Consider the following 71,813-nt stretch of genomic DNA (forward strand, 5'->3'; position numbering starts at 1 on the left):
TTGCAGTGCTCAAAAACTAGAGCAGGAGGACAGAGAAAAGCAGGGTGGGCCTTAATTAAAGTCACAAGCCCTGCTACTGATATCCTCTGTTTTTAGCCATACTCCGACAGCTTTCTAACGATAATGAAAAATAGTAAGGGGGCCCAAGGCCAACACAGAAGATACGAAGACTGGTCCCCAATTGTCTGCCTCCTGTACTTCAAGCACTGGTTTGTAGCAGGCCAAACCATTGGGAATGGAAGGATTGGTCCATTTCAGTTCTCTCCGTCTCCCACTCTTCCAAACTCAATTCTCCACATCTCTGCAGCAATTTGCAGCTTTAAAGAAATCCTCGTGAAAGTTCTTCAGCATTTCAGTGTGACTTGTCCCCCAATAAGCATCTCGGCGTGTGGAGTTTTGATGCATTTTTGCAAAGCCGTTCCTCTTGATACGTGAATGCTACTCCCAATGAAATATCTGTCTTCATGCGCTTTCGTAAATGCTGTTTGGTTGGAGACCTGCATCGTAAAACTCGGGTAACTCTGAATTTCGAAGGATTCTGTGCTTTGCTTCTCAGAAACAGCAAATTTGACGGATTCGGCTTTAAATTAGTACAGAATTGAAATTCTCCTCCATCCCTAATTGCAGCCCATCGGGATTCATGCAGATGCACCGCGGGCCATGGACCTTTCCCACAGACAGCTGGAGAATGGCCAAATGGACTCTACTCTGGTGCAGTTGTGCATATTAGGGTGTAAGGCAGCTGTCCTTAAGGCAATGTTTCTCAAACCTATTTAAAACTCAAGACATCCACACCCGTTCCTGGGCTCCCCTTCATTTAAAGACAGACCAAACCATCTATGTTCCATCTGCCAATGAGCACACAGACCCACGCTGAATCTGCCGCTATGAGCTAGGACAAAGAGCCCCTCCCATTTAGAGGCGGGGCCTTAATTTTCATCCAATTATATTTCGCTTCAGCCCATTCAACAATATTTCAAAGCCCCCGGAATGTTTCCAAAAGCACAGGAAGGAGGAAACATCAGGGTAAGAGCTTCACCTTTCATTGAGTCTCAGGGTTGTATCCAAGGTACCTGTGGCTCTCCAAGCTGTTGTTGAACTACAACTCCCATCAGCCCTGATCATTGACCATGCTGGGTGGGTCTGATGGGAGCTGGAGTCTTGCAACATCCAGAGGGCCACTGCTTCCCCAATCCTGCCATAGCACCTCATACCCTCTCGAAAGAAGCAGTGGTGGCAACACCAGGAAGTCTCCAACCGCCCCAGGATATTCTCCCTCCTTTGAATTTCCAATGAGCTTCTGTCCCTCAGCTGGAGAACACTGGCTTTTAAGCTCCTGTCTTTAAGGCAAGACATAGGGCATGGCTGGGGAGGCTGTACCCTTCCACGCGTTGCTGGACTCCAGCTCCCATCAGCCCCGGCCAGCATGGCCAATGGCCAGGAAGGAGAGGAGCTGTAGTCCAGTAGCATCTGCAGGACCACAGAGGCCCCTCACCACTCCTGCAAGAGAGCATTTCAGCCTAAGAGCTGGCCATACAGAAACCCAGTGGAACACTGCTGAATTTCAATTTGTTGGACAAATAGCTGGAGCTGAGTTTAAAGGTAAAGGGACCCCTGACTATTAGGTCCAGTCGTGACCAACTCTGGGGTTGCAGCACTCATTTCATGTTATTGGCCAAGGGAGCCGGCGTACAGCTTCCAGGTCATGTGGCCAGCATGCCAAAGCCGCTTCTGGCGAACCAGAGCAGCACACGGAAACGCCATTTACCTTCCCGCTGGAGCGGTCCCTATTTATCTACTTGCACTTTGACATGCTTTTGAACTGCTAGGTTGGCAGGAGCAGGGACCGAGCAACGGGCACTCACCCCTTCGCGGGGATTTGAACCGCCGACCTTCTGATCGGCAAGCCCTAGGCTCAGTGGTTTAACCCACAGCGCCACCTGCGTCCGGAGCTGAGATTACTCTGCATGTATTGAAGAACTTGCCAATGTCACAGTATTTGCATTATCCCTATCACTGCTTTGTCCATTGTTCACGGTGTCCTGCCTTGTTCATTGGTTACTGTAACTATGTTGCTTTTAGCTAATCATCACTGCCTGTTTCTTTTGACATTCCATTCCCTGCTGACCTCATTCATTCCCGCAACACTGTGTGCCATATGCACGCTTGCCAATTTAGGATACACTCAATGCATCTGATGGAATGGTCCATGTGGCCTGCAAAAACGTATGGCATAACAGATTTATTAGCCTTTTAAGGCTCTCTGCTGGTTTTGCTCCAGCAGCCTAGCTCAGAGAGTTCCCACAGTTATGCAGCAGAAACAATGAGCTTTAGATGCCTGGCGTGTCCACAGCCTAAGCAAGGCTGTAGAATGGCCATGTGGGTTGCTTGCTCTCCTCTGGAGCGCCGCCTTATCAGGGAAAGCCACAAGGCCTGCAGCTTTCCTCGCTGGATGTGAGGCTAGCATGAAAGACACGCAGAATAAGAACCGAGCCGTGGCTGCAGGAGAAGGCAATCCTTATCTCTCGCCAACAGTTCCCTGTGCCTTCCAGGATAAAGGGGGTATCATGGAACTTGTCTTTGGGGCCCCAAAGAAAGAAGAGACAAGGGCTGTACTTATACCATCGTTTTAAAGCTCTATGATGCCCCCTTAACATGGTTTCCTGCCAAGCATTCTGGGAGCTGCAGTTGGTTAAGGGTGCCAAGAGTTGTTAGAAGAGACCCTATTCCATGCACAGAGCTACCATTTCCACAGCCTGGGAAGGCAGTCCACCTGTTGTTGCCAGAGATGTAGCTGAAGACACGTTAGGAGTATTTGTAAAGAAGAAGCAAACATCTGGGGAATGATTCTGCCATGCCACATGTGCTTGCTGGAGCTGATGTGAGCTGCAGACGGAAACATCTGGAAGGCGGCAAAGGCTGTCCCAGACTTGGGTCTCCAGCTGTTACCAGACTACAACTCCCATCGTCCCCAGCTAGCAAGACAGGTGGTCAGGGATGGTGGGAATTGTAGTCCAAAAACAGTTCGGAAAACACTGTCCAAAATGAAAGTATGGCCCATCTAATGGCAACACGCTATATTCTGCTTGTTTTTCTGTTTAAGATAGGAGGCGAAAGATAGAAACAGAAAGGAAGAGATTTCACCCCGCTCCCTGCAAAGGGGGTCGAGGCTCCCTTATCTTTAGCAGGGCCGCAAAAGGGTATTTTGATAGGGATATATTCACATTTCTGTTGTGATAAGTTGCTCCTGTAAAAAATAATAATCCATTTCTAGTCAACAGTTAGAAAACCCCATCTCTCATTTGCATTAGAAAGCAGGCGAGGGTGAAACTTGTGGCCCTCCAGAGATAAACTACAACTCCCATCATCCCTAAACACTGGCTGTGCTGGTTGGGGCAAGTGGGAGTTGAAGTCCAACAACATTTGGAGAAGCGGGAGGTTTCCCAGCCTGTCCTAACGGGAGAAGGGCAAAAAGAGCAAAGAAAGCAGAGGGGGCCCTGTAATTTCAAATTAAAAGGTGGGCCCTGGCTGCGAGAAAGCTGCACAACGCATTCCCCTCTGCATGGGAGCCTTTGGCCACTTTCAAGAGTGTTACACATTTTGCACAGAATTAAAGTTTCCATGTTGCAGAATGTGGACTTCTGGGTGTGAGGTGTATAAATAAATCTCTGGCCATAAGACTGCCAACTGCTAGCGGCAGTAGGGAAAAACCGCCTCCCCTATTCAGATCTCAGCTGGTTCCATCTGTGATGCCATACATCCTGTAGCCACATCTCCTCAGTTCATGCATGTGCAGTTTGCTCTCAGTCTCACTGCATCATGGACTTCGTAGATGTAACCTTGTAACTGTCGGCTGCTGGCCTCTAGACTACAAAATCCATGATGCAGCGCAACCGAGCACAATAAGAAAGACTCACACTAACTCTTTGTGCAGCAGACATTTGCACGGTGGCCCTAACTGAAGCAATGCATATTTCTAGAAGCCCACAACTACACGACACAATCCCAGGTTAGCAGAATACCCTATTTTGCTCCCATCCCAAGCCCATTTCCGGGTGGGATTTTTTTAGATCCCTAAAAATGACTTGAGACATTCACTAGAGGAATCCACTGGACAGCGTACAAACCAAATCTGGAAATCCAAATTTGCTCCATGGTTGGTGGGAGACGAAGCATGAGCTGAGTGTGCCAAGATGATGCTAAACCTCAAAGTAACTCCTGCCTTGCAGATCCTTATCTCTGCAAGAAGTCCAACAGCTGTACATCACTCAATATAACTCACCTAAAACAAGGGCAGTGGGAGCTGTTTTTTGTTTTTTTTACTAGGATCCCTTGCCAGCAGGTCTTTTAACTCCTCCCCCGTAGTGCAAAAAAGAGCCATGAGATTCTTAGTAAAAACGTTGTCGTCGTCATGTCAGGAATGTTTCGAGAAACCATCATAGAATGCCACACACCCAACCAACCTTTTGCTCATCTTCTCAAAGCGGCTGGGGGGGGGGGGGGAGAGGACCAAGGGATGTCCTAGGCAAGAGGCCAGGCTGGTTGTTGCTCATGTCGGCAGCACTTGGTTCAGAGGTATCGCCGGCCTTCTTGCAAAAGCTTGCCGTGACCTCAGAAAGTTTGAGGACAAAATAGGGTGGGGGGAGCTGGAAAGAGGAGGAGGACCTCACAGCACCTTGGTTAGAAGTAAACAGTTAACGTGCATTTTACACAAGAGTCCTCAAAATCCATGTGCCATAGAAACGGTGGTTGGTTGGTTGGTTGGTTGGTTGGTTGGTTGGTTGGTTGGTTGGTTGGTTGGTTTTAAATACCAGGATGCTCCTTAACAACAGTTTAGTACATCTAGGAAAGAGTGGGAACAGCGGGGAATATCCCGATTGTGGAAGAGGTCCACAGCAAGCGACCTCTCTCCCCTCTCGCCTCCCCGCCTTCCCACTAACAGACGTTGCTACGATCAAAATAGAGCAGGGGTTAGCTGGCATGGTGTCCTGCAGCCATTGGTGCACTGCCAACTTCCTGTGACGGGAGTTGTATTTCCACAGTGTTTGCAGGGCACCATGTTGGCGACCCCTGAATTAGAGGGAGGGAGGGAGGGAGGGAGGGAGGGAGGGAGGGAGGGAGGGAGGGAGGGAGGGAGGGCCGCTCTTGCTCACAAGTCTCTGTTTTTGTTTTGTTTTGTTTGCAACAGGAAAGTCCTTCCTAAAGCATCTGCCATTCCAGCTGAACTGCAGACAAGTGACAAGGACGATCCCTTCCTTTGCAACTTCCGCCCCAGCTTCCTTTTTTTTCACTGGTCTTGCATCTGCTGTTTCATTTTCTGCAGCATCTCTTGCATTCTACGCAACTGTAGGAAGCAAAGAGAGGGAGGGGGAGAGGTCACGCCGTTTATTTTAAATATTGGTATTCCAACTTTTCCAGCAATATTCTCTCCCCACCTCCCCGCCGCCAGCCAGCCCAACCCCCCCCCCCAATTTTCAAGGCAGATTATATTTCTACATTGCATCATGGGCTTTGTAGTCTCCAGCTGCTGCATAATGTGGTATAGTACAAGCCCATGAGTCCTAAAAGCAGGAGCATTAGAAAACGGTGTTGCTGAACTTGTGCAGTGGAGTAAGGAATGAGACCTCCAACATCTGACTCTGCATACTTACACTGCCAGTTATGGAAAATTTGCACTTTCAGGCAGCACAAAGGTCCACTCTTATCTAAAGAAACGCCCCATTCTCATTTTGACTGATGGGAACCTGGTGTTTACATTGCTACTGGTGTTTACATTGCTGCTGGTTAAATGCCAGCCTCCTTCAAAAACAGTTGACTTTGGGATTGCACCTATTGGACAGTGCCTGTGACGTCACTGATGACAAAATGACACACACTTATTACCAACACTAATGACTGAGGAAGTTCTGAAGGCTTAATATGAGTGAAGCTTTTTCTTTCCTTCTCTTTTTTTCCTAATATACTTTCCTAAGTATGCAAATATGCTTTGAGTTAATTGAAGAGGCAGGGTGCTGGACCAAAAGGTCCCTTGGCCTGATCCAGCACGACACTTGATCCTTTTTCAAGATGAGAGTGAACAATGGTAGGGTTGCCATATTTGAAAAAGTAAAAACCAGGACACACGAAAAGTTGTTCAGCTTTTTTTTAGGAAGACCCCAAAATGCTTGAGCTTTTCTTTAGGGGACCACCAAGATTGTTGAGGGTTTGTTTTTGTTTTTTACAAAAACGTGATTTTTTTTTTCAATTGGCTTGCCTAATAATAATAATTAATTTATACCCCGCCCATCTGGCTGGGTTTCCCCAGCCATTCTGGGCAGCTCCCAACAGAATTAATGATGATAATAATAATAAAAATGACAAAACACCAGACATTAAAACTTCCCTAAGATCCAACTGCCTCACAACTGCCTTTCAGAAATTCCACCTAACAATCATAGCTGCCAAGTCTCCCGTTTCCCCCAGGAAATCCCTGTTTTTCCAGCTGTTCCTAGCTGAAAAAACGGATTTTTTTGTTTTTTCCCGGTTTATTCTGGCACGGCGGCCATTTTGGAACTGGGCAGAGCATGCTCAGAAGCGACTTTTGATGCTGCTCTGCCCAGTTCCAAAATGGCTGCAGTGTGACTTCTGGCACGGCGGCCATTTTGGAACTGGGCAAAGCAGCATCAAAAGTCACTTCTGAGCATGCTCCGCCCAGTTCCAAAATGGCGGCAGTGCTACTTCCGGTCTGCTATTTCCGGCCCGGTCCCTTATTTCTCTGACAGCAACTTGGCAGGTATGCTAACAATGGCAAAGTGCTCCAGCACACGACAACACACCCCAAAACAGTTCCAAATTCAATAAGAAGATAGCTAGCTTGGGTGATGTCTCAAGAGAGACCAATAGCGAAATGCTTCCTTACCTCTTCATCTTTCATCTTTATCAGCTTCTCCGTTTCCGCATCTGGTGTTGGGAGCGGCAAAATCGGAATGGGGCTCTCTATCCTGTTATCCTGAGTCAGCTTGCTAAAAACATAAGCAGGAGAAAAAGGGAGAGGGAATTAAGCTGGATGTCATTAACTCTCCAATCCAGGAAGTTGCTTTGTGGCAGTCGTGGTGAGTCAAAAGTTCTCAGAAGACACTTTTCTAACAAAATTTCTTTCCCCCCCCCTACCATCCCAGAAAAAAAGAATGTCCCCCTGCAACATTTATCCATTCATTCACCAACAATCTTGTGCCTGCCGTTGCTTGGGAGCTCTAAGCACAAACAAAAAAAAAATCAGTGCAAAGTTTAAATCAGTGGTTAAAATCAGTGCAACTTTTAAAAGCTTCAGTCCACCATCTTGATTCAAACTAGTGCCCCATTGTATCTAAACATGGGGGCTGGGGTGAAGAAAACCTGCTCCATAATTTCAGGAACCGCCATGCAAACTTTGGTTGAAAACAGCACAGGCTTGAAAGGTTCAGTCCACCATATTCATTCAAAAAGTTGTCCAAATAATAATAATAATAATAATAATAATAATAATAATAATAATAATTTATTTATACCCCGCCCTCCCCAGTCAAAACCGGGCTCCGGGCGGCTAACACCAATAAAATTACAGTAAGGCATAAAAGAAAAGAAAACAATTAATTAAAATACAGATTAAAATAAAATATTAAAATTTAAAATGCAGCCTCATTTTAAGAAGTCCATAAATCCAAACCATGAGGGAGGAAAACACAGGGGTCAGACTGAATCCAACCCAAAGGCCAGGTGGAACACCTCTGTCTTGCAGGCCCTGCGGAAAGATGACAAATCCCGCAGGGCCCTGGTCTCCTGGGAAAGAGCGTTCCACCAAGTTGGGGCCAATACTGAAAAGGCCCTGGCCCTAGTTGAGGCCAATCTAGCCACCTTATGGCTCGGGATCTCCAGAGTATTGTTGTTTGTGGGCCTTAAGGTCCTCTGTGGGGCATACTAGGAGAGGCGGTCCCGCATAGGGCTTTAAAGGTTGAAACCAGCACCTTAAACCTGATCCTGTACTCCACCGGGAGCCAGTGCAACTGGTAAAGCACTGAATGAATGTGATCCCGCGGCCGGGACCCCATAAGGAGCCTCGCCATGGCATTCTGCACCTGCTGGAGTTTCTGGGTCAGCTTCAAGGGCAGCCCCGCGTAGAGCGAGTTACAAACAAATTGTGTCCAAACATGGATGGAAACCTGCTCCTTGATTTCAGGTCCCACCATGCAAGATTTAGTTACAGAGAGGTGCCAAAATGCATAGTGAACAAATAAACAAACAGCTTTCCAAAATATATAGTTGATTCACTCATCCAGCCAACCATCAACTTTCAATCTTAATCTGGTTTAAGGAGATAACAGAAATCACTGGGTTAAAGCTGACCAAAAGTTCAATGGTAGCATTCTTATCAATTTACGATGGGGTGGAAGGTTCGCATGCAATGAAGGACTTGCTCACAAATTTATTGACAGCTGCACGAATTATTATAGCTAGGAAGTAGAAGAGGCAAGCAGAATATCAAATGGAAGAATGGTATAAAGAGGTGTGGGATATAGCTATGAATGAAAAAACCACATGTGCCATTAAGATAAGACAGGAAATATGCAGTAGAAACAATTTTGAGGAGATATGGAGACTGTTTGTAGAATTTGTCCTGTTAAAACAGAAAGAGGTCAAACCATTGCAATTTTGGGAGGTTGGGTAGTCACAATGGAATGGTCTCGGTGGTGGGATGCACATTTTTATTCTTATTTATTTATGATTATTACTTTGTAAAAAAAAAAGTCTCAATCTGAAGCACATGGCTAGTAACAACAAAGAGTAAATAAACAAATAATAAAGATTCTAGTCCTCATGGTCTTAAGTAAAGGGCTGAATTAAATAGAAACAGAGGCTCTACCACTGAGCTATGGCCCTTCCCTGAAATGTTGAATGTCACATTTTCAAAGAGAAATCATCACGCTTTCAGAAGATGTTTGCCACACAACAACAACAACAACAATAACAACAACTCTAAGGGCTGATTCACACAGATGCATTCATCCCTTGACAGAGCAGAACCTCAGGGGGACCTGTCACCTGTCATCGTGGGGTGGTTGCTCACGAGTAACGACACCGAACTCCAACCTGGCTTTTAACAGGTTTATTGTGCATACTATGTACAGCGCAGAGCTACAAGATCATGTCCATCTTAGTCACTCGCGGAATCCGGGAGTGCCCCCTTCCGGTTTCGACCCCAACATAAGAACTTGGGCACCCCCAGCCTCCGCCTCCCCTCTTAGCGTTTAATGCCTCTGCGCAACTGGGGCGACAGAAGTAGCGTCTCCCTCTCGGAGACTTCTTGGCTGAGATGGTGCCAGGGCTCACACCTAGCATCCTGGAGCCCCCTCTCCGTGGTGCTGATCGCCTCCCTCTTATCCCCGCTGGAGGTTTAGCTGCTCTCCCAGCTGGACAAGGTACTGCTGGAGAGAAGGGGCCGAGGCTCCCTGTAACCCGCTCTCCGGTCGTCCTCCTCCCGCGGACCCCGTGGAAGCCCCCTGACAGGACCCTACCTGGTCATGTGTTGGATGCACTGCGCCCGATAGTTCTCGTAGTGAACGTCGCAGGTGACGTCCTTCAGGTCGTGCATGTGCGTTCGGATCAGCATGTTCCGCAGTTTCACAAAGTCACAGTGCGCCTGGTTTTCCACTGAGGAAGCAGCAACAAACAGACATTGTTTGTCACACAGCAACAAACAAACAAATCTCAGAATGCACCAGAATCACCCTTTACATTCTAACCGTATTCAGTTATTTCAAACACACACACACACACACACACACACACACACCCCAATTTGTATGATTGTAAAAGGAACTGTGTTAGAGAATAAACGTGGCAAGCACAGCTAGGCCGTGATGGAAGGAAATCCACCGGATAGCTCATTTCCGACACATTCCTCTGACCTGCCTAGGGGAACCCATGAAAAGAAATATGCAATTTCAAGGGGATGCGGGGGTTTTAATTGCATACGATGTATGTATGCATGTGTGTTTGTGTGTGTGTGTGGAGGCCGGTCCATCAGGTTTCCTATTCTTCTTTCTTCTTCTTTGGCGATCACTCGTAGCAAAGTAAGATTGTCTTCCATAAACACGGTTTTAACAATGAGTCCGTAAGTGACTGTGGGGGCCAATTCTGGATCCACACGTCCTTCCACAGTGAGGACATTGGTTTCTGGTGTGGATTTGCCAAGAGATTTGCCATCCTCTTAGCATGTTTCTCCCTTGCATCCTGACTTCATGCGTCTTCAAAGCCCATGACACCTTTGGTAAAGGCTGTTCTCCAACTGGAGCGCTCACAAGTCAGTGTTTCCCAGTTGTCAGCGTTTAGACTACATTTTTTTAGATTTGCCTTGAGAGAGTCTTTAAACCTCTTTTGTTGACCACCAGCATTACACTTTCCATTTTTAAGTTCGGAATAGAGTAGTTGCTTTGGAAGACGATCATCAGGCATCCGCACAACCTTCGGGGTTTCTAATTGCATACGACGTATGTATGCATGTGTGTTTGTGTGTGTGGAGGCCGGTCCATCAGGGCAGATGAGGCACAAAGGAGCCACTGCCGCCACAGGTCCAACACTGAGCTTCGTATCCTCACAAACTGCTAAGTCTCTGATTAGTCGAGATGGCATTGTTCCACATCCCCTCTGTTAGAGATTGGGAACATACACATGGCCTCGTCAGATTACAGTAAGGCCCAGGGTTATGCTCCAACACTAGCCTGCTAGAGGCCTCTGAAGCAGGGGGTGGGGAAGATCTGGCCCCTCAGGTGCTATTGGACTACGGTTCCCATCATCTCTCTCTATCATACCTGCCAAGTCCCAGACTGCAGAATCCGGGACCGGCAGCCGCATGACACCGGAAGTTGCGTAGACGCAACTTCCGGTGTCGCTTTGCCCATCTATGGGCACAAAAAATGGCCGCCACCGGCTTCGAAAGCCGCGTCTAGGCATGTCCGGAAGTGCATAGACACAACTTCCAGTGTAGCACTGCCCATCTATGGGCACCGAAAATGGCTGCCGCCGACACCGGAAGTTGCGTCTACGCACTTCCGGACATGCGTAGACACAACTTTCGAAGCCGGCGCCGGCCATTTTTGGTGCCCATAGATGGACAAATCAGGGGGGGAAATGGCCGCCGGCAGGAGAATATAAGGGAGAATATAAGGGAGATGAAGTGATATGGGGGGCCGCCGGGAAAAGGTAAGAAAAAACGGGGGTTTCCCGGGGAAAATGGGGTACTTGGCAGCTATGCTCCCTATTGGCCATGGTGGCTGAGGTTTATGGGAGCTGGAGTCCAACAGCATCTACAGCAGGGCAGTCCACCCTCTCTGACCACATGGTCGCAAGAGTGCTTTGACAGAGAACCTGCGGGCCACACACTGATTTTAATTCCCACACCATAAATGGGAACGCCCTCCCATCAGATGTCAGGGAAATAAACAACTACCTGACTTTTTAGAAGGCATCTGAAGGCAGCCCTGTTTAGGGGAGTTTTTAATGTTTGAAGCTTTATCGTGTTTTTAATATTCTGTTGGGAGCCGCCCAGAGTAGCTGGGAAAACCCAGCCAAATGGGCAGGGTATAAATGATAAATTGTTATATTAATATTATTACATGTGCGTGTGACGTCGCACATCCATGTTGTGGTGGCCGACGGTGGCTCCTCTTCCTGCTCCTCTCCGCAGTCAGTGAGGCACATTTTTTCTGCGGGGAGGGGCTCAGAGAGACTCTGCCTCCATGTCTGACACACACACACACACACACACACACACACACACACAGAGGGTGCCTCGCTGGCTGGCTGCAGAGGGCGGGTGCCCCTCAGAAACATCTCCGCTGCCGCCTGCCAGCTTTTCTCATTGACTCTGTGGGTGCCCAGCCCCCACAATTATATTCTTGTGGGTGCCCAATCACCCACAACCCCCTGGAATTGGCTGGAGCCCGCCAAGCTGTGGAACATTGAGGGGGGCCCAAGGAATTATTTTTTTTTGTGGGTGCCCTGCAGAGATGGCACCGTGAGAGGCAGCGAATGTCTGACTTCTAATAGGAGGGAGTTCCATAACACTGGACCCACTACACTGAAAACACAACTCCTCGTTGACATGAGTTCATCATTCTGGTCCATGGGGGACTGCTAATAGCAGAAATCGGAGTAGAATTAAATAATATAAATAACCGAGGCATGGGCTTTCTGCTCTGGGTTGGCACTCGGAGGTAGAATGCCCCTGAACCAGCAGGTTCCATTTAGCGAGGAGGGCCAAACAGCTTTTAGGAGACCCAGCCTCCAAGACTCCCATCTCGCTTCCCAGAAACACGGCTCACCTTCCACAATTCCCCAAGGGTACAGCCGCCCTCGTACCCTCTGGCCTTTGGCCTCAACCACCGTGTTGCTGCCGATGACTGCGAAGGGAGCACTTTCCTGGAACGGGAGGAGAGATCATTTCAGGGTTTATTGGACACGGTCAGAAATGGAGACAGAAAGAACCTAGAGATCAGAGCAGTTGGAGAAGACCAGTGGAAGTGAGGGATTCCTCGGTTTCGTTGGCCCAGGGTTCAACAACTCCCATCAGCTCCAACTCCTGACCATGCCAGTTGGGAGTGATGGGCCTGGGAGTCCAATAACATCTGGACGGGCAGATGTGGTCCATAATGCTTTAGATGTTTGCCTAACATGCTGAAGGAGGAAGAGGACCATGTTCACGCGTCAAATGTGGGTATTTTAGGATAACATTTGCGTCCAAATTCATATTTTGTGATTCAACATATACGGTATTTTTCCGTGCGTGAGACAAGGGTTTTTTAATTATAAATAAATGTTTAAAAATTGGGGGTTGGCTTATACACTGATAGTGCAGAAGGGGGACGGGCGATTGGTGGCAGCCACGAGCAGGAGATTGTCAGCGGCGATTGGGCAAGTAATTGGTGGCTGTGTCAAGGCCTGCTGGCAATTGGCGGTGGCGGTGGCAATTGGGCGGGCGATTGGCGGAGGCTGGTGGCAAGCGGGAAGACAACTGGTGGCTTCAGTGGGTGAGGTGGGCAATTGGCATTGTTGGCAATCCCCCCCCCAAAAAAACTCAACAACTCTGGGCAATCTCCCCCCATTTCCTTAATTTGTAGTCCCCCAAAATAGGGGTCATCGTATACACGGGGGCATGTCATACACTGAAAAATACAGTACTTAACTAATGCACACTTAACAAATTTTCACGGCCCTCTAGTGGCTATGGTGGAAGTAATGTGTTGTTGTTTAGTTGTTTAGTCGTTTAGTCGTGTCCGACTCTTCGTGACCCCATGGACCATAGCACGCCAGGCACTCCTGTCTTGCACTGCCTCCCGCAGTTTGGTCAAACTCATGTTCGTAGCTTCGAGAACACTGTCCAACCATCTCGTCCTCTGTCGTCCCCTTCTCCTAGTGCCCTCAATCTTTCCCAACATCAGGGGCTTTTCCAGGGAGTCTTCTCTTCTCATGTTGTGGCCAAAGTATTGGAGCCTCAGCTTCAGGATCTGTCCTTCCAGTGAGCACTCAGGGCTGATTTCCTTCAGAATGGATAGGTTTGATCTTCTTGCAGTCCATGGGACTCTCAAGAGTCTCCTCCAGCACCATAATTCAAAAGCATCAATTCTTTGGCGATCAGCTTTCTGGAAGTAATGTATTTAGTGTTAACTCTGAAAGTGTATACTCAATTCTGACCAAACTAAGCCTCTTCATGTATATTTTGCTCTAGGAAGTTTAGCTGGCTCAGAATCAAGTATACACTTCCAGAGTTAATATTAAACACATTACTTCTGGTAAATGAGCCACCATAGCTGCTAGAGGGCTGTGAAAATTTGTGTCCCAGGCTTTTTAAGACTCAGCTACCCATGTACAGTGGTACCTCCAGTTGCGAACGGGATCCATGCCAGAGGTCCAGCCACATCCCCAGGAATTCACAACCGGAGGGAAACATTTGCACTAAAATGCTGGTGAATTTTCATTACGATTAAATTGCAAACTGGTGTGAAAATGCGGAAAACTTAAGACGGACAAAATGAAAAGCTGAAAGAACACCACATTGGCAGGCTGGCCCATCCCTAACCATGACCAAGTATTATGGGAAATATTTTTGCCCCTTCCTCACCTTCAGCTCTCTGTCTTGTTGTTTGAAGTCCTCGTCTTCGTCAGAATCGCACTCAGGAAACTGGTAAACTTTAATTCCAAACTTGTCGATCTCCTCCCTGATCTGCACCAGGGATATCCAGGGCGATGGAGAAAAAAACAGGAAGAACACTCACATTACAACATAATACTTGGCTGGTGCCATAAAGAGAAGCCTTTAAAGCAGGAGTGCCTTAAAGCAGGCATTGGCGTCAGCAAGAAAGGTGGAGTGGGGCAGGGCAAGGAGAAAGTCTAGCGTGGGCAGAAGGATGTCAGATGGAAAGGCAGAGACTCTGGGGTGAGCAGGGTCACCTGAGCTGGGCAGAGCAGCCGATGGAGGGGGACAGATTGTTCTGTGGGCTTCAAAGGACTGAAGTAACACGGGACTGGTTCATGCCAGCTAGGGGGAAGGTGGGTCCCATTACCCCCACACACTCACTCACACACACAAGCCAGTGTCTCTATTGCTCTGAACATCAGTCACAGTTTTGTAAGGGGCAGAGGGGCAGGGGCGGGGAGTGTGGCCAATTTAAGGGCCATGGCATGGAAGACTTTCCTCCCTGGTCTACGGGTTTCTATTCCGGGCCTTCTGCTCAGGGCAGGTGTGTGTGTGTGTGTGTGTGTGTGTGTGTGGTGTGTCCATGTATCCATGAAAGAAAGGGCAAACCCAAACCTCCATTGTTCAACACACACAAATGAACACACACACACACACACACACACACACACACTTGTTTTAAGTAAGCCGTTTAGAGTCTTCTGTTGACTAGGGTTGCCAGACTCAATAGAGGACAGGACGTCTGTGCCTTTAATTGCCCTGCTCTCTTTTGAGTCTGGAAACCTTAAAGAGAAACCAGCAGACCCTTTGCTTGGAAATTAAACAAAGGGTCTGCTGGTTTCTCTTTAAGGTTTCCAGACTCAAAAGAGAGCAGGGCAATTAAAGGCACAGAAGTCCTGTCCTCTATTGAGTCTGGCAACCCTACTGTTGACTAACAGTATATAAAACATGTTCTATAAATAAACAGTTCCCATCTAACAATAACCAGACCTCCGGCATTTAGCTGTCTGTGGCCTTTTAGAAGTGGGCGGGATGTACTTTAAAGTATTTCTTTTTGCTCTGGGTTTTAATGTACTTGGGACAGCGGGGAGCTTACCTTCCAAGTCCCGGACTGCAGAATCCGGGACCAGCAGCCGTGTAACACCGGAAGTTGCGTCGACGTAACTTCCGGTCTCGCTTTCCCCTTCTATGGGCACCAAAAATGGCCACCGCCGGCTTCAAAAGTAGCTTCTACGCATGACCGGAAGTGCGTCGACGCAACTTCCGGTGTCGCTCTGCCCATCTATGGGCACCAAAATGGCCACCGAAACCGGAAGTCGCATCTACGCACTTCCGGTCATGCGTAGATGCGACTTTTGAAGCCGGCGGCAGCCATTTTTTGTGCCCATAGAAGGACAAATCAGGGGAGAAAATAACGGAGAAAAATGGGAGACGAAGTGATACGGGGGACCACCGGGAAAAGGTAAGTAAAAATGGGGGTTTCCCGGGGGAAACGGGACACTTGGCAGCTATGGCGGGGAGTTGTCTGTTTATCTGGTTGTAAGTTGCTTTGGGTTGCAGCTAACAAAGTCAATAAATGTTGATAGTTATTGTTATTATTTTTTTAATTCCTATCCCGCCCTTCGTCCGAAGGTCACAGGGCAGTTTTCAATATGTACGTTTACACCTAGGTATGTTGGCTGGGGCTGATGGGAGTTGTAGTCCAAGAAACCTAGGGAGACGCCAGGTTGAGGAAGACTGGCATAAATCTTCAAAATGAATGAATGAATGGGCACGACCACTGCTCACCCGCTCTTTTAGCTTCTTGATCTCAGAGGGAATGAGGCAGTCGGCTTTGGCAATAAGGGGAACAATGTTCACTTTTTCATGCAGAGCCTTCATGAACTCCACGTCTACCGGCCTCAGCCTGCAACAAAGAAATGCAGCGTTAGAAGGCAAGTGATCTCTGTTTTTCCCTGAAGGAGCATCTCCACCCCCATCGTTCTGCCCGGACACTGAGGTCCAGCACCTAGAGGGCCTTCTGGTGGTTCCCTCACTGCGAGAAGCAAAGCTACAGGGAACCAGGCAGAGGGCCTTCTCGGTAGTGGCGCCCGCCCTGTGGAATGCCCTCCCATCAGATGTCAGGGAGATAAACAACTACCTGACATTTAGAAAACATCTGAAGGCAGCCCTGTTTAGGGAAGTTTATAATGTGTGACATTTTACCATAATGTATTTTAATCTTTGTTGGAAGCTGCCCAGAGTGGCTGGGGAAACCCAGCTGGATGGGCAGGGTACAAATAAAAAATTACTATTATTATTACCGTATTATTCCCTGCACGCTAGCAAGGGGAACTTTCTGCCAAAAAAAAAAGGACAGGAATTCCTCTTAAAACAAGTCCCTTTTCCTAACGGCTTTGTGGGGGCCTTCCTCTTCAGATCGTAATGCATGCACTTATTGTAAAATGTAGCAATCCAGTCCTGTTGCGTCAGGGAGCCCCTCCTGGTCATTCTGCAGTGTGTACGGCTTCCAGTCTGCCTTAAAGTCCAGTTCTGATAGCACCAATGCCCTGTGGCTCTTATTGTCTTATATCAGGGGTAGGGAACCTTCATCCCATGGGTCTAATAAGGGCCATCAGGTCTCTCCCATTTGACCCACAAGCCCATTTGGCTCAAGCCACACCCATCTGCCCTTCACCTGATGCCATATTGGATATTCACCCTTACATTTTGCACTCCATTGTTCCTCCAAGAAGCTCAATGTGGATTTTACCCTCATAACAGCCCTGAAATGTTGGTTAAGGCCAAGAGAAGGTGTATGGCCCAAGGTCACCCAGTGAGCTTCATGGCTGAATGGGGACTTGAACTCTCGTCTCCAAGGTAATAGTCCAACACCCTAACCATTACGCTACACTGGCTCCAGGGTGTGCGAGGCAGATAAAGGAACAAGCCCATCCCACCTTACCCGTGGCCAAAGGGGGAGATGAAGTAGAGGCAGCAGTGCACTCGGTTGTCCTGGATGTTCTTCCGATTGAGGCCGCTCTCATCCCGGAAGTACTGTTCGAACTGCTGGTCAATGTAATCCGTGATGACCTTCCAACTAGAGCAAGAAGTCACAAGGAAAAGATAGCAATGGGACACCAGTTTAGATGCTACTTGAAAACAGAGGGTAACACACATCAACAGAGGAGAGGTTCCTAAGATCCAGTGTAGAAATCGCTGGACTAAATATTGCCTATCATAGAGAAAGAACATAAAGAATATGCATTCTGTCTGTCAACAACTGCAAGGATATGAATGGCTCAAAACTGGAAAGTTGTGTTACTCCCTCCTTGGAAACAACAGTTTAGGACTGGATCGTAATAGCAAAAATAACTTAACTTATCTAAGAGCGAGAATTGCAGTTCCATATAGAAACAAATTCTGGGAAAACAGATTGCCCCTTAAACAGCGTTGTCAAGAAAATAATTACCTTCCATGAAAGCAAATCCAAGGAGGTTTTGAGTTTTTGCACTAAAATGTAAACATGGGGGTAATATTACAGGTGTATGTTATTTCTTTCAGCTTTCACAGAGCTGCTGAAAGGGCTACTGAGAAGATATGCAAAGTGCTTTGCTTTGATTACTTAAACCTCTTTTCATATCTTATAGGCCAGTTTGCACTGGTATTGCAAAAGGCATACGAAAAGGGGGGAATGGTCTGTTAGAGAGAAACCAGACATGCCTCATAATTTCCCCCACAGCAGAGGTAACCAAAATGGGGGGGGGGTAGGACTCACCACTCAGTGTTGTTCACAGCATCTCCAAAACCTGGCGTGTCGACAATTGTTAACTTCAACTTCACCCCCTTCTCCTCGATGTCCACCGTGTGTTTCACAATCTCTACTGTCTGACTGATTCTTTCTTGATGTACAAAGATGGAAGAAAAAGAATAACGGAGGTTAGCGCCAGATATGTCCCTCCCCTACCTCCAAATCAGCCTCACTATTTATGATTAGAATCATAGAATCATAGAGTTGGAAGAGACTACAAGGGCCATCCAGCCAGGTCTTTCTCTCTCTCCTCTCCTTCCCCCAAATGGGATTTCCCCTGCCTCCCCCAAACAAAAAACAGGGATCCAATGAGGATCCTAGAAATTACAGGTCGATTAGCTTCATGTCTGTCCAGGGAAAACTGGTGGAAAGTGTTGTTAAAGGAAAAAAATAATGAAGCATAAAGAAGAACAAGCCTTGCTGGAGCATAACCAGCATGGCTTCTGCAAAGGAGGAAAGATGTGCTGTTGCACTCAGGTCTTGCTTGATGGCTTCCTATAGGTATCTGATGGCCCACTGGCTTGATCCAGAAGGGCTAGTCTAACACTCATAATTGTTCTAGAAGCTTTGAACTCTCAAGGAAACCTGTGCCCCTCCAGTAGTTGTTGGGACTTCAGCTCCCATCATCCTCTGACCATTGATGATGCTGGTTGGAGCTGATGGGAGTTGGAGTCAAACAACCCTTCTTTCGAACATTCCTAGCTTGGCTTTGTAGAATTAGCTCCCATATCATCCATGTGGTTGATGCATCTATATCAGTGGCCTTCAACTTTTTCAGATCCAGGATCTACCTTTCACCAAAGTATGCACTTCTTAATTTTTTACCATATGTTTACCGTATTTTTCCATCTATAAGACACCCCCATATATAAGACACCCCCCTATTTTTGGGGATTCAGATTTAAGAAATTGGGGGGAGATGACCCAGAGTATAAGACACGCCCACTAATTTTTGACATTGTTTTTTAGGGGGGGGAACCTACTTATACAGTGACTCATTCCGTGAGTCAATGTGTTTTGTGAAAAAATCGTTTTGCGAATCGCTGTTTCCCATAGGAATGCATTGAAATTTCTTTTTTTTTGCCCATAGGAACGCATTAATTAAATTTCAATGCGTTCCTATGGGAAACCGCGATTCGCAAGACGAATTTTTTGCAAAACGAATTCATCTTGCGAGTCACCGTCTTGCGAAAAATTCGTCTTGCAGGGCATTCGTCTTGCGAGGTACCACTGTACACGGAAAAATAGGGTATATGGCGGTAGTGCTGTTGCTACTCACATTAGATCAGGTCGTGGCCAAGTCATAACCCACCAGTTAAAGATGCTATTATTACTCTGCTCAGTAACAAAGATGCAAATTTCAAGCAAAAGATGCTAGGAAGCAGATCCAAGTTTCTCAAGCCTAGGTTCCACTGTGGCTACAAACCTGTGCCAGGGCTATAGCACTTCAAGCCTCAAGACAAGACACAGAATCCTAGCTGACAGCAATGGCAGGAAACAGCGCCACCTACTGGTCGGAGGTGTTGCCTATCTGATCACGGGGAAATACCTTCGGCATTGAGAAGTTTCCGGTCTTTGTAGAGGTCTGTCAGGAACAAGCTGTTTACCAAAGTAGATTTACCCAGGCCCGACTCTCCTAGAAAGGGACAGGCGCAAATACCAGATTAAAAGAACATCTTGGACAAGAGGTTTTCACGCTAAATTCCAAGGTTATGCATTTGTTACTCTTCAAGAATGGCACCAGGGAGGTAGATTATCGTCCCCCAAGCAGGAAATGTTTCCATGTAGAATGTTCTGTCCTTGGACTGACACAATATCTCATAGCCACAAATCTTAGTTTGTCTTATTCACAATGCTCATATAAAATGCTGTTATTTCGGCAGGGAAAGATTCAAAGGCATTGATTTGGCCAAGGACACATCGAGGGTGACCCCTGAGAGCCTGTAGAAGCAGGCTATACTCAGGCCCCATCTACACTATGCATTTAAAGCAGTACCGTACCATCCTGGCTTCCCCCAAAGAAGCCTGGGAGCTGTTGGTTTCCTAAGGCTGCTAAGAGTGGCGTGGGGTCCCCTGTTCCCCTCCCAGAGCTATAATTCCCAGAGTTTCCTGGGTAGAGGGATTGATTGTTGGACTGGGATTACCTGGAAGACCAACTCCATCCCTACAGACCCTCCTTAGATCAGCAGAGAGGTCTCTCTCTCTTGGTAGTTCTGCTGGGAAGTCTCACCTGCCACCATGAGGGTGAAATCAAAGCCCTTCTTCACAGATTTCCGGTGCACCTGGTTGGGGAGAGTGGCGAACCCCACATACTGCTTTTCGTGGTCCTGCAAGAAGGATAGCAGCAGCTATTGGTCACCTTCTTATTGCTGCTTTTTCAAACATTTAATTAGCTGTTTTGCGGTTCCCCTAATCCAAAAATCCTTACCACAATAAATAAGGAGGTCAATTTGAAATTAATCAATCAAAATGGAAAGTTTATTATTATTAATTGTTGCTCTCGTTTACTTTATATGCCACCTGATACCAGGCTTCTAAGCAGTCTACAAGTAAAAAAAAACCAGTTGCACAAACATGAAAATAAAAAAGCACCCATCATTAAAACAATCCCATGAAAATATTAAAATGTAAGCATCCGTAATTTTAAAAAGGTGCAATGGAACAACCCCATTAAAACAGGAGACTCGGGACAAGAGGTGAAGGATGAGATGAAATGAAACAAGGCTCCAGATTCAGAGGAAGTAAATCAGCAGATTCCAAATATTGGGGAGACAAGGGTTTCAGAAGCACACGGATGACCTGTGCAGCCAACAGAAGGAGGTGAGTCTGGATCCTCAACAGGTCCATTGTAGCCCAGTTTTGCAGTGGTGGTGGCAAGCAGAAATATTTCCTGCTGCCTCTCTTCCCGTCCACCTCCAACCCCTTCAGAAGAAACCCCTCCTTTGGGAAAGACACTATAGAGCTGTTGACATGGTGCATTCAACAAGTGTACAAGCTGAGTGGCTGTGCATGCAGATAGTTGAGCCATACTCAGGGCCGTGTAAGGGGGTGGGCTTACAGGGAACAGCCACCCCTCATCAAATCCAGTTCTTCAAACGGCTCTGACAACAGCGGAGGGGCAGGAGACAAGAAGGAGGAAGTGAGCGGAGCGGGGCAGGGCTCTGGCAGCATCCTGTGATACCAGCAAGGGAGGAGCGGCCATCAGAGAGTTCCAGCGGGGAAACAGCAGAGGGGCGCCCTTTCAAATCCACCCCAGAACTAAGGCGATCAGCGGCTCGCAAACACAGGGGGCGGAGATTTGGGAGTCCCCAAACTACTCTGCTGGGGGAGGAGCCAAGAAGCACCATTGGGAGAATCTGGTGAAACTGAGTAGACATGTTTTCATGAAGCTCTTGCACTGTAAATAACATTCACAATAAAAGTATTAAAGACAAGATGGTTTGGAGTGTCGTTGCTCGAGGGTAGCCAACAACCTCCCTGACAGCCCAGATTTAGGTTTGATGAGGCCCTAAGCTACTGGAGGTAATGGGGCCCTTTATATGTCCAGCTGTCCTTTGTCAACAGCAAATTGTCGCTGTTTTTTTGTGCTGAATATATGCTATATGGTAATTTACGGACCTAATAGGTATCTCAAGCTATTAGCACATGCAGAATGTAGGCACCCTATATACAGAAATGAGCAAACCAGTGATATTTTAGGGAGCAGGCCAGCAGGCGGGGCCCATTACTTACATCATAGGAGCCGACACAACACAAAACACTGTTGCTGTATGTAGGTTTCATTTTATTTGTTTTTTATCTTATATTTTGGAAATGTACATCCAGTTGTTGTTTTTTCCTTTAAATTTTTTTGATGCCCCCAAGAGAGTGGGGCCCTAAGCTATAGCTTGTTTAGCTTATACATTAATCCCTCACTGGCCATACTGTACAGTTATTCACATATAACGTTCAACAAGTGTACTCTCTGGACTCTACAGCTGATCAATACAATCAATACACACTGTCACGCAAGGTTTGTTCAGCCATCACACTGAGCACAGGTACAAGCTGCCTCTACCGGTGTATCAGTGGTTGTCCGGAAGAAACGTCTGCTTATATTGATTTGTCCAGCTTGCACACAGGTTGAAAGTCTGTGCACCCACCAGATGTTACGTGTGAACAGGCTCAACTATTTGTGTACAAATTGAGCACAAATTGCACGCTCGCTTAATGTAGCGTGTGCAGAGATTGCACATCACCCCCCCTCCCATTGGAAAAAATGCCCAAATGACACCCTCTTCTCAACGTCTGCAAATGAACATGTCCACGGAGGCACAGGTTAATTCTGTGTCCAGGGCGGCTGTCTACCAGCTCCATCTGGTACGCAGGCTGAGACCCTACCTGCCCGCGGACTGTCTTGCCAGAGTGGTGCATGCTCTGGTTATCTCCCGCTTGGACTACTGCAATGCGCTCTATGTGGGGCTACCTTTGAAGGTGACCCGGAAACTGCAATTAATCCAGAATGCGGCAGCTAGACTAGTGACTGGGAGTGGCCGCCGGGACCACATAACACTGGTGCTGAGAGATCTACACTGGCTCCCAGTATGTTTCCGAGCACAATTCAAAGTGTTGGTGTTGACCTTTAAAGCCCTAAACAGCCTCGGTCCTGTATACCTGAAGGAGCGTCTCCACCCCCACCATTCAGCCCGGACACTGAGATCCAGCACCGAGGGCCTTCTGGCGGTTCCCTCATTGCGAGAAGTGAGGTTACAGGGAACCAGACAGAGGGCCTTCTCGGTAGTGGCACCCATCCTGTGGAACGCCCTCCCAGCAGATGTCAAGGCAATAAGTAACCAATTTTCTTTTAGAAGACAACTGAAGGCGGCCCTGTTTAGGGAAGTTTTTAATGTATGATGCTGTACTGTTGTAATATTCGGTTGGAAGCCACCCAAAGTGGCTGGGGAAACCCAGCCAGATGGACGGGGTATAAATAATAAATTATTATTATTATTATTATTATTATTATTATTATTATTATTATTGAGGAAGGTTAGGTTGGCTTGGCCCTTGGCCCTGCCACCCAGTCTGCTCGACAGCAACCGCACTTGTGAATCCATCTGACCACCTGAGCAACTGCAAGGTGGGTGGATGGGTGGATAATTGGCACAGCGGTGAGCGGAGATCAACCGTCACAGAACAACAGCTTTCCTCCCATCTTAAGCGAGACACTTGACAAGCCGAAACTTGTAATCCAGAATGCGGCACCTAGACTGCTGACTGGGAGCGGCTGCCCAGACCACATAACACCAGTCTTGAAAGACCTACATTGGCTCCCAGTACGTTTCTAAGCACAATTCAAAGTGTTGAGGTCCAGCTCCAAGGGCCTTCTGGTGGTTCCCTCACTGAGAGAAGTGAGGTTACAGGGAACCAGGCAGAGGGCTGGAAGATTTTAATGACTGATGTTTTAATGTATTTTAAATCTTTTGTTGGAAGCTGCCCAGAGTAGCTGTGGAAACCCAGCCAGATGGGCGGGGTATAAATAATAAATTATGATTATGATTATATGATTATTAGCCATTCACCCATACAGCTGCAAGCCATTGTAGGTGGTGCACACATATTAAATAAGAATTACAGATGTCCCTTTATTCAAGTGGAAGAGGGCTACCTTCTTTAAAGGACTCAAGTGATGTGAGCTTATGGCACCTTGAGCTTCTTGGAGGAAAGGTGGAAAACCAGATGTGCAGAACCATCAGGCCCAGAGGTCAAATGCAGCCCCCTTGGCCTGTCTCTCTCTATGGCCTCTGGGACTCTCTCATGGTCCTTCCCAATGCCAAACCCCATGCCAAACCCATGCCTGTGCTCTGTACCTTCCCCTTGACTACTTTTGCCCGGCTGACCTGTGTGTGCCCTTGAACCAGTGGTGTAGTGCGGGTTCCCAGTGCCCGGGACAAATCTTAAGGCTGCTCTCCCTGCTTTGAAATAACACCCCCTGGTTTTGCCTTTACTTCATCACGTTTTTCCTCACTGCAAGGGTAGCTAACCTGCATACCCTCAAACATTTCTCTGATGAAAATAGGAACATCCTATTCTAGTAGTAGTAGTAGTAGTAGTAGTAATAGTAGTAGTAGTATCCTGCCCATCTAACTGGGTTGCCCCAGCCACTCTGGGCAGCTTCCAACACATAATAAAACATAAAACATTAAAAAAAACCTTCCCAATACAGGCCTGCCTACAGATGTCTTCTAAAGGTTGAATAATAACTTATCTCCTTGGCTTGGGGGGTCGCATAATGCCATACCCTCCAACATTTCTCTGACGAAAATAAGGACGTCCTAAGGAAAAGTGGGACATTCCGGGATCAAATCAGAAACGGGGATGGCTTGTGTAAATCTGGGACTATCCCTTGAAAATGTGGACACTTGGAGGGGTCTGTCCATTCTGTCAGGGACTAGTGGCTGGACGCTAAGAAGTGGGCACTAGGGGAAGTGAAGTTAGACACTGACCTGGAAGAAAGAATCAGTGATCTGGGGCAGAGGCGGAGCTAGCTGCTCTGTGGCGCACATGGGTGGGGTGGGGCTATCTGCCCACAGGGGCAGGACTGGCATCCGGGGGCACACCAATGTCACCCCCCCCCTCAGGGATGACACCTGGGGCAGACCGCCCCCACCGCCCCCCTCTTCCTCCGCCACTGATCTGGGGGAGCCTGTAGCAGCCAGAAGAAGCAAGAGAAGCTGCAGGATTGGAAAGTGAAGAACAGGTGGAGACTCAAGGACTGCCATACGTCCTCCTGCTGCTGCCCCACCTCTCTCCTGCTCCACTGTTTCCCAGGACCAGGAGAGGATTGAAGGGGGAGGAGCAGAAACAGGTTACACACAGGCGTAGTCTCCACCTGCTTACGGGCAGCTCAGTTGGGGAAAATATATAAGAGACCATCTTGCCTATCACTTAGAGCAGACCCAGGTCATCGAGCCTGAGCTCCCACAGCTGCCACCCGCCACGAACCACCATTGGCAGCAAAAGTAGCTGATACATTATGCACTTATGGTATTTTATTCTCTTGTTAATTATGCTGTTTTTATTTTATATTTGACTTCCTTTAGTAATGTTTTATTTTGAAATGTTTAAGATTTTTTTTTAAATGTGCATTCTGTGCAGTAGTCGATCTCCTCCGTAATGCTTTATTTTGAAATTTTCAAGATAACATTTGAGCGCCCTGTTGAATTTATACTTTATATCTGTTATATTCTGGTTTGTTTTATTTGATGTTTTAATGCAGGCATCCCCAAACTGCGGCCCTCCAGATGTTTTGGCCTACAACTCCCATGATCCCTAGCTAAGAGGACCAGTGGTCAGGGTGTGGGATGGAACACTGGGGCAGACAAGTCACAACCGTTCCTAGAGGGTCCACTAACAGGAACTCACCTGGGAGGGACACCTGACTAAGTTCAGTTCCTGTTCCTCCAGATATGCAGATGAGATAGATTAGCTGGCAGAGAAAAGCCCCTAGCCAGCAGCCATTCTCTCTCTTAGCCTTTTCTCCTTCAACGGGAACATTCTCCAGAGAATCTCCAGTTAGGATGGTTCTCCCTCTTGGCCTGCTGCCAAGAGAGAGACCAGATGGAGCCTCACTTTACTAAGTAGGCTCCAGATGTATATATTTGTAACTTTTCTACGTAAGCCTGCCTTTCTGAGATTATGCTGTTAACTCAGGATGTCATGTGAGTAAACTCTATCTTATTTTAATACTATTGTCATAGCTGCCAAGTTATCCCTTTTTTACAGGGATTTTCCCTTATGCTGAATAGGCTTCCTCGCGAGAAAAGGGAAAACTTGGCAGCTATGTAGACTATTGTGTCGTGTATTTCTTTTAAGAGGGACAAAGGGGATTTGCCAGGAAGTATGATATTGAAGTATAATATTGTTGCAGAGGTTCTAACAAACCTAACGCTCACGCTTTGCTGCGCACAAAAGGGGAATGTCTGCTGATATTGGAAGCTTGCTAACACAAGCTTGGATAGGATCTATCTAATAATATATCCTAATCCACATCCCTAACATTCCCACACAGGGATGATGGGAATTGTAGTCCAAAACATCTGGAGGGCTGAAGTTTGGGGGTGCCTGTTTTAATGCGTTGTAAACTGCTTTGAGGTTTTTCTTTAAAATGTAAAGCAGTATTAAAATGAAATGATGATGAGATTGATGATAAACTGAGGTCAGGGTTGGGGCCTCATCAGGAATACACCTAGGAGTAGCTGAGAAAGGGAGGACTGATGGACATGCCTTTTCAAAACTTGTACTTTTGACAGTGAAGGGAGAATTCCTCACTCTGGACATTCCTTGCCTGACAGAGCACTGTGACACATTCCCTGGGGCCTGACAGAACATGGTTCTTACTACTACAGAGATACTGAATTCCTGGATTATATATCATTAGAAATATTAATCTGCATGATTAATCTACATGGTTAAATTTTAAACACCAGTGAAAATAATTAAAAGGAGGATGGGTCACAGGGCTGTTCATTTCTCAGTGTCTCCCAAAGAAGAACATTAGATGGATGGTGGGCGGACAAGCGCTTTCTTAATGAAATACTCGCTGCACTGCCAAGCTTGGAAGAAAGATGGATTAATCCTGATTCTCTCTTTCCACATTAGCATGATGGTCGCTTGCGGCTGATGAATGAGAAGTTAAAGTGTTTCTTTAAGTAGATGTTTTAAGCGAGTGCAGAGTTTAAAGAAGTCTCCAGGTCGAACAAGATGAAAAGTCATTCGCAGAATTGGCAACTGGGTGAATGGGTGTTTTTTTGGGGGGGGGGGTGAGGCTGCTAGCCAAAGAACTAGATCTGCAAATGAAAGGATGTCCACTTGTGTAATGAAAATTGACTTCCTTCTTCTCTCCCTCCCCAAGCTCCCCTCCCTCCCCAAATATGCTCCAGAGGATTGGGGAACACACACACACACACACACACACACACACACACACACACCGAACAGATTTAGGGGGTGAGGGCAGGGAGAAGAGAGGGAGAAGTTTGTTTATCTATTTATAAAATCATTTGTAGACTGTGTTATCATAAAAATATACAATATCAAAGGAGTTTGCGGCAATAAAAAAACAGAAAAGCAATACAGTAAAAGCATAAAACAGTTTTTAAAAAGTTTAAAGCAAAACAGTTAAATGCAAATGTCAATAAACCATTGTTGTGTTCTTGCACCAAGGCCTTGCACTAGTGGTTCCACTCTATTGGATACTGCCCTAAATTTGAAGAATCAGATGAGGACTACAAGAGGTTAAAGCCCCCTAGGTAGGTCAAGGTCAAGGACCCCTGGATGATTAAGTCCAGTCAAAGGTGACTATAGGGTTGTGGCACTCATCTCGCTTTCAGGCCAAGGGAGCCAGCATTTGTCCACAGACAGCTTTCAGGTTGTGTGGCTAAACCACTTCTGGCACAATGAGACACAGTGACAGAAGCCAGAGCACATGGAAACGTCGTTTACCTTTCCACCACAGTGGTACCTATTTATCTACTTGCACTGGTGTGCTTTCAAGCTGCTAGGTTGGCAGGAGCTGGGACAGAGCAATGGGAGCTCACTCCATCACGGGGATTCGAACCACCGACCTTCTGATCGGCAAGCCCAAGAGGCTCAGTGGTTTAGACCACAGTGCCACCCAAATCCCCCCTACCACCACCACCACCCCCCCACACACACATAACACAGCAGGGTCCAGATGTGGGTCACACACACGCATCACACATTTGTCATTTACATTGTAAAGGCCTTTAATAATAGCTGTTTTCTTTTTAAGAATTGCCATCCTACCCATTTCTCCAAATGGATTCAAGATGATTAACAAAACACTGGTGAAAAATGACTGAAGGCAACATAATTCCTTTAAAAAGGCCCAGGATGCATTCAAATTAATGTCAACAACGGTTTTACTTTATTTATTAGATCAAGCTTGCCTCATTTTGCCCTTTGTATAAGTTAATATATGGAACACTTTCCCCTTTGCTGGCTCTAGAGATGGATGGACCCAATAAACTCTGGTTTATCCTAGTTCTCAGTGGGCAGAGGCCTAAGACCACAGCTGCACCATCCTCTCAAGGTACTATTATATGGTTTTAACAGCAACGGCTTCCCACCAAGAACCCTGGGAATTGTAGTTTGTCAAGGGTGCTGACAGTTCTTAGAACAGTGTTTCCCAACCAGTGTGCCTCCAGATGTTTTGGGACTACAACTCCCATCATCCCTAGCTAGCAAGACCAGTGGTCAGGAATGATGGGAGTTGTAGTCCCAAAACATCTGGAGGCACACTGGTTGGGAAACACTGTCTTAGAAGACCCCTACTCCCCTTATAAAGGTAAAGGGTAAAGGGACCCCTGACCATTAGGTCCAGTCGTGACCGACTCTGGGGTTGCGCACTCATCTCGCATTATTGGCCGAGGGAGCCGGCGTATAGCTTCCAGGTCATGTGGCCAGCATGACAAAGCCGCTTCTGGCAAACCAGAGCAGCACACGGAAACGCCGTTTACCTTCCCGCTATAGCTATTTATCTACTTGCATTTTGATGTGCTTTCAAACTGCTAGGTTGGCAGGAGCTGGGACCAAGCAACGGGAGCTCACCCCGTCACAGGGATTCGAACCGCCGACCTCCTGATCAGCAAGCCCTAGGCTCAGTGGTTTAGCCCACAGCGCCACCTAGGTCCCTTATACTCCCCTTATAGAGCTACATAAATCAGACCTGTCTGGGAAGAGGGAACTGGTTATGAAATCACTCTGAGAACTATAGCTCTGTGGAGTATCTCCTAAAGAATTTTCAGCACCCAGAACAAACTACAGTTCCCGGGATTCTTGGGGGGGGGGAGTTTTGGTGACTAAAGTGGCATAATGTCTGGTGTGGATGTGGGCTAAAAGTCCATTTCTGGTTGGGTTTTTTAAATGGAAAATCCCAAAAACATCTGCATGGAAACACACTGTTTAAAAAAAGAAGTACTTACAAGGTGATCCGAGGGTTGTAGGTTGCCTCCATTCCTCTAAAAGTAAAGAACGAAAAATTCCTTTTAAAACTTCTAAAAAGAAAGCGCCCAGCCACCCACAGCCTGAGATGCCAGTGCAAAGGGCACCCCACTGCAAACTGCACACACAGCAAGCCCCCCAGAGGGAGATGGGACTTGGGACCCTTCCAGCGCTATCAGGAGCAACGCTGTCCCCAGGACTCACAGTTCCTGCTTCAACAGAAGGAACCCGCTGAGCTAGAACCATAGCTGCCAAGTCTCCCGCTGGAAAATGCGGGATCAGCAGCGGCGCGGCACCGGAAGTCGCGCAGGTCTGGACATGTGTAGAAGCAACTTCCGGTGCCGGCGCTGCCCGGTTTCCGGTGCCCAGACATGGGCAGAGCAGCACCCGAAATGGAGCCTCCCTGGCAGGTAGGAAATCCGAGGGATTTCCGGGATTTTTTTCTATTCAGGATAACAGCGGGAAATGGATTAAAAACCGGGGGGTTCCCGCGAAAAACAGGAGACTTGGCAGCTATGGCTAGAACCCAGGCGCTGGTCCTCAAGAGTTTCAGATAACTGGCCTGTGTGGGGAGGGAGCAGGGGTGTGTCCACACTAGTCTGGCCCCCAACATCCCTGCACACAATAGCCCCATGGCAGACCTTTTATTAAAGTCAACGCCAGTCAACGTGTGCTTCAGAGAGCCTCACACCATCAACATAAGAACAGCTCTGCTGGATCGAGCCAATGGCCCATCTAAACCAGTATCCTGTTCTCACAGCGGCCAATCAGATGCTTATTATGGAAGGTCCACAAGTCAAACCTAAGGGTTGTATCCAATGCTCAGAGCAGACTCATTGAAATTGAGGCACATAACTCTTTTTCTGCCCAGAATTCACATTTGGTTTACTATTTCTTCAGAATATAAGAATGCAAAGGAAGACACCAGAGCCAGCTCAAGACATTTTGGCACCACAAAATGGCGCCCCCTGCCTCCTTCACCGCAACATCTGGTGTCGCTTTGCCCATCTATGGGCACAAAAAATGGCCGCCGGCGGCTTCGAAAGCCGTGTCTACGCATGTCCGGAAGTGCGTAGACGCAACTTCCAGTGTCGCTCTGCCCATCTATGGGCACCGAAAATGACCGCCGCCGACACCAGAAGTCGCGTCTACGCACTTCCGGACATGTGTAGGCGAGACTTTCGAAGCCGGCACCGACCATTTTCGGTGCCCATAGATGGGCAAATAAGGGGGGAAAATGGCCCCCAGCAGGACAATATGAGGGAGAATAATGGGAGACGAAGTTATACGAGGGACCGGCGGGAAAAGGTAAGAAAAACGGGGGTTTCCCAGGGAAAACGGGGTACTTGGCAGCTATGCCAAGAGGCCACTGTAGAGGCAGCATTGGGGGAACACCAATGGATCCACAGCGATGGCAGCGAGTGATGCATTCATTGGAGGCAGGATCTGCTGCCCCTGTGGATCCCACCACCCAAAGTAATCCACCTCACCTTGTCTCAGCAACTGGTAATTAGAAGCAATCTGCCTCTGGCATGAGGGCATGAGGGCTAAAATGTGAAGCTCAAACCCAGCCAGCCCTCCATGTTTACATTGCCTCCAGAACGAGGCAGACCACTTCCTGTTGGCCAGGAGATTCATGGGCCTGCGTATGTCAATGGAATTCCAGCTCTACTCAGCAAGGCACCCCCTGAATACCCCGTTCATTGCTCGTGGTAAATCTAAAGAGGTCCTCCCAGCTGCTTTCTGCTCTTGATACACACAGAGGCTTCTTTCTCCCAAGTAGAGCCACCTCCCTCCTCATTTAAGAACTGCTGTTCCAACATCTTCTCAGCCAGGGGGTTCAACCCAGTTTTTGCCGTCCATCCTTTCTTCTCCCTCCCTGGCCCCAAAGCTTGAGGAGCACAAACAAAGGGACTTGGCAAACAGACACTACAGGTGGATCTAGCAATTGCATTAAAAAAATCCCGAGTCAAAAAGAAGCGACATCTCATCAACCTGTGGAGCCCAGTGGGTTAAGAGGCTGCCTAATGCAGAATCAAGACAGTAGTCTGTTTAGGGGCAGGGTAGAACGTCCCAGGTTCGATCCCAAGCATCTTGAGGTAAAACTGGGAATGCCTCAGGCCTGAAACCCTGGAGAACTGCTGCCAACCAGTGTAGACAAGGTGAAGCTAGATGGACCAATAGTCTGGCCTTCCTGTGCTCCTAGCTTAGTACTGTCAGCATCTCCAGAATTTCAGGCAGGGCCCATTCCTAGGCCTGCCAACAGACATTGGGCATTGAACCTGGGTCCACTTTGCCTGTGCAACATAGGCCTCCCCTTGGGGTTATCTGGTTGGCCACTATGAGAACAGGATGCTGGACAAGATAGGCCACTGACTTGATCCAGCAGGTTCTTTTTATGTTCTCCAGATAGGGAGCTAGTGGCCCTCTAGGGAGCTTGTGGCCCTCTAGGTGTTGTTGGACCACAACTGTCATCACCCCTTGCATCACTGACCCTGCTTGCTGAGACTGATGGGAGATGTAGTCGAAGGACATCTGAAGGACCAGAGGCTCCAGGCCCCTTTGAAAGCCTTCTCAGATGAACTGGTGGTTTACCACCACATCTAGTGGCAGCAAATTCCACAAATTAATTGCATGTTATAAAAATAAACATAAAAAGGAAGGAGACTCCATAAACTCTCTAGCCACAGCACCACCAAAGAATGCCATAAAACAGTTAGGCGTTAACTTTTATGGGCTTGGAAGGACGGACAGCAGGGGAAAGTTCGTCTCCTGCTGGGACAATACCATTCAGTGCTTAAACTTGAATAGGGCCATAGCTCAGTGGAAGAGCATCTGCTTTGCATGCAGAAGGTGCCCGGTTCAATCCCCAGCATCTTCAGTTAAACCCCTGCTTGAAATCTTGAAGAGCTGCGGTCAGTCAGTGTAAAGGTAAAGGTAAAGAATCCCTGGATGGTTAAGTCCAGTTAAAGGCAACTATGGAGCTGCGGCGCTCATCTCGCTTTCAGGCTGAGGGAGCCAGCGTTTGTCCACAGACAGCTTTCCAGGTCATGTGGCCAGCCGGACTAAACCGTTTCTGGCACAACGGGATACCGTGATGAGTGCCAGAGCACACGGAAACACAGTTTACCTTCCTGCTGCAGCGGTATCTATTTATCTACTTGCACTGGTGTGCTTTCAAACTGCTAGGTTGGCAGGAGCTGGGTTAGAAGAGCAATGGGAGCTCACTCCATCAAACCGCCAACCTTCTGTTTCCCAAGCCCAAGAGGCTGAGTGGTTTAGACCACAGTGCCACCCGTATCCCTGCCAGTCAGTGTAGACCAGGCATCCCCAAACTGCGGCCCTCCAGATGTTTTGGCCTACAGCTCCCATGATCCCTAGCTAACAGGACCAGTGGTGAGGGAAGATGGGAATTGTAGTCCAAAACATCTGGAGGGCCAAAGTTTGGGGATTGCCTGGTGTAGACTGTACTGAACTAGGTGGATCTGTGGTCTGACTCAGTACAAGTCAGTTTCCTATGGTCCTGTGAATTAATGGAGGGGATATTAAGGAGCCTTTGCCCCCTTTGTCACACTGCCTACTTCCTCCTTTGGACGGCATGCAACAGAATAGGAAAAGCCTTCCCAAGAGACCCAGAATGCAAATTCTACCTCCCTGCCATCTGTCTCGAAGAGGGTACTGTTGGGAGGGGCATCTCTCCTGAAAGGCAGCTTTGAAAATGAAAATTCAGAAGTAACGAAATAAGAACAGATTGCGGCTCCAGCCTTTGCCTGTGCACTGATCCTCAACTCAAACCTGACTCTGGCTGGCTCCCTCCGTCAGGCCCAATAGCATCCTAGGCTAAAAAGAAAGTGCAGGAAATTTATTCGCTGTCTTCCACTGAATTCCCTGCCCAAAGCAAAATCATCTTCATCATGTGCATCTCGCAGTTTGACTCGGCACGGCGGAAGACATCTATGTCTAGAGTTAGCATAAAAGCAGACTCCCTGGGCACACACACCCCAAATGATGCCCCCACTGAATCAGAAACTCACACATCACTGCCCCCCAGCTGTCTGCACACCGGCGGTCCAGCGACCGGGCACTGATCGATCCAAAGTGGGTCAAACGCCGGCTGCGATCTCTTGCAGCCCAAGACACACACGCAATTGTGCGTTCACGCAAACACATTGCCCGATGAAATTGTACCCTATCCAAAACGTCAGACCCAAATCAGGCACCCACAGAAGGCAGCATGTGTACATCAGTGTGTTTTTTCCTTCTGGCCTCCACTGATGTGAGCAGCAGCGATGGGAGGACCGTGCAGAAAACAGGCTGGCGTGTTATTTTGTGGCTTGTATTTTATATAACCCACCGCAGCCTCTTGCAGATTCTGGGCCCCTCTTCCCCTCCCCTGATCTCCCGAGCTCTGCCTTCACCTCCTTACTAGCTTCCTCCTGCTGCTCTGCCCTTCAGGAGTCGCTTCTGTGGCTAACTGCTTCTCCTCGGGCACCATTCTTGCGTACCCCCCCCCCCCGCTCCTCCTCCTCCTTCTCTCCAGCTCTCGGCTATTACTATAAATATACCCTTGTACCTTCAGCTTGGCTGAGTGGCTTCGCTGGGTCTGGGTCCTGGGAGAAAGCAGCCGCTCGACTAATCGCTCCTGAAGAATGATTGAATCCATAATAACCAACGGCAGGCCAGACCGGGAGTCACCATGGGCCAAGCCGGAGAAAAAGCCCAGCCCATGCACTCCCTCCCAGTGTTGACTAAATCCATAAGGCTGCCACCCCCGCCCACACACAGGGAGAGAGAGGGAGAGAGAGAGAGAGAGAGAGAGAGAGAGAGAGAGAGAGAGAGAGAGAGAGAGAGAGAGAGAGAGAGAGAGAGGCGCAGCCAGAGAGAGAGAGGCGCAGCAAGGCCAGGAGCTCCGACAACTACCAGCTGGCTAGAATTTCCTGTGCTGCTGTTGCCGCCTTGCTCACAGGAGGGTGGAAGAAATATCAGACAACAAAGGCAGTGGCTGCTATGGGAGGAGAAGCAGCTCCATGGGTGGCAATTTCTCCAGACAGTAGCAGCAGCACGGCGTAATGGTTGGAACAGGTCTGACTCGGTTCTGAGGCAGCTTCCTGCCCCGGAGACGAAGGGTCCTCTTCATCGCTTTGACTGGTGAACCAGAAGCTCTAAGAAGGAGGGAGGGTTATTGGTTGACGGGCCTCCAACCTTTCTCCCATGGTGGAACTCAAGGCGCTGAGATCAGCCCCAACAGTCCCTGTCATCCAACGTCCTGTTCTCTCTCTTTTTTTTAATATAAATTTATTTCTTTGGTTTTTCAAATTAAAGTTTTGCAGAGATATATCAAACATAAACCATAAAAACAAGATTCCAAGGAATCTCCTGGACTTCCATCCTCCCCTTTGTGGCTCCAATTATTAGTCATCTCCTCCCGCATCTTTTATGAGAAGGAGCGTCTCCACCCCCATCGTTCTGCCCGGACACTGAGGTCCAGTGCCGAGGGCCTTCTGGCGGTTCCCTCGCTACGAGAAGCCAAGTTACAGGGAACCAGGCAGAGGGCCTTCTCGGTAGTGGCACCCACCCTGTGGAATGCCCTCCCACCCAAGGTCAAAGAGAACAACAATTACCAGACCTTTAGAAGGCATCTCAAGGGAAGCTTTTAATGTTTGATGGATTTCTGTATTTTAATGTTTTGTTGGAAGCCGCCCAGAGTGGCTGGGGGAACCCGGCCAGATGGGCAGGGTAATAATAATAATAATAATAATAATAATAATAATAATAATAATAATAATATATGATGATGATGATGATGATGGTGATAATCTTTTACATCTCCATTGTGTCAAGAATTCACCATTAAACTACAAGTGATATTCCAATCCTACTAACGATTTTAACTGTTTATACAACGGTCTTTAAGATAAGTTATAAATTTCCCCTATTCCTTATTAAAATTTTGGTCTTCCTGATTTCTGATTCTTCTGGTCACTTTAGCCATTTCAGCATAGTCCATCAACTTCATCTGCCATTCTTCTCTGGTAGGGACTTTATCTTCTTTCCATCTCTGGGCCAGGAACATCTGCGCACCCATTGTCGCATACAGAAATAGTCTTTTCTGCTCCCTTGGGGTTTCAGCACCTAAAATTCCTAAAAGGAACACCCTGCTCTCACAGTGGCCAACCAGATGTCTGTGGGAAACTCGCAAGCAAGATTCAAGCACAAGAGCCCTCTGCCCTCCCATGGATTCCAGCAACTAGAATTCAGAAGCATCATTGCTTCCAACTGCAGAGCAGAGCCATTGTGGCTAGGAGCCATTATCCTCCATGAATCTGTCTAATCCTCTTTCAAAGGTTGTGGCCATCACTGCCTCCTGTAGGAAGGAGTTCCATAATTTGTGTTTCCTTTCATCTCTCCTGAATCTTCCAGCATTCAGCTTCATTGGATGCCTATGAGTGTTATGAGAGAGTCAACAGTGTGATGCAGCAGCTAAAAAAGCCAATGCAATTCTGGGCTGCATCAATAGGAGTATAGCGTCTAGATCAAGGAAAGTAATAGTACCACTGTATTCTGCTCTGGTCAGACGTCACCTGGAGTACTGTGTCCAGTTCTGGGCACCACAGTTCAAGAAGGATACTGACAAGCTGGAACGTGTCCAGAAGAGGGCAACCAAAATGGTCAAAGGCCTGGAAACGATGCCTTATGAGGAACGGCTTAGGGAGCTGGGTATGTTTAGCCTGGAGAAGAGAAAGTTAAGGGGTGATATGATAGCCATGTTCAAATATATAAAATGGTGTCATATAGAGGAGGGAGAAAGGTTGTTTTCTGCTGCTCCAGAGAAGTGGACATGGAGCAATGGATTCAAACTACAAGAAAGAAGATCCCACCTAAACATTAGGAAGAACTTCCTGACAGTAAGAGCTGTTCGGCAGTGGAATTTGCTACCAAGGAGTGTGGTGGAGTCTCCTTCTTTGGAGGTCTTTAAGCGGAGGCTTGACAGCCATCTGTCAGGAATGCTTTGATGGTGTTTCCTGATTCAAAGATGGAGGGGAAACTTTCTCTAGCCACTTCCTCTTGTGCACAACTTCTCTTGTGACCTCTTGCTTGCCTTTCATGTCCCCAGTGCCCTTTCCTCATAAGGGAAGCAAGCTGCAGGGATCCGCTGGCTACTTCCCCCTGGCTCGTAGGGCCAGATCTGGCCCGCAGCTTAGCTACCCCTGTTTTGAGAAACACTTGCCAGCACAAAGGCAAAACCAGGTGGTGTTGTTTCAAAGCAGGGAGAGCAGCCCTACAACTTGAGTTCTGCCCAAATGGAGAAGAGCATCTTGCCAGGTTCGGTTAGGAAACCAAGCACACACCCTTGAACATTTTGCAAAGTGAAAACAAGGGCATGCATGGTAACAGCCTTAGTCTCATGCTACATATTGTTTTGCAGGCTCCACCCTCTCCATTGCTACATGTCAAAGGCTCTTTGCGACATCCCTTCCCTTTGCAGTAGCCCTTGTCCTTCCTCCACCGATACAAAAGCCAAGAGAGACATGGTTCCTAGATTACATGATAACCTGGGAAAATGTCACCGCCCAACAATGTTATCATCATTTTTTAACATGCCTCAGCACTGCATGGCACATTAGGGTTCCTGTATACACATCTACCAACATCATTCTCTTGATATTCAAGCCCTAAACGGCCTCGGCCCTGTATACCTGAAGGAGCGTCTCCACCCCCAACGTTCAGCCCAGACACTGAGGTCCAGCACCGAGGGCCTTCTGGCGGTTCCCTCACTACGAGAGGTGAAGTTACAGGGAACCAGGCAGAGGGCCTTCTCGGTAGTGGCACCTGCCCTGTGGAACGCCCTCCCATCAGATGTCAAGGAAATAAACAACTATCTGTCTATTAGAAGGCAGCTGAAGGCAGCCCTGTTTAGGGAAGTTTTTAAGGACTGAGGTTTTTATTATGCTTTTAGGATGGCTGGGGAAACTCAGCCAGATGGGTGGGGTATTATTATTACTAGTACTAGTACTAGTACTACTACTACTACTACTACTACTACAGTGGTACCTCGGTTTATGAACACAATTGGTTTCAGAAGTCTGTTCATAAACTGAAGCGTTCATAAACTGAAGCGAACTTTCCCATTGAAAGTAATGGAAAGTGGATTAATCTGTTCCAGACGGTCCGCGGAGTACTTAAACTGAAGCGTTCATAAACTGATGCGAACTTTCCCATTGAAAGTAATGGAAAGTGGATTAATCCGTTCCAGACGGGTCCACGGAGTACTCAACCTGAAGCGTACTTAACCCGAAGCATGGGTGTAATTGGTTCCGGAAGTCTGTTCATAAACTGAAGCGAACTTTCCCATTGAAAGTAATGGAAAGTGAATTAATCCGTTCCAGATGGGTCCGCGGCGTTTGTAAACCGAAAATTTGTAAACCGAGGTGTTCATAAACCGAGGTTCTACTGTACTACTGACAGGAATAGACTAATCTGTCAATTTCATTTTCTCTCTCTGTTTCTCATTTTTCCACACTTAAATATAATGGTCCACATTTCCTCATCAGTTTGCAAACTAAAATAAAGAAATAAATACAGAATACTGAACTTTAGTGTGAACTAATATACACATTTTTGCAAAGCGATCCCTCCTTATAGATTTTTGTATACTATTTGAATGCATCTATTCATGTGAATATATGCACCTCTATGCACACTTTCCCATGGTACATGCATTTCTGCACACATTACTTTGCTGAAGAACTGCATTGCAAAATTCAGAGAAGTTGTGAATCTTATTTATTTATTTATTTATTTATTTATTTATTTATTTGTTATTGAAATTCCAGGCCCATACAATAATCAAAATTACAATAATCAAAACTAACACAAATTGGTGAAAAATACAGCAGCAAAATCTTTTCAACCCCCCACCACCCTGCCCTCCACCCACCCTTTGGTGTTTTAGTGCTTCCAGCCATTCTTATCTTGCGTCTTAGTATTTTGAGTTTATGTATATACCTAACTTTTAAATAGGCAAATTAATTTTCAACTTTGCTCCAGACCTTTTGTGTCCGGTTTTTCACTTTCTGAAATATGGCAGCCCTAAAGAAGCGAACATCAGTGAATTCTGCTCCTGTTTCCATTTTCGCCAGGGTTCTGCAACATCCCTAAGAGGAAGCGAGTTTTACACAAAGAAGAAGTCTGTTTGCAAAGCAGGCCAAGGCTGGAGCTGCAATAGCGTGCTCACGCCAGAGCAAGAATTTCATTAGGTTATAAATCTAAAAGGCCTCAGGCAGCTGTTCTAATACATCTGTAAGTGCCTCTCTTGGACTAATCTGCTTTGGGATGTAGTTGTGGACCTCCAAGGCACTTGCCATTTGGCTGATTGGTAACCTGGCCAAATCGCAGCCTGTAAATTCTCCTTGAAATATGGCAGGAGCTTTCCTAACACCATCCATTGTCCAAAGGAAACAGAATAAGCACATCCCCTCCCAGCCTGGCCACACCAACGCATGAAAAAGAGACACAGAGAGGAGGTGAAAAGAGAACAGACTAAATAAGATACACAACCAAACAATGTTAGAAACTGAGACATATAAACTAGGTGCCAAATGTCTCCTTAAACCAGGGTTGCTGTCGCCCAGACAGAATGGTGAGTTGCCATTTTGGGGGCAGACGGCTGGAAATGGCAAAATACGATATATATTTTTGTTCCTGAAATACATTCTGATTGTGAAGATAAAATATAACTGATAGAACTCCAAGGGGCGTGTTGTTAGTATGTGAAAACAGACAAGATACAAGGATCCCCAGGCAGACATCTTCAGATGATGGAGACGTCAGGCATCAGAAAGACGTCAGAAATTCGGGCGCCTGCCGAATTTCAAACACTGCAACCAGCCACAGGGAGTAATGAATATCCAGCTTGTACTGGTTGCTGTTGTTTAGTCGTTTAGTCGTGTCCGACTCTTCGTGACCCCATGGACCAGAGCATGCCAGGCACTCCTGTCTTCCACTGCCTCCCGCAGTTTGGTCAAACTCATGTTGGTAGCTTCGAGAACACTGTCCAACCATCTCATCCTCTGTCGCCCCCTTCTCCTAGTGCCCTCAATCTTTTGTACTGGTGCATTGTGGGAAATAAGAACATGAGAAGAGCCTGCTGGATCAAGCCAATGGCCCATCACAGCCTGTTCTCCCAGTGGCCAAGCAGATGCCTCTGGGAAGCCTACAAGCAGGACAGCGCTCTCCCACCTGAATATTCATACAGCCTCCAACACTGGAGGTAGAACATACATATCATGGCTTGTAGCCACTGATAACCTTGAGCTCTATGAATTTGTCACTTCCTCTTTTAAAGTCACCTGAGTTGATGGCCTCTCGTGAGCTAGTTCCATACGTGTTGTGCGAATAAGTCCCTCCTTGGGTCTGTCCTGAATCTGCCGACATTCAGCCTCAAAAGAATGGCCAAAGGCCACCGAGTTCTCTGCCCTGCTGTCCCCAAATGCAAAACACAAACTCACCTCCTACCCACTGAGGGGGGAGAGCTTGTTGGAAAAAAGCAGGACCTGGTCAGTGGCACCTCTCTGGGGCGCTTGGGGCCAAGCAATGACCCACTGCTGGTGCCCCATAGATCAAGGACTTTGATGGGGAGTCTGCCCTGGGTATCTTCTAGGTGCTTTAATCCAGCGTTTCTCAACCGGTGTTCCGCGGCACACTACTGTGCCGCGAAACACTGGCTGGTGTGCCGCGACGAGAAGGGCGATTTGCACTGTCACGTCGCTGACCCGCCAGAAAGGAAGCCGGCCGGGTCACGACGCGAGGCGAGCGCCGGCGTCGTGACCCGGCCGGCTTCCTTTCCGGCGGGTCAGCGTTGTTTATTGGCGGCCGCCAGGCACGTGACAATGCAAATCGCCCTCCTGGGGAGGAGGAGGCAGGCGGGGAAGGCTGCGCAGGGCTTCCCTTCGCCGGGCCAGAGCGGCGGCGGCTGCCTGGGGCGGCTGGGAGGGAGGTGGCGGCAGCTGCGCGCCCGTGTCTGCCCGCCTGGGGTCTGTCCCCGCTCGCTCCGCAGGCTCTGCGCCTGGTGGGTCCGCCTGGCTACCGTGCAGCAGTTCTTCAGCAGCATGCTTTACCGGTACGTCTCCCCTCCAAACTAAACTAAATATAGGGCGGCACAGAGTTGGTGTGCCGCGGGATTTTATTTCATAGAAAAGTGTGCCGTGGCCCAAAAAAGGTTGAGAAACACTGCTTTAATCAACCCCTCTTCCCGGGGAACTCTGGGAACCGTAGCTCTGTGAGGAGAAGAGGGGCCTCCTCGCCATTCTCTCCTCCCTTAACAAACTGTACTTCCCAAGGTTCCTTGGGGGACTGACAAAATGGTACAGGGGTGCTTTAAATGCAGAGTGTGGCTGTGGGCCTAGTTAAATGGTGACCTGACTCAGAATGGGCTGGAGCACAGAGCATCTCCCAAGGCAGGTGCTTCTATAGCACATTGCAGCAAATCCCAGCTTCCAGGGCAGTGATGGGCAACCTTTTGAGCTTGGTGTGTCAAAATTCGCCAAAAAACCGAGCATAACTCGGGTGGTGTGTCACTTCAAGGGAAAAAACCATAATTTCGCGATATTTATAGTTTAAATAACAAAAATGTATAATTGTAATATATACCGGTAACTGTATTTAATAGACCAAAAACTAATTATTTAACCAAACCAAACCAAAAACAAACCTTATTTATCACAAAGTGCCCAGAGTTGTTGAGCTTTTTTGGGGGAGCTGCTGACCAAAGTTTTGGAGGTTTTTTTTGGGGGGTGCAAAAGTTGCTTTGCTTTCTTGGGGGGGTGCCCCAAAGCTGCTGCGCTTTGGGGGGGAAAGAGAACAGAAATAAATGACGAAAAGTACCTTCTCTGGAACGCAGCACTGTCGTAGTCTTCCGAAGCGCCCAAAAAAACAGCACAGAATGGGTTAAAAAATGAACGCTGTTACACCCAATCATCGTCTGCCAAAGCACCAGAAAAAAACAGCACAGAAAGGGTTAAAAACAATCTCTGGCTACCAGCAATAACCTGTAGCGTGAGGAAGAGTGGGAGAACAAATGGGGGGGCAAGAACAACAGCGTGAATGGGCTGATAGGGCGCATGCCAGCAGTGAGGGCTCTGCGTGTCACGTCTGACATGCATGTCATAGGTTTGCCATCACTGTTCCAGGGATTTCTGATTCTTGTACAAACTTTAGGATCGAAGCGAATTCCTTGTCATTCAAGCAAGCTGTTCGGTGCTGTGAATCAGGAGAGGGTAATTATGTGATGCAACAGCTGTCATGCAAGAGGAAGTTCCTGGGTCTTGGAACACTTCCCAGCTCTCTTCTCCTTTCCTACTTCTGAACAGCCGCTCTAGCTCCATTAAAAAAGTCTATTTTTAACCTCCCTGATGACGTGTTGTCAGGAAAGACCATTTTGCCGGCGTTTTGGCTTTCTCTTCTTTCGACGCCTTCGACCCCGTCTCCATTCACAACTTTTGAAATCCGGCTTTCGTAAGAGATGGCTTCCCAGGAGTCGAGAGCGATGGCTCCCTCTAATAGTGAACAGGGGTGGCGAGTGCCGATGGACATGGAGGCAGAACATGGTTGGTGATAAACCAGAGGGCAGTATCAAGGAGACTGCGGGGGAGTTGCAGGGGGGGGGCTGAGATCAAAATCAAAACACTAATGATCTCTAAAGGCAGGAAGCAAAACCTCCCCGCTAAAAATAAAAATAGCCCAGCAGGACTGAGCATTCTGAAGAGCCACGAAATGTTGCCAGTTGGAAAAGGAAAGTGGAAAACTTGGGAGGGTGTAGGAATGGAATCTTCTGGGAAAGGGGCATGGCTAGCTGGCTGGCAGAAACCCTGAGCAGGAATCCTATATAATAATATGCAAGTGTCTCTGCGTCCAGTCCCTGTGTCCCTGTGTCCGCGCTACTGCGCATGTGCCCCACGGACACAGGGATTGGACACAGAGACACTTGCTCGCGTGCCCAGGACACTCTCATGGCAACTGGCTCTCGCCGAGGCTCCCCGGCCGGGTCCTGCCGGGCCGAGCCTCACATGCCCGCCGCCGCTGCCCTCCTTCCCCGCCCACCCGCGTTAGCAGCTGCTGTGGCAGGAAGAGTTTGCGGCACTTTCCCCCACACCTCCGCCTCTCTTTTCTCGGCTGGCTCCCTCAAGCGCCGGCGTTGCCATTGCGGCCGCAGGGAGCTCCGGCACTGCCAGGCAGGAGCCCCGCCTCACGTGAGGGGAGCCTTTGCCTCAGAGGGGAAAGGCGGGAAGAAAAAACGCAAAGAAGGAAAGAGGGCTCCGCACGGTGGAGGAGGAGGAGGAGGAGGAGGAGGAGGAGGAGGAGGAGGAGGAGAGAGTAAGGAAGTGTGCGGGAGTATCTTCCTTCCTTCTCTCTCTCTCTCTCTCTCTCTCTCTCTCTCTCTGCGTCTCCCCTCACCTGTGCCTCAGTCCCAGAGGCGGGGAGCCGGAGTCGTCCCCCTCGCTCGGTCGTGGCTGGCGGCCCGCTCCTCACTGCACCCCGCCGGGCAGGTCTACTTGGGAGGAAGCGGGCTTCAGAAGGCTGCCCCCCCTTCTCCTCCCAGACGCAGCAGCCTAGCGCAGAGAGGGAGGGAAGGCCGCGGCCCCGCCACTCCTCACATGTTCTAGCGCCCGTTTACTGAATGGGCTGAATGACACTAGTACTCCCATAAAGTGTTTTGCAATGCATCACAGCATTTCATGTAGGTTTCAGTTGTGACGTACACGGAATACTACAGTTGTTGGCAGTGTTCGGGCAGGAATCAGCAAAAATGAATGGGAAAATTCGGACATTAGACGTATAGCAACCAAACTTTGCCCGAAGAAGCTCAACAACTTTTGTGTCCAGATTTTCACTTTTTGAAATACAGTCGCACCTTGGAAGTCGAACGGAATCCATTGCGGAAGTCCGTTCGACTTCCAAAACATTCAGAAACCAAAGCGAGCGCAGCTTCTGATTGGCTGTAGGAAGCTCCTGCAGCCAATCGGAAGCCGCGGAAGCCCCGTTTGACATTCAGCTTCCAAAAATAGTTTGCAAACCAGAACAGTCACTTCTGGGTTTGCGGTGTTCAGGAGCCAAAACGTTCAAGAACTAAGCTGTTCCAAAACCAAGGTACGGCAGCAAACCTATGACATCTAAACATTGCAACCGCTATGTTCCCAATCTGTGAACAGTGAATTTGGCAGAAACAGTGGCTCTGGTTAATGCTGCTGGCATCAAATCAATATTTAGTGTGGTGGCATCTACACTTTGTAACTCCCTGCCAATTTCTCTATTCAATCAGTTTGAATGCCGCTTTATATTTATATTGACATCAGGCTTTTGGGGCACCTGCTTAAAACATTTCTGTTCACACAAGCTTCTCCAAACACATGGTTCTTGGCACATTTTAATCCGTTGTTGTTTAAAAAAAATTAATGTTTTTAATTTTTAAAATTGTTTTATTGATAATTTTAATATTTCTTGTAAACCACTCTGTAGTAAAACCTCCAAGCGAAATATAAATGTTGTTAAATAAAACAATTACGGTTTTCCAGGCCCCTCCTTGAAGGGAGGCTTGAAAGGTAGTGACAAAAGGCAGGGCCTTTTCAGTTGTGGCTCCACATCTACTAGAGACTGCCATTCCTCGCCAACCCCATCTGACCCCCCACCAAACCCAACACCCCTCCCTTCACATCTCACCCAAGCTCTCTTCCCCTTGCAGTCCCTTAAAGCCCCCACAGCTTATTCAAGCCCTGCCCCCAGGTCCTCACATTTCCTCTGTGTCCCTCCATTCGAAACTGTTGTTTAATGCTGCCATTTTAAAGCCTGCCTTCCCACTTGCTCCCGCACCCAACTTCACACAAATCCCAGATCGTGATGCAGCACTGCAAATCCTCCAGTGGGAGTTATGTGACGACAGCCTTACAGTTTTTTATATATAGGAAGATATATAGGATAAAGATTGGAGGTGTTGTAGGAAAATGTTGGTGCTTTATGCGCATTTTTCTATGGGATAATGTATTTATGCTTATGGTTTTTAAATATTAAGTTGCTTGGAAGCCTGCCAGGTAAACAAAGGACTAATAAATTTAATAAATAATTTTATTAAAAATGTAAAGTGGTGAGATGAGTGTACTGTCTCTCCCCGAATGACCTTAGGCTACAAAGAACACTGCATTATTTTTATTTTTATCCCAGCTGCTTTTGCCCCACTTGGTACCAAGCTGATTCCGTCTCGTGCATCAGATAATTCTCTCTAAGGGAGCCCTTTGTCCACCGAGTCAGCAGCTGCCTCAAATGGAGCGGCAACAATCCAGGTATTCTGCCCCAGCCATCTTAAAAGGACACTCACTTCCTTTGAGTGCAAAACAAACCCGTGGGTGTGCCCGGCAGTTATTTTCTTTTTGGTCCGAAGTTATTGGGCTGTAGTCAATGCTAGTCCTACTCAGAGTAAACCCGCTGAAGTCAAGGGGCCTAACCTAGTCATGCTCATGACTTTTAGCGGGTCTACTCTGCATAGCCATAAAGGCTACGCTGTTCCTCCATGGATTCTGCTGGGAATCGCAGGTAGGCACTGTGCTCTTGTGCCTACAATTGTAGGTTGGAAGGAATCCAGAGGGTCTTCCAGTCCAAGCCACTGCAATCCAGGAGTCTATGGTTCCCTATTCCTGGTTAAAGGTAAAGGGACCACTGACCATTAGGTCCAGTTGTGACCGACTCTGGGGTTGCGCGCTCATCTCACATTATTGGCCAAGGGAGCCAGCGTATAGCTTCCAGGTCATGTGGCCAGCATGACAAAGCCGCTTCTGGCAAACCAGAGCAGCACATGGAAACGCCGTTCACCTTCCCGCTGTAGTGGTTCCTATTTATCTACTTGCATTTTGACGTGCTTTCGAACTGCTAGGTTGGCAGGAGCTGGGACCGAGCAATGGGAGCTCACCCCGTCACAGGGATTCGAACTGCCGACCTTCTGATCAGCAAGCCCTAGGCTCAGTGGTTTAACCACAGCGCCACCTGGGTCCCTGGTTATGTTATTATTATTTTATTTAAAACTAGCTGTACCTGGGCACGCGTTGCCGTGGTAAGAATGTTGGGTCAAAGATGGTTTTTTCTTACCTGGGAAGGTATTTTTGGAATGGAAGAGTCGATGGAGGTTAGGATAGGTGAGGGGTGGGTCTGTGTCTGTGGATTGTAGGGTCTCCCAGGGTGGGTTGGGTCTTGGGGAGGTGAAAGGGTCTCCTGGAGTGGTCTGGCTCCCGAGGCAGAGGCGACGTGTTTGGGGGAGGCCTGGTGGTCAGCGCGGTAGCAGTTCTCAGACCAGCCTGGCTCCCGAGGAGGTGTTTGAGTGTTTGGCGGGGCGTGGTGGGCGGGGGGGGTATTGGTTCCCGGACAGGTCCGATTCTCAAGGAGGTGGGTGAGTTTGTGGTGGGGTATGGTGGGTGGTGCGGCAGTGGGTCCTGGAGAGGGCTGGTTCCTGAGGAGGTGGGTGAGTCTGTGGCGGGGGCTGTCGGGTGGCAGGGTAGTGGTTCCCGGAGTGGGTTGGGTCTCGAGGAGGCGGTCAAGTTTGTGTCGGGGGCTGCCAGGCAGCCCGGAAGCATTTCTCGGAGTGGGCTGGTTCCCGCGGAGGGGGTTGAGTTTGTGGTGGGGCCTGTTGGGCGGTGCGGCAGCGGTTCCCGGAGCGAGGCGGCTCCCGAGGAGGCGGGTGTGTTTGTGGAGGGTTCTGCTGGGCAGCCTCGTCCTGGACTTAGTGTCTCCCGGACGTCTGGGATGGTCTGGGGTGTCCTGGTCTCTGGGGTGGAGTGGTTCTTTGACCGTGTACTCTGTCGGCGGAGGGGTCTCCCTGGGCGGCATGGGTCGTGTCAGAGGCAGGGTTTGTGGGGTGTGGCCTAGTCTCCATGGGGAGGGAGGAGGTGGAGGTGGAGGAGGAAGAGGTATCGGGATTATGCCACTGGAGGGCGCTATTTTTGTTTGGGTAAAAACACATTTTTACCTGTGTTAGGTATGAGATGTGTAGAATCCAAGGTTATGCAAACACTTGGGTATTGGCATGGACCATTGTGTCCAAATTTCTACACAATTGGTCAAGCGGTTTCAGAGAAAAGTGGAGCCCACAATTCCACCGTTTCTACATTAGATAGATAGATAGATGATAGATAGATAGATAGATAGATAGATAGATAGATAGATAGATAGATAGATAGATAGATAGACAGATTCTTATTCTTAAATAAATAAATAAGAATAAAAATGTGCACCCCACCACCAAGACCATTCCATTGTAACTACCCAACCTCCCAAAATTTCAACACCTCTTGCGATGGTTTGACCCCTTTCAGTTTTAACAGTACAAATTCAACAAACTCCCTCCATATCTCCTCGAAATCATTTCTCCTGCATATCCCCCATCTTACCTTAATGGCACATGTTAATTTGTCATTAATAGCTATATCCCACACCTCTTTATACCACTTTTCCATTTTATATTCTGCCTGCCCCTTCCTCTTCCTAGCTATAATAATTCATGCAGCTGCCAATAAATTTGTGAGCAAGTCCTTCACAGCCTGTGAACCTTCCACCCCATCATAAATTGATAATAATGCTACCTCTGGACTTTTGGTCATCTTTAACCCCGTGATTTCTGCTATCTCCTCAAACACCCTTTGCCAAAATAATTGTACTTATTTACACCCCCACCACATGTGAACATAATTCCCTGTTCCCTAACATCCCCCTCCTTCCTGGTTATGTTATTCTTCTTATTGTTGAAGATATCGTATACATCCCAGATTACTAAGGGGCTGTTTGTGGTTTTCAACCTTTTTTTTTTTTTTTTGCTTTTAAAAAACCCCACCCAAAACCTGTAATCTGTCGCAGTAGAACCATCACCCTCTCTCCCTGCCCCCACACAAAATGAGAAAGAGAAGAGAGGGGGGAAACTAGTAATTCATTAAACGGTTGCCACATTTCGAATTACAAAACTTCCTAAAGGGAGGCGGAAAACCTCCAGTTTTAAACAGACCGGCTGATGATGAAAGTGCACACAATATTTCAACAGAGCAGATATATAAGCATACAGCATGGGCGTTCTCTGCACAACAACATCTACCAACCAGGAAATTGGATAAGGAAATGAGACAGTAACCAGGGGCTCACATCAACCACCGGCTCCTGACTTCTCAGGCAGACAGGCCTTCTCACCTCCCTAAATGTCACTTTTAATACTGGACTCTGTTGTTCATCCCGAGAAGCAACCAATGAGTTTTAGCCCTGTGCAAATTAAAAAACCCTCTCCCTTTTTGCAGAATTCTGTTCTTCCACTAGAGGGGTCCACCGGACTGCAATACAGGCAGCTAACACCTCCCGTCCCTTGTCAATCTTCTGTGTACTAAATTAGCCAGTCCATTGTTTGACTGTTTTCCAAACAGGGTTCTGTAGAAGGCTCCCCAGGGTGGTCTGCGAAACATTGTCATTCTGGGTGAAATACTTATTACCACATTTTTCTTCAGTTTCTTGATTTGCATGGGGCAGGGAAAATAGGGGGCTCAAGCTCTTCTGGGTACATGACCACACAACAAGGGTCCCTTAACCAGAAGAAGAAGAAAAAGGATTGGGAACCAAAACAATAAACCTACATAGAGCAACAGTGTTTTGTGTTGTGTAGGTTCCTATGATGTAAGTAATGGGCCCCGCCTGCTATCCTGCTTATCACTGTAGGTCCGTATAGTTAAAGCTATGGTTTTCCCAGTAGTGATATATGGAAGTGAGAGCTGGACCATAAAGAAGGCTGATCGCCAAATAATTAATGCTTTTGAATTATGGTGCTGGAGGAGACTCTTGAGAGTCCCATGGACTGCAAGAAGATCAAACCTATCCATTCTTTAGGAAATCAGCCCTGAGTGCTCACTGGAAGGACAAATCATGAAGCTGAGGCTCCAATACTTTGGCCACCTCATGAGAAGAGAAGAATCCTTGGAAAAGACCCTGATGTCGGGAAAGTTTGAGGGCACTAGGAGAAGGGGACGACAGAGGACGAGATGGTTGGCCTGTGTTCTCGAAGCTACGAACATGAATTTGACCAAACTGCGGGAGGCAGTGCAAGACAGGAGTGCCTGGCGTGCTATGGTCCATGGGGTCACGAAGAGTCGGACGCGACTAAACGACTAAACAACAACAACTACTACTTCATTATTACAGTGGTATCTCTGTTTAAGAACACAATTGGTTCCGGAAGTCTGTACTTAACCTGAAGCGTACTTAACCTGAAAGTAATGGAACGTGGATTAATCCGTTCCAGATGGTCCACAGAGTACTTAAACAGAAGCGTACTTAACCTGAAGCGAACTTTCCCATTGAAAGTAATAGAAAGTGGATTAATCCATTCCAGACGGGTCTGCAGAGTATTTAAACTGAAAGTACTCAAACCAAAGCGTACTTAAACTGAGGTATGACTGTAATATACTTCTTCTGAATTGTATTTCACTATTAATATACTTCTTCTTGGTTGTATTTCAGTTCAACAACAATTACTTTGATAAAATACATGTTTTGTTATGTGCAAATGGCTTTATATACCTATTAGGTCCATAAATTACCATATATTCAACACAGAAAAAACAGTGACAATTTGTTGTTGACAGCTGGACATATAAAGGGCCCCATTACCTTCAGTAGCTTAGGGCCTCATCAAACCTTAATCCAGCCCTGGGCTGGCTCAAGGCAAGTCATGTATTCGAATTTCCACAGTGGAGATGCAAAATAGAGTTGGGTTCCCCCCCCCCCCACTCAAGGACTCCACAAGAGTTGGCCTCTCTCCAGCTAAAGCTGCCCGTGACCTCGAGGGGAACAAATTTTGGTATGAAGTGACAAGTATTATGTTCCTGCGCCAGCAATATCAAAGCAGCCGAATGACAACAAAAAGACGCGCGCACCGAGGCCCCGGACACATAATACAAACATGGATCCTCCTTTCCGACCCGGGGCAAAATGAGAACAACCGCCCCTTTGTCTCTCTACCCTTGGCAGAGTGAAATCAAAGGAGCCTGGAAGTGCTTTGTCTCCATCTGACATGTTGAGTGCAGACATGTTTGGGAGGTGGCAGTTTTTATGAAAGGGTGAATTATTTTACCCAAACGAGCCGTCGGTCAGCTGAACTGTACACTTGAGGCCCTAGGTGCTGAGAGCACACAAGCCTTATATTCACTCTTTCGGGCCTTTGGGTCCAGGGAAGGGCTGTAGCTCAGCACTAGAGCACATCACATTGCAAGCAGAAGGTCCCAGGTTCAAAACTAGGCATCTCCAGGTAGGGCCGGGAATGTCCTGGGCCTCAACCCCTCGGAGATCTACAATTTCCAGAGTGCTTTATCAATCAATGCCTCTTCCCAGGGAATTCTGGGATTTGTGGTGCTTTAAGAAGAATAAGAGTTTTCCTAACAGCTCTCAACACCTTTAAGAAATTACATTTCCCAAGGGGAATAGGTCTGACTGTTTAAAGCGGCATGATTGATGCTTTAAATGTACGGTGTGCCATTTGGAATATTATCACTATTTCCCAACATCAATCTCTCACGTTTCTTCCGCCATGTACTCTTGCAGCCCACATGCTCTTAGGGTTAATCAATAAATAAATCTGAACAAGACCGGTGAAAATTCAAGGAATTTTGGGATAGTAAACAGAAGACAATTAACTATAGTCTTTCTGCCATTTTTTATGAGAAAGTATGGCTTCACCCAAAATGACCAACATTTAGAAGCTCAGAATAGCAATATTAACTTTATCATAAGTCCGCTTCATTTTATAGGTATTTGTTACTCCACTTCTGTACTTAATATTATTTTAGATGGGATTTGGACAAGGATTTATCCACAGGTTATTTTTATTAACATTATGTTATTCTGTGTTGAAGCAATGATTCTTCAACATCAGCTTTGTTGGACTGGTCATGTTGTGCGGATGCCTGATGATCGTCTTCCAAAGCAACTACTCAATTCTGAACTTAAAGATGGAAAGCATAATGCTGGTGGACAACAAAAGAGGTTTAAAGACTATCTCAAGGCAAATCTTCAAAAATGTAGTGGAAACACTGACAACTGGGAAACACTGGCCTGCGAGCGCTCCAGTTGGAGAACAGCCTTTACCAAAGGTGTCATGGGCTTTGAAGATGCTCGAACTCAGGACGCAAGGGAGAAACATGCTAAGAAGAGGGCAAATCCATACCGTGATCAACTCCTGCCTGGAAACCAATGTCCCCACTGTGGAAGGACGTGTGGATCCAGAATTGGCCTCCACAGTCACTTACGGACCCATTGTTAAAACCGTGTTTATGGAAGACAATCTTGCTCGGCTACGAGTGATTGCCCAAGAAGAAGATTCTGTTTCCCAGGAGTTGCATCCTCTTAATCTCCAAATAAAATAATTTTAAAAGATAACGATAAAGGCAACCAAAAAAAGGGAAGGTCTGTGCCTTCCTTCTCATCGCACTTAACATACAAAAAAAATGAAGAATGTGTCGCTCCCATGACAACCATTTGCTTGTCCCCAATCTCAGCGTGTGCCTCTTATTTGGCAACCGTGGCTCACGCTCCTCCTAAAGAACTAAGCCCTTGGCACTGCCACCAGATGTCAAAGACTTTGGATTCGGCTCCATTGCTCTGTGTTACACCAGCGACCCTGTTTGCCCTCCAGAAAGGTCCGCTGAAGGCTCAAAAGGAAGATGGCACCTGCCACCTCTCCTGAGTCGCCTCAGTGTCAGCATGGCACTGCCAGCTTCCCTGGGTGCTGGGTGGGCTACTTGGCACACAACTCTAGAGCTAGCAATGACCAGACGTAAGTCACATTCGCACCATACGTTGGACTTCCCCCAAAAGAATTCTGGGGGCTGTAGTTTATTAAGGGTGCTGAGAGTTGTCAGAAGACCCCTGTATTCCCCTCAAAGAGCTACAATTTTAGGAGAAATTATTGAGCTATTTAGATCTGGAGAAATTAGCAAATTCAATCAGAGGGGGTAGTAAGCAGACATTTCATCAAAGCTGGGAGAAATTTGGAGATTATATGAAGAGGCATTGTCCCACACTAAAAACCTGGATCTGTGTCTAACAATCTGTATTGTTCACAAAATTATGATCATAAGAGGAACAATTAGGGAAGTATATTAAGTTAATGGAAGCAGTAACTAGTTTAATTTAGTTAACCCAGGATGAAGATAAGTGGAAGTCGTATGGGAGGAGAGGACAATTTTATTTGTTTTGTTTTGCTTTGTATAGTATGTTTATTTATCATATGATGGTTTAATTTGATTTAGTCTGAAAATTGATTAGACAGAAAAGGATAATAGAGTGGTATGATAGAGTAAGATGGAGTTGTGTAATAGAGTATATTTATAATTTTATTTATTATTTGAAGGTTTGTAAATTTATGATTTGTAAATTTTATGTTTTATGGTTTTTGATTATTTTCAATAAAGTTCATTTTAAATTAAATCAAAACAAAGAAAGAAAGAAAGAAAGAAAGAAAGAAAGAAAGAAAGAAAGAAAGAAAGAAAGAAAGAAAGAGCTACAATTCCAGAGCACCCTCGGAAGATGGGTTGATTGTTAAACCATAAGGGTTTGGGGATGGGTGAGTCTACGCCTCCTCCATCTCTTTTTCTTTCCTCGCCTGAACTGCAACGGAAATCATCCTTCTTTCTCAACGCCAGAATTTCACAACTCTGCCAAGTCTGTTGCTCAAGCCCGCTTCATTTGGGGGAGGTCAAGCAAGTTCTCTTTTCTCAGCATTCGTGGTTCCGCTTTCATCCGAGCATCATCTATGCAAATAACTATCTGAATTCTCCAAGGTCCAACCAACCTCGGGTAACCAAAACGGCAGCGCCCATCCACAGGAGGAAGGTTTCGACAGGCTTGGGGAACAAGAACCCAAGGTTTCTAGAAGCACAAAAACTATTTGTCAGGGTTGGGAGTGCAACTAAGCAGGAAAGTGACTCCCAATGGTGGCATGGAATTACGACGGACATTTGGAGTGGTGGAGGCAACAGAATAGATTATCCTGAAAGAGGGCAGTGACTGACCAGTGAAATAGCAGGTCAGGAAATGCAACAGCTGTATACTGTCTGTACTTTGTTATATAATAAAAAAAGTTTGTGAGCAGCCTAGAGGTCTTCATTGTTTGACAGAAGAGAAATGTCATAAATAAGAATAATTAGTGACATGGAGGGTTTTTATTAAATAGAAAAGGGTGGCGATCTACAGGCCCCTCCTTCCACACACATATTAGTACAATAGGTCTTAGTATTACATTTGTAAGTTGCTCTGGGTCACTTTTGTGAGTAAAGCAATTAATAAATATTATTGATAACAATAATAATAATAATACCAGAGGCCTTTACAGTCTGTAAAAAAGGGGGGGGGCTGAAAATGGACTGGATTTCAATGCACATATAATTAGTAGAAGAATAAAGAGCTACCAGATGGAAATAGTTTAAGGAAGCTCATTTCCTAACAGCTAAGCAGCCTAGACATTCCAAATCACCAATATACAAATATTCAGAGGCAGAACATAAAAACATCATGCCTGGCAGCCAATGATAGCTTTATCCTCCGCGAATCTGTCAAATTCCGTTTAAAAGGGCCCTGGTGGATCAGGCCAATGGCCTCTCTAGACCGAGACCCTGTTCTTCCAGTGGCCAACCAGATGAGGAGGCCACAAGCAGGACTTGGATGCAGCAGTTGTCCTCTTACCCCTCATGATTCCCACCAACTGGGAATCGGAGGCCTACTTCCTCCAATAGGGGAGTTGGAACATCGCCGCCCTTGTGGCTGGTAGCTGTCGGTAACCTTCTCCTCCAGGAATTTGTTTCACCCTTGTTTTGAAAGCCATCCAAGATGGCGGTCATAGCAACATACTGTGGATCCAAATTCCATCGTTTAACTCTGCACAGTGTGAAAAGGTCTGTCCGTCTTTCTGTCTGTCCTGAGTCTTCCAACATTCAGGTTCATTGGGTGGCTCCAAGTTCCAGTGCTTTGAGAGAGGACGTTCTATGTTTTACACACCCGGCATAATGTATATTCAGCGAATATTCATTACCACCACACACACACACACAAAGAGAGACCATGGCTTCCTACAAACATGGCAGTAGCAGACCCTCCAAGTGTCCCTGTTTTCCAGGGAGGGTCCTGGAATAACAGAAGCTGTCCGGGTTTCTGATTTGATCCCTTAATGTCCCGCTTATCCTTAGGGTGTCCCTTTTTTCATCGGAGAAATGTTGGAGGGGACGTCTCTAATTTCTTCAGAGAAATGCTGGAGAGTATGCCATAGGAACTGCCTATTGACAGGAAACATGACAGGAAAGATTGGCTGCCAACCTTCGTCACTAACTGAAGCTGCCATATTTCCAGGTGGAGCTTCAAAGAAACGACAGGGAGAAGCGAGGGGAAGCTTTAAAAGAAACCACCCTGTTGGAGGGGGCCTGTGTGCTATTTAGTAGTTCTACCCACTGCCTGATGCTGAAAAGCCAGAACGTGCTTGCAACCAGTTTACTTGTGGGATTGCCTTACACCATACCTGCCCACTCAACTGCTTCAATCTGCAAAACAGGCACTATTACAAGTGCCACATAATACCCTTCGAAAAAAATCAATCTTTCAGTGTTGTGGCATCTAAACCTTTGGAACTCCCAGCCTATTGACAACAGGCAGCCATCTTCACTATACTCTATTTTTCCCCCCTTTTTTGCCGCCCGCTTGAAATATTTTGGTTTAGGCAAACACATAAAGGCAGGCGAACTAATATCAATGTACTGGAAGAAGCAAAGATCACCAGTGTTGAAGCAATGATTCTTCAACATCAGCTGCGTTGGACTGGTCATGTTGTGCGGATGCCTTCCAAAGCAACTACTCTATTCTGAACTTAAAAATGGAAAGCGTAATGCTGGTGGTCAACAAAAGAGGTTTAAAGACTGTCTCAAGGCATATCTTAAAAAAATGTAGTATAAACACTGACAACTGGGAAACACTGGCCTGTGAGCGCTCCAATTGGAGAACAGCCTTTACAAAGGTGTCATGGGCTTTGAAGAAACTCGATATCAGGATGCAAGGGAGAAACAAGCTAAGAGGAAGGCACGCTTGGCAAATCCACACTGTGATCAACTCCCGCCTGGAAACCAATGTCCCCACTGTGGAAGGACGAGTGGATCCAGGATTGGCCTCCACAGTCACTTACAGACCCATTGTTAAAATCATGTTTATGGAAGACAATCTTACTTGGCTACAAGTGATCGCCAAAGAAGAAGAAAGGCAGGTGTGTTTTAACCCCTTTTACTGCAAATCTTAATTATTTTTTAAAATTGTCTTTAATTGCTCTCCCTGGTTTTTATTGATAGTTCTAATAGTTCTATTAATAGTTCTAATAGTGGGGACCCAGGTGGCGCTGTGGTTAAACCACTGAGTCTAGGGTTTGCTGATCAGAAGGTCAGCGGTTCGAATCCCTGTGACGGGGCGAGCTCCCGTTGCTCGGTCCCAGCTCCTGCCAACCTAGCAGTTCGAAAGCACGTCAAAATGCCAGTACTGTAGATAAATAGGAACCGCTACAGCGGGAAGGTAAACGGCGTTTCCATGTGCTGCTCTGGTTTGCCAGAAGCGGCTTTGTCATGCTGGCCACATGACCTGGAAGCTATACGCCGGCTCCCTCGGCCAATAATGCGAGATGAGCGCGCAACCCCAGAGTCGGTCACGACTGGACCTAATGGTCAGGGGTCCCTTTACCTTTAATAGTTCTTATTAAACTCCTTGGAGGTTTAAGGTATGTAAATTTTGTTCAGTAAATCAGCAAGAGTATCCCCAACAGATGGCTAATTTTCTTTGAATGCTCCAGTACCGCTGTGTAGCTCCTTTGCATCATACCAGCATAATCTGAGATTTTTTTTGTTGGGATGTGAGTAAAGAGAGGAAAAGAATTTGGTTCTGTTCGCATTCCAAGGTGAACCTAACTAACAGACCGTTTCTGAAACAAAACACAACCTGAAGCACAGCCGTCCTTCAATGTTTGCTCTTCCCTGGATTTGCAGTGTAGCTCTCAATCCAAGTAATGGGTGCAACAATGCATCTACTGGGGTAAATTGTGCCTAAAAATGCATATATTCATAACAATAACATACAAAAAGGTGCTGTGTTAATGAGAATTGCATGCAAACAGGAGATTATCGGGAGAAAGTCACCTAAAAATGCTGGTTAATTTTAATAAGGACCTCCTTTTTTAAAAAATGCAGACCGGTGAGGAAATGTGGAGAACTGAGCTGTAGATCGCAGACATCCTGCCTCCTGCCCAGCCCATGCAGACAGAGGTTATTATGTGCAAGCAATAAATAAATCTGCATTTAGGCAAGGAGCCTAAATATATGGCTTGCGGCAAAGTATTTCAGAGGAGGCCTGTGACATACCCTCCAACATTTCTCTGGTGAAAATAGGGGCATCCTATTCAATAATAATAATAGTAATAACAATAATATTTATACTCCACCCATCTGACTGGGTTGCCCCAGCTACTCTGGGCAGCTTCCAACATACAGTGGTACCTCGGTTTATGAACACAATTGGTTCCGGAAGTCTATTCATAAACTGAAATGTTCGTAAACTGAAGTGAACTTTCCCATTGAAAGTAATGGAAAGTGGATTAATCCATTCCAGACGGTCTGCGGAGTACTTAAACTGAAGCGTTCATAAACTGAAGCGAACTTTCCCATTGAAAGTAATGGAAAGTGGATTAATCCGTTCCAGACGGGTCCGCGGAGTACTCAACCTGAAGCGTACTTAACCCGAAGCATGGGTGCAATTGGTTCCGGAAGTCTGTTCATAAACTGAAGCGTTCATAAACTGAAGCGAACTTTCCCATTGAAAGTAATGGAAAGTGAATTAATCTGTTCCAGATGGGTCCGCGGCGTTCGTAAACCGAAAATTCGTAAACCGAGGTGTTCGTAAACCGAGGTTCCACTGTATATAAAACTTAATACAGGGCTGTAATACATCCAGCACTTCCTGGACATAGCCTGTATTTCTCCATCGAAAACTGTCTGGGCGAAATTTTCAAAAATCCAGGCATATGGCAGCCCATATCGGAAGTGTTGATTTTTTGGTGAATTCCCTCCCCCCGCCACCGCCACCGCAAAAAAAAAAAGCTTTAATGAGCTCAAATAGCTTTAATGAACAAAAATAAACTTTGGTGTCAGGTTTTTCACTTTTTGAAGTATGGGAACCGTAACATTACGAAACATCAAGCATTTAAAAACTTCCCTAAACTGGGCTGCCTTCAAATATCTTCTCAAGGTTGTATAGTTACTTATCTCCTTGGCTTAGGGGGGTCGGATAATTCCACACCCCCGATATTTCTCTGATGAAAATAAGGACATCCTAAGGAAAAAACAGAACATTCTGGGATCAAATCAGAATGGCGACTGACTGCTGTGGGCAGAAGGATGCAATGGAATATCTGGAATCCTGATTTATTGATTTATTTATGTTTTATTGTGGGTCTCACTTGTAAGAATGCAAGAGCAGTCCCGCCGGATCAGGCCAACAGCCCATCTAGTCCAGCATCCTGTTCTGACAGTGGCCAGTCAGATGCTTATGGGATGCCTGAAAGCAGGACCTGGCTGCAACAGCAACCCTTCCCACTTTGCTGGGAATCGTGAGGCATACTGCCTCCAACAGTGGACAGCTACGTTATCCCGTTTCTGTGGGGCAATTGCAGGAGTGGGCTGTTGCCTCCACGCTCTGCTTGCCAGTTTCCCAGCAGCATCTGGCTCTCCACTGTGGGAAACAGGATGCGGGACTTAATGGCAATTTGGCGTGATCCAGCAGGCCTCGTCTAATATTCAAAATTCCTAATGCAAGCTGAGTTGCATGAGAAAGCGAGCTCACCGCAGCCTCGAGAGCCCCCGAGTCAGCACATGAATCAATCTTTTCACATCGAGAGAGTGTGGGTGTGAGGATGCATCAGTTTCACACATTTATATCCTCTTGTTCTCCCGCCACAAGTGGGCTCTGCAACAAAATGTTGCAGCATGACAAAAATAACAAAAATAAAAACAAACAACAACACAACATCAGAAAACAAACAAGCAAACAAAAGTGTAAATAAAAACAACATCAAATCCATAAAATGCGATTCTCCGAATCCTGTGACTTCCCTCCCCCATACCCTCCCCTGGTTCCTTAATTTTCTTTTTTCCACTGCATGTCATTTCTACTCCAAATTATTTTTTTCTCCCTCACATTGCTTACATTATTTCTAAAATCACAAGTGTTCTTAAAATCCTGCCAATGTATTAACTTGTTTACAATATTTTTGTAAGTACATAATAAACATTTCCCATTCTTTTTTTAAAAAAATTGTCCTCTTCATTTCTGAGCTTTCCAGTTAATTTAGCCATTTCAGCATAGTCCATTTAAAAATAAAAATAAACTGTTGCAGCATGAAGTGCTGTCGTACTGTATTCTAGGCACTGTATTCTATTCCCATACAGTCGTACCTCGGGTTGCGAACAACTCGGGTTGCGAACAACTCGGGTTACGAACTGTGCAAACCCGGAAGTATTTTCGCCCCGCGCGTATGTGCAAAAGCGCCACAGCATTTGCGCATGCGCAAAGCACGAAAATAGCAAAAATAGCGCTTTGCGCATGCGCAAAAAGGCCTTTTCAGGTTACGAACTTTTCGGGTTACGAACTGCGACCCGGAACGGATCGCGTTCGTAACCCGAGGTACCACTGTACCTCAATTTTAAACTTTTACTTTCTCCTCCTGCTTAAGCCCCATGAAATCTGCACTTCCATCTCCACTTCATTTCCCCAACAAACACCTCTCAAGGCCCCCCAAAAGATATGATCTGACTGGTGTCAAGAGTAGGAACAAAGTCTGCATGCAACTCTGGAAACTCAGAAGTCAAATTTTCTTTAGCGGGCCTTCAAGGTGCGGGAAATTGTCAACAGAGCAGAAGGGAAACATAAGCGTTCGCACACTTTCCCCCACTCAACCTTTCCAAAGATCTCATGTTGCACAACTTATTTCACCCGTTTTTGCCAAGGAAGAAAAAGAAAACCATTCAGAGCCTCGCTAGGTCTGCCTGCTATATAATTATTACTTTAATCTGGTTCTGCAAGGCCAGTGAAGTTCATAGCTCCCGGGTTCAGAATACAAATCTGTCCAGCCTGAAACACCCGGTTACATACAGTGTGAACAGAGTGCCAATTTTCCTGAAACAGTTCTCCAGTGTCGTGGACTGGCTGGACACAGAGGGATGGTGGAGGCACTAGCTGGGCCACACACACCCCACAAGGGGCGAAGGCTCAGAGCCCAGGGATTGGTGGCATACCCTCCAACTCCCGGTAAGGAATATCCGGGATCAGCAGTGGCGCGGCACCGGAAGTCGCTTCTACTCATGTCCGGACATGCGTAGAAGCAACTTCCGGTGCCAGCGCTGCCCAACTTCCGGTGCCCAGACATGAGCAGAGCGGCACTGGAAGTCGCTTCTACACACATGCATAGAAGTGACTTCCGGTGCCGCTCTGCCCGATTTCCGGTGCCCAGACATGGGCGGAGCGGCACCCGAAATTGGTTCTGCGCATGTCCAGACATGCGCAGAAGGAGTCTCCCTGGCAGGTAGGAAATCCGGGGGATTTACGGGATTTTTCTCTATTTGGGATAATGTCGGGAACCGGGTTTAAATACGGGGGTTTCCCACGAAAAACGGGAGACTTGGCAGCTATGATTGGCGGTGAAACATGGATAAGTGGTCAGAGGGAGAAGAGGGAGGGAGCAGACTGGGAGGAAGAGGTATCAGAAGTGGTAACAAGGTTTAGTGAGCAGGAAGTGGCTGTGGCAGAGAGACCTCCAGAATAACCCAAACATCATGAACCTTCTGCTTGTTTCTTTCACACAGAGAAGCTTCCAGAAACTTCCGGAACCCTCTTGAAATTAGAATAGGAAAGATCTCTACACATTCGATCAATATTGTCTGCACTAAGGAATGCAAACTGACACTCCCCCCAACATAGGGGCAAGATCTTCCGGGAAGAGTTGCTCTGCTCGTTCAGCCTAGCACTACTGAGCAGCTTTGTTTTGCCTAATAAAGAGTTAACATCACTTACTCCATGTGATTTATTGCTGGCCGCCCCCTGGCATCCAGCTCAGAACCTCAAAAAAAAAAAAATTCATGCCCTGTCCATGTTCAGCAGACACAATGCCCTTTGTAGGTGCAAGTGGAAAAAACATTTTTAATGCTACCCCCAACTCTCAATGATCACTGTGTAGATTCCAGGAGGTGGCTACTTCAGCATTGTCCTCCCCCAAAAAGAAAATGTATCACCAAACCAAAGAGAGCACCGATTTGCCAGTGCTAATGAGGGGAGAGAGATGGACATTTAGAAATAATTTGTGTGATTTATACAGAATTGCAAAACCTCGTTCAATAGTGGGGAAGACTATGTCCAGGTGGCCTGTTCAGTCTGCTGACCTGAGGTGCAGCCTGGGTTAGGGGTCCTCTGGACATTTTTTTTTGGTCCTCGGGGCTTTATTTCAGCCAGAAGCCACCGGACCTCAGTTCTGGCACCTCTCAGGGGGACACCATTGCCATTATAGTCATACCTTGGATCCCAAATGCCTTGCAAGTCGAACATTTTGGCTCCTGAGCGCCACAAACCCAGAAGTGAGTGTTCTGGTTTGCGAACAGTCTTTGGAAACAGAACGTCTGGCATGGCTTCCGCGGCTTCCAGTTGGCTGCAGGAACTTCCTGCAGCTAATTGGAAGCCGCACCTTGGTTTCCAAATGTTTTGGAAGTCGAACGGACTTCCAAAACGGATTCCTTTCGACTTCCGAGGTACCACTGTATAAGAGAACAAGGGAGGTGCCCATGGTGAATTCTAGCACCTCTTTTTCTAGAAAAATAGCACTGCAAGTCTTTTATCTTGGATCCACTAGTTGCTAGAAACAACACAATTCTTTGGTTCTTTTACCAGTGTCGCACCTTGCCTGAACACCGTGAGATATTGACCTGACTTTGCTTGTGGATCACATTTGCGCAAGCATATTGTCAAGGCAGCTACGGCAACAGCTCACCTCTCCAAAACAGTATGGGAGAATGTGATGCTAATGGCCAATAAAAAGATGAAGGTCCACCAGGCTTGTGTGCTGAGCATGCTATTTTTAGTAGTGAGATGCGGGCAACTTACACCCCACAGGAGCGATGCCCCAGCCAGCATGACCAGTGGCTGAGGATCATGGGAATTGGAGTCCAACAACATTTTGGAGGCAAACCAAAAAAAAAAAACCTTCCAGTAGCTTAGAGACCAACTAAGTTTGTCATTGGTATGAGCTTTCGTGTGCATGCACACTTCTTCAGATACACTGAAACAGAAGTCACCAGACCCTTATGTATCGTCAGAGGGTGGGGAGGGGTATTACTCAGAAGGGTGGTGGGAATGGGTGATTGGCTGATAGGAGTGGTAAACCTGTTGACTGTTGACGACTGCAATTGGTCTTGCAGGAAAAAGCAAGGGGTGAGATGGCTAAAGAAAGCTTTATCATGTATAATGAGATAAGAATCCAATGTCTTTATTCAGACCAGGTCTCTCCATGGTTTTAAGCTTGGTAATGAGTTGCAATTCAGCAACTTCTCTTTCCAGTCTGTTTCTGATTTTTTTCTGTAATAAGACAGCTACTTTGAGATTTTGTATAGAATGTACTGGGAGATTGAAGTTTTCTCCTACTGGTTTCTCTGCCTTGCGATTCCTGATGTCAGATTTATGTCCATTTACCCTTTGGCGTAGGGTTTGGCCTGTTTGTCCAATATAGAGAGCTAAAGGGCACTGTTGGCATTTGATGGCATACACATCTTGGAGGGCCACAGATAAGCCACATCAGAAGAGGAAACAGCAGAGTTCATGGAAGGGTCATCTTTGAAATAACTGATTTTGATTTTCCAAAAAAATCTGAAGAAAGGTGTCGAACTCGGAGCGCCCGGGAGGCGAGGCAGCAAATGCATGGCAGAAAAAGGATATGACAGCCACAAAAGACAAAGGCAAAAGCCACGTCCAGCATGAGAGATAGAGAAAGGGAGAGGATGAGATGCAGTCAAAGAAAACTGTGCATGCCAGGTTATGTTTTGCTAAATGGCAACCCAGATGGAGAAAAGGGAAAGATGCAGAAATCAGCGCACTGCTGGAAGGAACAGCCCCGTAAGTGTGCTTAATTGGGGAAAGATCTCTCCATGGCACCTGCATCAGTGAGATGGTTGTATCCAAACCGACAGAATCAGGCTAGCTAGGAGGAAATAAAAGCGACATCAATCGCGGCATGTCAGTTTGGGGCACAATCCTGAAGTGGCTGAGGGCTTTTTTGCTAATACAACAGGGTGCAAATCACCACTAAGGTTTTTCTTAAAGTTTCTTCATGATACAATATAGAAAATTGATGAAAGTTAAAAAAAAACACACAACAGAGACTGGACGCACACACGCGTGAACGCTCTCCCCACCCCCCACCCCTCTGCCTACCGTTCACCTGTGGCCGCCAACTGCCGCTCCCGGCCAGACAAGCGCTCACTGCGTTCTTTCCTTCCTTCCTTCTTTCTCCCTTTCTGTCTTCTCTCCCTCTTTCTTATTCTTTCCTTCTTTATTCCCTTCCTTCTTTCCTATTCTTTCTCTCCCCTCTTTCCTTCCTCTCTCCCTCCTGCTCCCTCTTTTCTTTCTTCCTTCCTTCCTTAGCTCACTGTTCTAGCACCCGTTAATTTAACGGGCTTCATGATACTAGTAATAATAATAATAATAGAGTAAGGAGTCCTCTCTTAATGGCAGTGAAGGTAGTATCCCCTCACAGGTCTTACCTGGGATGATTCCCTTCTCCTCTCAGTCTCTCACTATGGGGGACCAGCATTTTCCTGCCTCCCACCAAGGTCCCTCCATCAATCACCTACCACTTCCATGAGTGTACAATCCCTAGACTGCTGCCCTCCAGATGTTTTGGCCTACAACTCCCATGATCCCTAGCTAACAGGACCAGTGGTCGGGGAAGATGTGAATTGTAGTCCAAAACATCTGGAGGGCCGAAGTTTGGGGGTGCCAGCCCTAGACCCTAATAAAGGCCCTGAGCAGAGGTCACCAAAGAAAGAAAAGAAGAGAGAAAGATGAAAGAAAGAAGAAAAAGAAGCAAGAAATCAGAGTAAAGAAAAACAAAATTCAAAGTACAATTCAAAGTGTTGGTGCTGACTTTTAAAGCCCTAAACAGCCTCGACCCAGTATTCCTGAAGGAGCGTCTCCACCCCCATCGTTCAGCCGAGACACTAAGGTCCTCTGCCGAGGGTCTTCTGGCGGTTCCCTCACTGCGAGAAATGAGGTACAGGAAACCAGGCAGAGGGCCTTCTTGGTAGTGGCGCCCACTCTGTGGAACGCCCTCCCCACCACATGTCAAGGAAATAAGCAACTATCTGACTTATAGAAGACATCTGAAGGCAACCCTGTTTAGGGAAGTTTTTAATGTTTGAAGTTTTATTCTGTTTAATATTCTGTTAGAAGCCACCCCGTGTGGCTGGGGAGGCCTGGCCATATGGGTGGGGTATAAATAATATATTATTATTATTATTATTATTATTATTATTATTATTACAACTACTATTATTACTATTATTACTATTATTAAAAAACAATAAAGGGGGAAAAACAAAATCTGGGAGTTATAGCTCAGGAAGAGGAACTGCATCAGCCCATCACCCATTCCCATCACCCCCACCCCCCACCCTTTGAATATACATAAAGGTTTGGTGGATTCTGTTTCAGTGTATCTGAAGAAGTGTGCATGCACACGAAAGCTCATACCAAAATAAAAACTTAGTTGGTCTTTAAGGTGCTACTGAAGGAATTTTTTTATTTTGCTTCGACTCAGACCAACACGGCTACCTACCTGTAACTGAGGCTCTCCTAATAACTCTTGGGCCCTTTAACCAACTACAGCTTTGGGTGTTTTAAGTGGGTTGCACATTCCCAAAAATGAAAATCCAGGCAAAGTTGTTTGGGTTTTTTGCAGGGGGAGGAGTTGTTGAGCTGGGGAGGCCCGGCCAGGTGGGCGGGGTATAAGTAATATATTATTATTATTATTATTATTATTATTATTATTATTATTATTATTATATATTAAGGGGGTTTTTTGCAGGGGAAGGAGTTGTTGAGCCTTTTTTTGGTTTTGGTTTTTTTGGGGGGACATCTCCCGGGGGGAAATTAGTTTTTGGGCTTCAGGGGGGGTTTATAATGCACTATTAAAAAGAAAAATCGCGCTACTTGCCATACACCCAGGTTTTTCTGGACATTTTGCCAATTCAGCAAAAACACGCCCAGATGCCGTTTTGCAGCCCAGATGTGCCCGGACGTATAGCAGCCCTAGGTATGAGGCCACTTTAAATGTTCAGAGCAGATGGGCCTGTGGGATGCAGGTTCCCAGCCCCATCTTAAACCACCCCCAAGAGATGGGAAATGAAGCCAGCCACACTCCCCAGTTCTCCCTTCCCCCCCCCCCCCGCCTGCCACAGCAAGTCCAGAAACAAGCATCTCGAAGTCTAAAATGCACATGGCACAACACAGTTTGAGGCCAAACGTGCCCGTTCTGAGTGTGTCAGAAGTTTTTCCCTGGCTGAGTAACAGAGAAGCCATGTAATGGCTGATGGGTCTTGAGTTTGAGCCTTCTTGGCAAGTGTCAAAACACACACGCCTCTTTGCTATATTTTTTGGCTCTCCCTCTGACCGGGATGTAAATGACTGCGTTCAGATTCAAGTCTACACCGTGGTTGCTGGAACATCTTAGAAAACATTCAGTTGGCCTTCCTTATTGGGGAAAAACAAAGAGCAAGACTCTTCATTGAAAGGTGCCTTTTCTATATACCCTTTCCAGCTTTTGTCGATGGATTGACCAGAACTGTATCAGTATTCCACATAAGGCTGTGCCATAGATTGTCTCTCCTGCTAAGAGGGAGTTCAGGTGCTGAGTGCCAACAGCTACATAGCTAAAGACAGAGTAAGTAATTAAAACCTTTATTGGCATCAAACAAACTCACAAACAAAATAATAACAGATTAAAACTGTCACTGTGGCAAACGCTGTGTTAAGAGAGAGAAGGGAATAATCCACTATCCGCTTTCACGACAATGGGGCTTCTAATAATTCACACGACTGCAGAGTATAACGACGAGAGAATAGTAAATTAAGATATTGAGCCACCATCTTGGTGAGGACCTGGTCCTTCCCCAGCAAAAGGAACTGTAAGATTTCCCGCTCTGGTCTCCTTCTGGGGATGCAGAGCCGGTCCAGGAATTGTTGACGAAGGTCGACGTAAAGATTACAATGAAAAACCATATGTAGAAGGCTTTCCACCTGAGGGTCATGACACGGACAGATCCTCTCATCCTTCGCCCTGCCTGAGAATCTTCCCCACAGGAGGTTCAATGGATTTGCGTTGAATCTGGCCAACGAAAATGCCCTTCTTTCTTGTGGGTTCAGTAGGAAGTCAAGATAATTAGGTTTTGTTTCATGAGCCCACGGGAGGTGGAAAAGAAGGGGGGAACATGTTGTGCCTGCTGCCGCTATAAGATCCTGTATCTCAATGTCCCACAACCTAGTTATGACTGTGGCTTTGGCAGATTGAGCGGAGGAGTTCTACTGAAAGCCCCAGTTACTGTACCTTCCTATTGAAGTGTTGCAGCCCTGGGGGGAGGAAGGTGTCCGAAAGCATTACCTGGAGGAAGGGATCTCTGTCAGAGTGGAGGCAGATTTTTAGCCAGAATATAAGGAATCTTGCCCAGGCGACAGATTCCACCTTGTGTTGAGCTCCCTCTAAACATAAAACAGAGCCACAATGTGGGGAGCATGGGCGTACCCAGCAAGGGGCAGGGGGGCTGCCCCACAGAAGCAAAAAAAAAGTTTAAATGGTTATAAAGTGATGAAACGAAACAAAATTAGGTAGGGCAGTGGTGAATAATCAGTTGTTTACCACACTGAAATGGTGTAAAAACCGAGAAGTATCTAGAGCCACCTAGCGACTGGTAGGGGAATCTATGTCAGCGCTGGATAGGGAGTGAAAGAAGCGGGACGGAGCGAATGGTTGAGGCGCGCTCCTTCCACCGCCATGTGAGACGCCCGCTTCACCTCTATCCGGAGGAGACGACGCTATGAAGAGCCGCTGCGGATGAGATACAGCCAACCACATGAGCAGCGGGGCAGCTGGACCATGGTGGGGGCGTCTGGACTGCTCTCCCTGCAATGGTAAGACCTCGCTCCTTCTAGGCTGCCCGTGCGCACACGCACCGACTTGTACACGTCCAATTCTCCCCAGTTGCTTTATTTCCGATCGCTGGTTTATTTTATCTCTGAACCTGAACGTGTCCAGAAGAGGGCAACCAAAATGGTCAAAGGCCTGGAAACTATGCCTTATGAGGAACGGCTTAGGGAGCTGGGTATGTTTAGCCTGGAGAAGAGAAGGTTAAGGTGTGATATGATAGCCATGTTCAAATATATGAAAGGATGTCATATGGAAGAGGGAGAAAGATTGTTTTCTGCTGCTCCAGAGAAGCGGACACGGAGCAATGGATTCAAACTTCAAGAAAGAAGATTCCACCTAAACATTAGGGAGAACTTCCTGACAGTAAGAGCTGTTCGGCAGTGGAATTTGCTACCAAGGAGTGTGGTGGAGTCTCCTTCTTTGGAGGTCTTTAAGCAGAGGCTTGACAGCCATATGTCAAGAATGCTTTGATGGTGTTTCCTGCTTGGCAGGGGGTTGGACTGGATGGCCCTTGTGGTCTCTTCCAACTCTATGATTCTATGATTCTATGAACCTCTTTTCCAAAAAGGAAAGTAAGCCAGAGTTGTCTCTCCTATAATTATATATAATTTTCTTAAAATTTTGGTTTCATTCGCCTTTTCCGTGCTGAAATGTCACAACCTGAACGACCATGGCTTGCCGCTGCCCCCCCCCCCCCAGTTTTGATCCTGGGTACGCCCCTGGTGGGGAGGGAGGGAGGGAGGGAGGTATCGTTCTGAGCAGGCCCAGGCAGGGAGCAAGGTTTGTAGAAGAATCTAAAAACTAGGGGAGGGGGAACCTCACAACAGCCCAATGAGAACCGAGCACTTAAAGCGGTCACATAATACCACTGCTTTTGGAAGAGGGAGAAATGGAACATCCTGGAAGCTGGTGTGGTTGGCATCTCGAACCAGAGCACTTCATGCTGCAACATTTTGCTGCAGATCTGACTTGTATTTTGCAAGTTCCTTGCCCCATTGTAGGGAGTCGGTAATTAAAGTTAGGAGTGGCCGCTGATAATTTTGGGTGGTGTTAGGAGCTTTGAGCACCTCCATGCCGGGGGCGGGAGGGAGGGGAAATTTGATTCAGTTTGCCTTCAAAGGCAAACCTTCCTAATTTGCACTTCTTGGGGGGAAAAATATCCCGGCCAAGATGAAGCCAAATTTGCAGATCTGAATTTTTGCTGTGCAGTTCTCCAGCCAAGCAATGTGTACACAAACTCAGATACTAGGATAAGGTGTGCATAAAGGTGCATATATTTATGCAAATAACATGCAAATATATGTTGCTGTTAGGGAGAATTGTAACGTGTGTATACAGAGCCAGAATGGCGCAGTGGTTAAGAAAGTTGGACTAGGACCTGGAAGGTCAGGGTTCAAATCCCCACTCAGCCATGAAACTCATTGGGTGACCTCGGCCCAGTTCTTGCCTCTCAGCTTAACCTACCTCACAGGGTTGTTGTGAGGGTTAAATGGGGAGGAGGGAAGCTATGCATAACCACCTCAAGAGAAGGTGGGATTGAAATAAACAAAAATATTAGCCACTTAGGGGCCCTTGCGGCATGCGAGCAGTATATGAATCTAACAATTAAAAATGACAGAAGATGAAATTTGCACTCAGGTGCTGAAGCATCTCTATGGGGACTTTTAAAAAAATTAATAAATCTCAAACTGTTACAGACATGTGGAGAACTTAATTCGAGACTAGGAGAATGAGAAACCAAAACGGACTGGCAGCAGCTCTTCAAGATTTCGGGGAGGTGACATTTCAAGCCCCACCTGGAGATACCAGGTGCTGAATCGGGGACTTCCTGAACGCAAGGCAAATCCCTGGGGCTGCCAGGTGAGGAGCATCCCAGACCTTGAGATTTCAAGCCCAAATCTGAGACCTAGGGGCAGGCCCTGGTGATGTCATGGGGGCGGGCCCTGGCAGTTCTTTCTCTGTGCTTCCTCCACCGTTGATCCCTGGAGACGGAGGTTAATTGGGAGAGGGGAAGGGAGGTATATGGCATACCTGCCAAGTTGTCGTTGGAGAAATAAGGGACCGGGCCGGAAATAGCAGACCGGAATTAGCGCTGCCGCCATTTTGGAACTGGGCGGAACATGCTCAGAAGTGACTTTTGATGCTGCTTCGCCCAGTTCCAAAATGGCCGCCACGCCAGAAGTCGCACTGCAGCCATTTTGCAACTGGGCAGAGCAGCATCAAAAGTCGCTTCTGAGCAAGCTCCGCCCAGTTCCAAAATGGCCGCCGCACCAGAATAAACCGGGGGGGAACAAAAAAATCCATTTTTTTCAGCTAGGAACAGCTGGGAAAACGGGGATTTCCCAGGGAAAACGGGAGACTTGGCAGCTATGAAGGGAGGTGCTGGGAAAGAAAGAAATAGATTCAAACCAGGAATTGACGGGAGAGAGCGGCAGAGACTTTGTGAAGAGACCCTTCCCAGAGCCCGAAGGGACTGGAGGTGCAGAGGGGCATTGTTTATATTGCTCAGCCTCCCTACCTAACAACTGATGCATGCAATAGCGCAACAGCCGCCATTTTTCTGTGCAGCCGGCCCCAGAGCTTCAACTCTAGTTGAGAAGACAGTTGCATGGAAAGAGATGGGAAGAGACAGCTGGAAAGCAGGGAGGGAAACGGGGTTTTAGAGGCTTTCTAGAGAGTGCTTCCCACTCACACAATTTTCATTTATGGTCATGGGGTCCTGAAACATAACCCCTGTGTAAGTCGGTGGGGGGGAGGGAATGCCTGTAATTTGCAGCCAGCTCCTACCAGGATGATGCCTGCAAGCTGCATGCATAGTCTTTAATATAAAGAAGAAGAATAAAGAATAATGATCTATTACTTATACCCTGCCCATCTGGTCAGGCCTCCCCAGCCACTCTGGGCGGCTCCCAACAGAATATTAAAAACACGGTAAAACATCAAACATTAAAAGCTTCCCTAAACAGGGCTGCCTTCAGATGTCTTCTAAAAGTCAGGTGGTTGTTTATTTCCTTAACAGCTGATGGGAGGGCATTCCACAGGGCAGGCGCCACCACCGAAAAGGCCCTCTGCCTGGTTCCCTGTAACCTCACTTCTCACAGTGAGGGAACCGCCAGAAGGCCCTTGGTGGAGCTGGACCTCAGTGTCCGGGCTGAACGATGGGGGTGGAGACGCTCCTAATATAAAGAATCAAGAATAAGGGCACCCTCGCCCCCCCAGGGATTCAAGCCCTGCCACCTGGACTGGCAGCCCTAATCACTTAGCTATTTGCCCATCCCTATCGGGGAATATGTTCCACCACCCGTAGAGTCTTTTATTCCTCCCATCTATACACAAAAAATAAAAGGGGGGGAGGAAACAACGTCTGAGCCCACCGTTATAGTTGTTTACCAAGTAAACGATCCCGCTATGTCCTGACCTCTCCCCTCGATGGAGCAGCCAGGAAGCATCAGGGGGGAGAGAGGTTTGGAGGAGAAAGAGAGAGAGAGAGAGAGAGAGAGAGAGAGAGAGAGAGAGAGAGAGAGAGAGAGAGAGAGAGAGAGAGAGAGCCCATCAGCAATTCAAATCGAGCCTCGCAATTAAAAGTCCTGGTACTGCCTGGAGCCTGCAAGCAGCTGTCCAAAAGGACAAGGCCTCCAGCCTTAAAACAGGAAAGCCTTTCACTCGCCGCCAGTGTGGGATGGCTTAAAATAATACCGCCCCACAGCATCTCGATGGCACGCAGCCCTGCTCAGTCACACACACACCAAGCAAAGTGGGGGGGGGGGAGGTACTGGAAAAGACAGCCGAAGAGATGAGGGAGGTTGGGATCTTTCCTTCTTCTTTTTCCCCTTTTTCTTTTTCCCCTACTGGGCTTTGTTTATTTAAACAGTTTTTATATGCGGAGTCAAAGCTTGGGAGCTTTCCCAGAGCTTGGGTGCGCATGGCGGAAGGGCGGAGGTTCCATCAAAGCTGCAGAGGGAGGGAGGGAGGCTTGTTTTCAAAAGATGACAACATCCCCTCCAGTCTTCCGAAGGCAAAAACAGGGACACGCTCGGAACACCCTGAACCTCTTACTGAACATCGCTGCTCAAGCCCCACCCTTCGCTGTCATACATTGCTGAGGGCTCTACCCTGCATTTGTTTAGGGTTCCTTAAGCTATGTCTCCTCCTCTTGAAAATAAAGAAAAGGATGAGGGTGCTAGTCCTCACGGTTCTAAATAAAGGGTAAAATAAACAAACAAAGGGCAGAGCATTGCAATCCAAACTCGTAGGGACATACGGAGGTGCATTATACTGAGTCACATCACTGCGCCATCTAGGACAAGCAAGACCAGGAAGAAAATGTATTGGTGTGGAACAGCTGAAGCAAGGAGCGCTCCTAACCAGGAGATTTAGAGACCCTGGGGAGCTGCACGCCCCTGCCTCCCATAAAGGGTAGGGAGACCAACCTGACCCCATCCATCTGTCAGTGAAAGAGGAGCTGCTTCACTGCTCGCTTTCCTCTTCCCTCCCCAGTCCTCTTTCCTTTCATACCATGCCTACCAGATACAAAGGTTGCCTTAACTTTTAGCATATGTGCAGTACTTGGAAAAATTAAGGGCAGGCATCCCCAAACTGCGGCCCTTCAGATGTTTTGGCCTACAACTCCCATGATCCCTAGCTAACAGGACCAGTGGTCGGGGAAGATGGGAATTGTATTCCAAACCATCTGGAGGGCCGAAGTTTGGGGATGCCTGATTTAGGGGCTATGTGTTACGCCAGGCTTCCTCTACCTCGGCCCTCCAGATGTTTTTGGCCTACAACTCCCATGATCCCTAGCGAGCAGGACCAGTGGTCAGGGAAGATGGGAATTGTAGTCCAAAACATCTGGAGGGCCGAAGTTTGGGGATGCCTGATCTGGAGGGCCAAGGTTGAGGAAGCCTGTGTTAAGCACTTAGGAGTGCCTATCACCAGCACCGCTGTCCCTGGATCAAGTCAGCACGGCCACTGTTTTGCATGCTGAAGTAACTTCCCATCTTGATTACTGCAATGAGTTCTACATGGGGCTACCCTTGAAGGCTACCCTGGAACTGCAGGTAAGGCAAAATGCTCCCACCAGAGTATTGGCTGGCATCTTGGTGTGGTGTCATAAAGCACTGATTTTACAGTGTCAGAACCGGCTACCTGCATGCTCCCAGGCCCAATTCAGGGTATTGATGCCCTGAACAATTTAGGACCTAGATACCTGGGGGAGGGCCTTTCCCCGTATCAGCCAGCCCAGGCTTTAAGATCTGCAGAGGGAGTCCTTATTTTTGACCCACTGCTTTGTTTACCACTTACTTGCTCAAGTGGTCTCTGAGCAGTTTGAGCGTTCCTTCCAGATCTGTTTGCACAAAGCCTACATGGAGATTCGATTATATCCGGTCTTTAATGAGCATTCGATCTCATTTTCTTCTGGGGTGCTTGTAGAACAATGAGCATGGCTCCTGATTTTGATTGCGGGGTGTTTATAAAACTTCCTACTTGTCCTTTGTTCATCCAGCATTACTCAATGCATTTTCCCGTTGCTTTCCAAACTGAATATTTCCTTAAGAAGTGGATGTGTTGCGAGAGATCTCTGCTTTGCTCTTGAATTCCTTCCACCAAATAGTGACAGTTCGGAGACAACTCAAACATTGCTTGCTGGAGGGAGGGGGGGACACAGGATTCCCGAGACTCTGGAGATGCTCACAGATGCTTACATTACTGATGAGCTTCCGTCGCTTAATTAAAACACATCTGTTCTCTCAGGCTTTCGGAGGGCTTAGCTTTCCGAGGGTGGCTTGTGTGATATATTGGTGCTGCCAATTTGTGTCTCAGCTGCCATTTTGTTTTAAACCTTGTGTTTTATTTCCGGGATGGAGACACAGCCCTCTGGTTCTCCATCTGTGGTGAACGGCTGCCTACAAAATTTGCAACTGCAAGGACATGATCAAAAGCAAGGACATTAAACTCTGCAGGACTTACAGCCCCTCCAAGTGTCCCTAATTTCCAGGGACAGTCCCGGATTTACAGAAGCCATCCCAGTTTCTGATTTGATCCTAGAATGTCCCGCTTTTTCTTAGGACGTCCGTATTTTCATCAGAGAAATGTTGGCGGGTAGGGAGTTATGCGACCCCCGAGCCAAGGAGATAAGTAACTACACAACCTTTAGAAGACAACTGAAGGCAGCCCTTTATAGGGAAGTTTTATAATGTTAAATGTTTTATTATGTTTCTATATATGTTGGAAGCCGCCCAGAGTGTCTGGGACAACCCAGTCAGATGGATAGGGAATTATTATTATTATTATTATTATTATTATTATTATTATTATTATTATTGAATAGGGTGTCCCTATGTTAATCAGAGAAATGTTAGAGGGTATGCATTTACTCTAAGCTAATTGCGTGTTGTTGTTGTTTAGTCGTTCAGTTGTGTCCAACCATTCGTGACCCCATGGACCAGAGCATGCCAGGCACTCCTGTCTTCCACTGCCTCCCGCAGTTTGGTCAG

The 71,813-nt window shown here is 47.1% G+C and overlaps 1 protein-coding gene across 1 annotated transcript; it reads right to left on the reverse strand.

Moving 5' to 3' along the window:
* Window positions 1–5,162: 5,162 nt before the first annotated feature.
* SEPTIN5 (septin 5) lies at window positions 5,163–33,866 on the reverse strand. The gene is made up of 12 exons (XM_035097954.3): window positions 33,577–33,866; window positions 28,985–29,020; window positions 20,230–20,326; window positions 19,549–19,635; window positions 17,967–18,090; window positions 17,154–17,288; window positions 15,998–16,115; window positions 14,135–14,236; window positions 12,339–12,435; window positions 9,531–9,666; window positions 6,899–7,001; window positions 5,163–5,344 (listed from the first exon to the last, which is right to left on the reverse strand). Exons 1-12 carry the CDS (start codon window positions 33,664–33,666, stop codon window positions 5,288–5,290), a joined length of 1,182 nt encoding a protein of 393 aa, XP_034953845.1. The 5' UTR covers window positions 33,667–33,866; the 3' UTR covers window positions 5,163–5,287.
* Window positions 33,867–71,813: the final 37,947 nt, after the last annotated feature.

The sequence above is a fragment of the Zootoca vivipara genome, chromosome 16 (assembly GCF_965207765.1).
Source record: "Zootoca vivipara chromosome 16, rZooViv2.hap1.1, whole genome shotgun sequence".
Lineage (NCBI taxonomy): Eukaryota > Metazoa > Chordata > Lepidosauria > Squamata > Lacertidae > Zootoca > Zootoca vivipara.

Excerpts from the sequence above, each read along its gene's own strand:
- SEPTIN5 (XM_035097954.3), bottom strand. The coding sequence starts at position 33,666 with ATGGATTCAATCATTCTTCAGGAGCGATTAGTCGAGCGGCTGCTTTCT. Across the intron at positions 19,636-20,229 it reads TTTCACCCTCATGGTGGCAG|GAGAGTCGGGCCTGGGTAAA; the intron begins GTGAGACTTCCC and ends GTCCCTTTCTAG. Across the intron at positions 17,289-17,966 it reads GCTGTGAACAACACTGAGTG|TTGGAAGGTCATCACGGATT; the intron begins GTGAGTCCTACC and ends TTCTTGCTCTAG.